Raw genomic sequence first — 59206 nt, 5'->3', positions numbered from 1 at the left:
GCCTAATTATTCTTTATAGAAAAGCTTTCATCACGCAGGATTTATTTCAAAAAATGAACCGAGATTCCATATAGGAACACAGTCAAGAGTTCAGAATATGATCTGGGAGCTCCCGGTATGGAATTGTGTCCACTCGATGACACGAATTCCATGTAATTGTGCAACTGCCGGTCATTGTTCTGACTCTTGAGACTGACGTTACTGTTGATAAATCATGACCACTGGTTCTCAACAGGTCCCTCCACAAACAGCACGTTCTCCTTTGAATGGCGCCAGATCGTGGAAACTTCTTCCGAAATAACATGGCTTTATAAAAACTAAAACAGATTTAGAGATTTTATGCCGCAATATCCTCCTTCGCATGAATTTTCCGATCCAGTTTGATTATATATTTGATTTAGAAGACTTGACAAATGTTTCGTGGCATTTTTGTCATGCCCGTGGTTTCACTTTACCAATTAATTACCATAAAGTCGCCTTGCTGACAAAGAGGATCATTACACGCTCCACATTTGTGTGATCCGGAGGTGATTTCGCATTGACATAGCATACATAGACACAAGCAAAATAGACAGACCCGTTCTCGAACGCTGTCCACATCTTTTCAGCCGGTTCATCAAATAGAAGATGTTGAGGGCTGTAACATTTCAGGATAAGAAAACTCTAAATCATTGGACCGACTTCTATTACTTCTTGACATTATTGGGCCAATAGTATACTCTCAACTTGAGCTACATTACAATGAAAGTGTTGCACCAAGCTGTAAAAGTAGCCCTAACTCCAAGTCCAGTTATATCTGAAAGCAAAATTAAAACAATTTTATGGCACAACTCAAAGTTCTGGTTCCAATTCTCCTTCGTGATTACATTCTGGTTGATTTTCATTCTTACAACTAGAGAACCACTGATATGGACAGCAATTTAGGCAAATAATCTGAACATAGACATCACCATTCATTATAAATCTTTTCCAACCGCCCAAAACACACAGAATAGATAACACAATCCTGTTTGTGATGTATGTATTATGGAACTGGCAAAAACGTCTTATTAATGCAATTGCAATGAGGACAGTCATAAAGTGTTTACAAAAAGCAGTATGCACGAGATCACGATTTAGCAGCGGTTATGCGTAACTGCTTTGCAACAACAGTCACGTCTGTAGACAGGCAGTTCACATGGCGGCAAGCCCGAATCCACATCTTGGTAGGTCCATTCCATTGCATTTCTGCCAAGTGTTGCTCTCTAGATCATAACAGTCGACATCACTCAAATACTCATGTCCGGAATGACCGCCGACAGCATACAGTCTTCCTGCAATCACTGCTGTGCCCACACCTGAAAAGTGCATATTCAAACGAGGGGGGAGCACATGACTTGGATACTGTCTCCTATACAGCACAATTAGCCGTCTATGAAACAAAACAAAAAGCTCCATGACAAAATTGATGTCAGTCTCGTTCAGTTTTGTGCAACACTTTAGGCATTGCCACGAATAGTATGTCAAAAGCAGACTATAAACTCAGCAAATTATGTTCAAATTTCTATCATCATCTCATTGGTTCATCAACAATTTTATCGGTTCAATACACCACAAAAATGTGATACAATGAAAAGATAGGTGTCGAAGCGACTTGAAGTAGTAATCAGTTTCAAATTTGAGACTTGAAGTTTCGGATTGATGGACAAGCTGTACTGTTCCGGCATTTTGCAATGGACATATGAAAGATATAATGGACAGACGGCAGGTAAGTTCACGCAGACCCGATGGCTGAGAACCACTGATATACAATCAATCAATCAGGCTTATTAATATTTTCATCGTTTCAAAACATCACAAGACTGTGATACAATGAAAGGATAGGAAGGTGTCGAAACAGTAGCCTACATCCAGTCAGATGATTTCTGAATTTTCTCCGACAACCGGGTCATTAATTACTCTGAGCTCTTAGTGCTGAACAAAACTGATAGGTTTCTCGGCGAGTTGTGCCAGTTTCAGACGGACAGTTTCTCCGTTTAAGATCAACAAGAAGCATAAAAATGACTGGGGTAGCTGGAACCCTTGGGTGGTTGAAACCAGTCAGAGTCAACTGAGTAAAAGATACGGTTAATTACACTGGTCAACACATATTTTTAGGCACACAAACTAAGAGTGGTTTTGGGCAATGCTCCCTCTAAGCTGCGCACGTGCGCAAATGCGCAGTGCTGACACGGTCCCTGCGCACAGAAAATCTACGTTGCGCACGAACAATCCGAAGTGATGAACTTTTTTTGTCGCTACGCACTGATTTCCAAGGGTCTGCGCAGTGAGTTGGTGAGTGTGCGCAGACTCGTCAAAAATTAGAGGGAACATTGGTTTTGGGGGTTCTGAAGGGCACTGATTCCGAATATGACCTTAGTTTTTTTCAAATTGGCTCTTGCTGTGGAGATAACCCATGGGGCTATTTTGACCAAAATCTCCCATTTTCGCGGTAATGACTAGATATAGAATCGGCTCAGTCGTACTATAAAGTTTAGAAAATCAATCTACTTGTTATTTTTACACACACAAGACTCTTTTAAATCAAAATATAGCCACAGCACTATATTTAGGAGTAACAGATTTATCATAGTTATGATGTCATGTACATAAGTATTTACCTAGTAACTCAAATAACGTGGCATTAATTCAATCAGTTTTACGTCAACCACCTATTGTAAATTTGAAATAATCAGTTGGAATATAATATTATTGATGTACTTTATATCACAATTGTTTTTGTAAGATTTTCGCCTGTAAGCTATTTAGTGCAGTTTCTTGAAAGGTTCCGGCAATGGTCTGAGATAATATGTTCAATTGTTCATCTCATCTGCCCTCATCTTTCTTTTGTTGTTCTGATGTCTTGGTAGAACCTCTCCCCTTGCTAATCAAAAAGATGATCAGGAAATAGATCAAGATGTGATAACAGGAAGTGGACTTGTATGCTCAATTGCTCATGTTTGTGCTCAAGTGTTCGATATGCAGATACGAATTTTCGGACCAACTGTTTGTGGTAGGGTGCTTTATGATCATCTAAAAAGTTTTATTTACTACATCTTAGAAGAAATTACAGGCAGTGATCTCCTTCCTAATCTGAAATCGGAATCTTTCATTGGTATTCGAATATACCAGATACAAGATTTAAGCTTCTCGTTTGATTGGGTTACTAGCAATGTTCCCTCTAATTTATGAAGAGTCTGTGCACACTCACCAACTAACTGGGCGGACCCTTGGACAACAGTGTGTTACGTTTAAAATACAAGGTCATCACATAGGATTTTTTGTGCGTAACATGGATTTGCTGTGCGTAGAGACCTTGTCAGCACTGCGCATTTGCACACGTGCTCACTGCTCAGCTTAGAGGGAACATTGGTTACTACGAATACCCACTTTGTTGACTCAGCGGAAAATTATCCATATACCAGTCAAAAGAAAGGAGACGCATATGAGTATTGTAGTTAAGCCTTCCAAGGACAAATTTTAAAGTTTATCCTCCTCTTTAATCTTGGTAGAATGACCAATTGATACAGGAGAATATGTATTTCAGTTGTGCAAAAGTACAATTTTTAGGCATTACAACCTTCTGTTTTGACAAACAAATATTTCAAATCATGTCATATTAATATTGATAGAATGACTGAGAATGACATGAGGGTTCTTCATAGTCAATTAGTTATGTATGCACAGTATAAAATTACAAAATAAAGTACGATTTTCTTCCTACCAAGTGAAATATTTAAGGGTAAATACAGAAATTCTGGGCTTTTTTAGGGGTATGAATATCTTCCGACAAAGAGCCAATCTGACAAGACTAATCTGATATTCGTAATGAGCAACCTCAAAAACCACAGAAACGACTCCCAGATGCTCTGCCTAAAAAATTTATTTCATTTTGTTGACCAGTGTTATAATACAAGTGGGTAACATTCCTAATTTACGTGATATTTCCACATAATATATCATGTTCTTCTGCTAGTGCACGTAGGGTTACAATATTTTAGGAACCGGAAGAGAGTAGACCTACACTTTTACAAATCACAAAAGTTAAAAAAGGAATAGAAAACTGATGATTCTAGAGTTTTTACGGTGAAAGGGTAATTTTTCAGACTCGACTTCCGATTGATCCACTCTTATTAATACTCCTGTGGTGTTGACTAAAAAGAAGGTTATTTTTCCAGCCCCACTCCCGAAAAACCAGCCCCAACATCCGAATTGCAGATTTTGCGTGATTTATTAATTGCGCCTATCCATTAGTCTTGGCTGTCAAAGCTATAAAGGAGGATGAATTCTTAAAAGGAAGACATTTAGGCGTCCTCGGAGGACGTTTTCGATTTCCTGAAAAAGTAGAACAAATCCTCCTTAAGGAGTACATATGGTAACCCTACGAAATACCTGACTAGCATGTGTGTGTCTCTATTTCAATGACAAATGCCTGGTGGTAATTGGCGTTTGAGTAGAATAACAATCAAGTCGAACCAGGAAATTGTACATTGATATGAAAGACAAAAAACCGTAACTGAAAGGTGAAAGTATGACAATCACATATCAGTGGTTTGAATTAAGACCCACGATTAATGGATGTCAATGGACATGAGAAATCAACCATTGAATATTTGGTTGTGACAGATGTTAGCTGTAATGGAACAAGTAGGATCCGTCAATAATTCACACCGATAAGACGGCTCACTGCCCTTACCAGTTCTCGGACGGGTCATGGGGCTGCAAATCTCCCAATCGTTATCCCTTGAATTGAATCTCTCTACAGATCTCAGGTGTGCCGTGCCACTGTGACCGCCCACGACATAAATGAAATCTTTGAAGACAGCGACCCCGAAGTTGATTCGTTTGGTCAGCATAGGCGTGACGTAGCTCCACATTTGTGTGGCAATGTTATACGATTCGACGCTGGAATCAACAGTAGAAATCACAGCCAACCGTGCGTGTTAAAATTATGGGAGAGCATATCATCATCAAGTGCAGAGAAGTTAAAAACAGGTACAGGTGGTCACGTCACCAAAGGCTGTGATACGGAAGATCTGCTGTGCATGATACATACGGTGATATTAATGATCCAGTGACTGTGAAAAGTTTACCAACCGCATCTACTGAGGAAGGTAGTCGTAGTATGTCGATTTTCGTCTGTGCCATTGAGGTGCTTGGACGTAGAAGATGCAAAGGAATCGTAAGGTTATTGAGTAGGCCGAGCGAAAAGCAGGGATGCAGTGGATAAATATGATAGCCAGAGAAAGCAAAGGCAGTATTGGTAAACTGGGAAATGCTCTTTTCCATGGGATTTGGGTCGCATGAGGCAATCAGAGTGGAAGCGCTTATCTGCATGCAAGTTCGGTGTCATAGATTAATCAAACCGACAACCGCAATACTTCTGCTCCGAAAGATCACCACCAAAACAACATTTGCGTGATCATACGAACTGTAAGAACACCTCTAAGTATCGAATAGCAAATCTCCAAACGTACCTGCTCTGGTGAACAGGCCCATAACCTCCGATTGCATAAACACTATCATGAAGAGATGCGGCAGAAAAGCAAGTTCTGGTTTGAAGCATATCAGGCATTTGTTCCCACTGTTGCTTTTGTTGGGAGAATCGTTCCATGGCTTTCAAGTACGACCCACCGTCGTAACCGCCCAGGACATAAATATCACCTTGAATTTAACATAAGGTTCGATTACGGTCACAACACAGTCACCCTTGATCCAAGTTATTCATATTGTGTGCCACACTACGGTGCTCTCACAATTAGAGTGGTACACACTTCATGCGATTTTACTCTTAACTGCCAAAACATAAGTCTTCCTTCAATTGAAACTAAGGTATTAGTTTTCAACGCAGTCACAATTCCTACTCTGTAACTGTTCACAACCAGTATCCGAAAATTCTCATGTTTGGTGTAGATTGGATTTTCTTTATCCAATGTGGTGTCAGAAGAAATAACAGACAAAATTGACTCCAAACTAAATGAATCGAAACATTCTCTACAATGCATGACAAATCAAGATGAAAAAAGTCTATAGCCCTACCCATGCCCAAGTTACGCAATACAGAATTATGGTAACCCCGGTCATTCTATGTTCCGGAAGTATATAGTTTACCTTTCACTACAATTACGCCAAAACTGCTCCTGCACTTCATCATACTAGGCGCCGGACTCCACGAATCACTTTCAGGATCCCACACTGTTACAGAGTTGCTGTGTTGTCTGAAAATACAGTGATAGTGGAATATGCGCCAGTAACAGTGACGAAACAAAGCATACTTGTACGGTTTGCATTGTATACCGCCAATCAGATATAGTTTCCGATCGCACACTACTGCGCCGCATTCGTATCGGTGGTGTGGCAACGGCGTCACGGTTTGCCAGATATCATTTTCCGGGTTATAAATTTCCATGCTGTGAGACAAAAGCAATCCCAGTGCACAGGCAGACTCACAGGAACATTATAATGCACTATTTACCCCAGGGCATGGTTTAAAACTGTTTCACACTACCTGTACAAGTGTACATGGCTAATATTATGAATGAGGTGATTTATGCAGCATTATAAACTCATGAAATTCACAGCAATAACCGAAAAGTCAGGAGTGATAGATTATTATCAAGTCAAGTTTCTGTAAAATACAAGAATCTATCGAAAATGAAGATAATTTTATTTCACAATGCAAGGCTGCTGATAACAAACCACGAGTACATGCTAGAGGCTTGTACAACTGCACAGCAACTGCATGAACGTGAACGTGTACTGTATTCATCGTACTTTACCTCCCAAGAGTAGCAAACAGTCCACTTTTTCCACCCACGGCACACAAAACTTTTGGTGAACAACGTTGTGTGCAGGATTCCTTGAAATTAGTAGCCTATTGAATTGTACAAAAAAATCTCAGTACCCCATTTATATTGACTTCTCACCAGTGCTATCTGACCTGCGTTGAATTGAAGATATCCTGAACAAAATATTTATTGCACAGTAGTTTGTTCAGCCGCGATTTCGCGTCCAAGAATGACGCGTCCAACAGAGGCATGCGCACAAGTTGAATGAGTTTGTGAATATGTGCTTTTCGAGATGAAAAGTTGCTCAGAATCCAAGCCTCCACCAAACGAAAAACCTGAACCAAAGTATCGCATAACCGTCGTTGTACTGTAACCAATACTACTGCCATAGGTTTCACCGATTCTTCCGAGGCAACATTCAGGTCATCAGACTTCAGTATCTTGATCAAATACTTTATCGGCAATTCGAGTATCTCATCAAGTTTGGATATCTCATCGAAGTTCTGATTGATAAACTTCACCAATTTCTGAAAAGAGTCGACAATCATCAATAGCCAAGTGGTAATTAACTACCATTGGTTGTTTCAAATTTAGGAATGCTCTTTTGAAGGGTAACTTTTGACGGTGGGATCACAAAATAGAAGCCTTAATATCAAAGCACAGGCATCTCCACATACTGATACTCGGGCCTTGAGCAATGTCACCATCGATAAAATCCTCGAAACATCAACATATAGTCCAAAAGTATTCATGATTTTGGCGATAAAAATGAGAAGCATCATTAGAGAACAAGAATAAAGGAAAAATTAATGCTTGTAAAATGTAAAAATCAAAGTAACATATGCTTGAATTCTCTCAAAACTAGATGTGGAAGAAAATGCATTACTGCGCACTTCTGAAATAGAAGAGACGTTCTAAACCAGTGGTTCCCAAACTTTTTCGGTGTGAGGGCCAAATTTAGAATTTCAGAGTACGGTCAGGGCCGCATGAATACTACGGCTATGAAACGCGCCCAAACAGCCATCATGGCTATTTCGGAGTAGTTTTATTGCCCTGGCGAGATTTCAAAACTGTACACCGTTTACCGCTACTTATCTGCTGCATTGGGTGTCCGTGCGAGTGAAACAGCTTTTCTCGCCTAAACGCACGAAGCGCGAGAAATTTCTTTAGTTTCATGACTAAACTGGTCAATATGATCGGGAATTGCATGGTAGTCCTCTTTGCTCACGTTATCAGATTTACCGGTAGAGCTGAGTGAGAGGTGTCTTTGAAACTGCAGACCCCGTAAAATTAAACATCTTCGGGCGGGTGAACCCCTAGGTATGACTTCTTTACATGATGTTATTTCGTGACCTCCTGTCTGCTATATCAAAAAATGTAGAATTGCCCAAAGCTACTAAACTGAAAGATCACACGATTTCAGATTGGTATTTCTTCACTGGCATATAATTTTCTTTCCTGCCGGGTGGTATTTGTCTTGTGAGGTTCAGATTGCCAAGACAAGAACATTCGGCGCCGGTCATTTAGGCGCCTATATGGACAATTAAACCTATATGTATTTTGTATATATAACGAAGTTTTTGGTATTTCGAAGTTTTTGGTCAGCATAAAAGCAGTCCTTTACGGCCAAGGCTTTCTCGCTGCCGATCGTTCTGACATACTTCTTGGAGTCATATGTTATATGGCCTAAAACTTTATATGTCTTGGTGCGTTGTGGTGCGGTCATGGCCAACGCTGATATACCCATTTCTATAAATCTTGTGTATTTTTTCTTGGGGAAGAGTACCCAATAATCAAGATATGTGGCGAATTGAAATCGCGCCTAGCGGGAAAAATTCTTGAAAAAGTGGCATAAATTGTCACAAATACTCTATAATTTATGCTAATTCACGAAACAATTTTGGGGCCCCTTTGAGCTCGGCCCCCTCAATTGGGGGGTTTGGGCTGCGGCAGTTACGGCCCTGACTACAGGACTACCAATTATGCTGCTTTTAGCCGACTAAGCAGTATGCATCTCGGCGTATTCAGCCGTGAGTCACGTGTTGCACATCTAGTTATCATAGATTTACCATACGTCCTCTTTTAAGATGATTTGTCCTCTTTTTTGATTTTTTTTTCAAGTGTCCTTGGAGGACGCCCAAATGTCTTCTTTTTTGAGATTTTGTCTTCTTTTGTGAGGATTTTGGTTACATATAGGGCCAAACTCGACTGATATACATTAAGTCAGCACTGTAGGAACGCTACGCTATGGCGGCTATTTCGGGAGCTGGACCGCAAAGTTGACCTTTTTTTCAGTCAACCACCTGTTAATGTGAAAGAAAAACTGTATTTTCCGGGAGTTGAGCCTCTTTTTCTTTTTCAGTCAAGCGACCATGAAATGGGAAAAATTTACTGTTTTTTCAGGATTTTCCTTCGGTTTTGAAATTTATCAATACCTATTTATATCTATAGCTACTGCTCGTTCAACTGGAAAGTTAAGGCACATTGCATTGAAACAGCAGTGACGTAATGTTAGCAGTCTATACTCACAACTTTACTGCAATTCTATAATTAAAAACTACAGAGGCCAAGCCAAGCAAGAGTATTTTATAAATTTAAATTTTATTTTTGTCATAAATCGACTTCTTAATATATTTTAGGGGGCCGCAAGAAGGCTATTTGGGGGCCGCGCTTGGGAATCACTGTTCTAAACCAATCATGATCAAAGGAGTACGGTAATTAACAGGGCATTGGACAATGACAGGGCATAATTTTCATTGGTAGGGTGAGATACACAAAACTCAAAGATAACAACAACAGCAATTATAAATTCATGAGAACATACAGCCAACAAGGATTGTAAACATAATTTAGGTTGTGGGTAGTGAGGAGGATATGACTGTTAGCTATGCATGAAGTCATCCATTCCCGTTAACAATACTTCCTCATACTACCAATTACGTGATTTCACTAAACAAACTAATTGCATGAAACCAGCACAGCACAGCTCTAGAAATTTGCAAAGGCCCTCTCAGAGATATTAACCAAACTAACACGCAAACCAAAATACCTTCGTTAATTGAAAAAGTCCGTAAGTGTCGGCAAACCTCCAGATACCAATGCAATTGTATATGTGCAGATGAGACTCCAGAAAGCGACAGCACTCGTCAATAACGAGATTCATTTGGAAATGCGTAGCAGCCGGTAGCAAGGACTGGACATTTGAAGACGACACCTGTAAATAGCCGAATAACAGTGTCAAAAAGTGAATATACTATTGTAAATGTATCACATTGGATGGTGAGGTCTCAACTACCAGTGAATGATTGATACGGTTCAATTGTACAATTCTATTTGACCACTTGGTCGAGAGGATTAGGCAACCTAGCATCAGATGCGTTGGAATAGACTTACTTCTAAATTGCCAGTATATGCGAAATCAATCAGAGTCCGCATTGCTTCCACATCGATCGACTTTAAATCAACGACCGGTTGGTTCTTCTCTGCCATTTCCTACATGACACATAAAAACTGCAGTTCGAAACTTTTGAACTCTGGTCCGTTTTACAATACCTGAGTGAACATAGCCTTGAAATAGGGCGACGAAGCGGACAGCACTACTTTATGGGCCAGGAGACTACAGCCTCCCACTCGTAGGCTGATATCGCATAGGTTTTCGTGCTTTCTCAAGTCATTGAGATTGGACAGCATCCCGACGCTGTGCACTCGCGACAAATTCGTTTCAGTTTCTTTCGCCATGACAATCGAAGAAAATAGTTATTTGTATTTAGAATTTCATCATAGCCAATAAATGTGAATGCCCAACTCTAAAAAAGAAGACAGCGAATTAGGAATACCAACAAATTCAGACACAATTGATATGCATTCAATGTTATCACGTAACGGCGTGAAGCTTTCATATACGATCAAGTAGACACAAATTCAAGTAGTAGCGAATGATTGCTGCAGAAATATGGAGTCAATATCAATTTTTCATATTGCACTACCACAGAGATTGTTCATTATGCCCATGTGATGTAACTGCTCCGTCAAAAGGAAACATTCTACCGTACTTCAAATCCCACAACAGTATCCATTCAAGTACAAATGATCGGGAATGGCCAAACATCTCAAATTCATAAGTCAATCACATTTCCGAAGGCCTTGCGACGATTGACAACAGCCTTTCCAACAAGAGCCAGGCACATAATTCCAAGCGCTCAACCGCAAGTGAATCATCTGATAAGGATTTCCAATCCTTCGATATATTTTCCCTCGGATTGAGCAGAGATGCCCCTCGCTTACGAGCGCTTACTCAACACCGAGTGAGCCGCGACGCTCTGAACCATAGCATGTTCACCACACGATGCACAAAGCATCGGATGTACATGGACATGGAAATGACGTTTAGGTCATGCAGCGAACTGACTAACAGTTGATTATTCCAGTTTCCTCAATTTGAACGTTGAACGACAAAAGTCTGTTTGGGATAATTTTGTATGTATACTTATTCCGTGCTTTTTCGCATCTAAAGAATCATAAGCATCAGACCTATCCGGATACTATAAGTCAATGATGGCAAACAGATTTGAACCATAATCGCGCACTTCATTTTTCCCAGCCGTGATCTATTCCCTCCACCGGTGTCCGCATTGTGCATTGCAGCATTTGTAAAATGTAGTCATAGGTTCATCCGCGGAGCGGGTCTGTATTTGCATGAAGTATGCTCTCCTGTGTTCACACTTGGGACACGTCTCCTCGGTAGAATCAACGTTTTCCCACGCGGCAGAGCCACCGAGTACGTCGTCCACTTCTTTCAGCTTCGGATACTTTCGATGGGATATCTTGTGCACAATGTTGTGAATGTACGGGCATGTGGGACATGCGAATCGGTAGCATCTATTTCCCTCTTCGACGGTGAGAAGGTTCCCACATGTGGGGCAAAATAGAAGCATTCCGAGTTGCAACTAACAAATCTAACGCTGCGTTCCAATAGTTGCTACTAATAAATTGTGAGGATCTAAAAATACGGGAAATTATTAAACATCTCAATTGAGCATTAATAAAGATCCTAATAAAATAATACAACATAATAAGGAATAGGTCATCTGTGGACTAGACAGAAACAGGATAAGAGTAGCTGTAAGTAGAATGCAAAACAGTTAAAGAAGCGACTAATGACTACTGTACATGTTACATCTGCCCTCTTAAAATTTGAACCACACCCATTGATACCGAATCTATTAACACTGATCAGTGATCACAACAGTGACCAGACACCACAATTCTACATTTTGAACATTGTTATGTAAATCTTGACTGAACTACTGCATATGGAGATATTTAATTTGCTTCGGTCTCAAAGCCTATAAAGTAACCGTTGATTTTGAGTGGGCACGTTCAAGAAAAACGGAGGAAAAAATAAATTTGAAGTCTTCGCAAACAATAATAGGAAACTAGAGTGGATACTGTTTAACAAAGAACACGCGGAGATTGACTACAAATAATCTCAGGAAAAGCTATTTAAAGACGAGACGTATTTGTGACAATATAGCACTATTTAACGACATTACGATGTCAGTTTAGAAGAGGGCATGTACCCGGAATCCCCGACACAATTAATCACAGTCGAACCATCAGAGAATACAGTGATCCAAGTGATGCTGCCATGTTTGAGGCTAATTCGTAACCATCCTTGAGGTGGAAATTGAGCAGCTCGGCACACAAAGTACCGAATCACGTTGGCATGGCAGACATACAGCTCAACAGGAGCTTCCTCGTCAGACATTGCAGGACGATGGACATACTTTCGAAAGGCTGCTTCAATCCGTGGAGAGTCGGAGAGGTACTTCAACTAAAAATATTGGTATTACATTCACCTTTTCCAAAAATGAAAACTGCATTTGAGAAGACTAGGTCAGTGGTGCTAAACCACCGGTCCGTATCAACTTCCCTGCCAGTTCGCCAAATATGATTAAATTAGATCTGCCTCAACTGCAAAATGCAAGTAGTTGAAAACTTATCCATTACATAGAGAAATAAAACAACAAATTTTTAACTGATTCATAAATTTAGAACGTAATTTGCAGCATTTTGAGTTTTCATGACATAACAGTTCATATTCCAATTAACGAATGTCGAAATACTACGTGTTGTACTAATCTGTTTTAAAGTAGCTTAAAGCTCATCAGTTATAGGCGGTACATAGCTAAAAAGACTTCAAACAATACGGTTATGAAATACGAAATTACAATTTAACGACGTTTGACAGAATAATGGAATCTAGCAGACAGCAAAGTATTGTATAGCCTATTTCTTAAAAGAAACACAGTCAAAATTAAGGACTTCGCCTTGCGGAACTTCAATCAAACCATGCATAACATATTTAATATAAAATGAAGTTTCCATTATTTGCTTTTGAGTTGCTAACTTGTCGTAATCACTTTTGAGTTCCTAACCGTTCCGGGAATTTTTATTCGAAACTTTACTGGTCCGCAATCTAAGAAGGTTGAGAACCACTACTGGTCTAGATAACACGGTCTATGTGCCTATATATTGGCCCTATGCAACACCCGTCACTAGGCCTATATTATGTAATGCGATTTCTTGTCTATAACGAACTACGAAATCAAAAGAGGAAAGAGCTATTTTATTACAAGATATATTTATGCATAAAATGACAAGCTAATACAGAACGTGCTCCTGCAATTCGATGTATAATTCAATCAACGTCCTGCCACAATAATAGACGTCACAACATTACCTACCGGTAATCATTAACACAGCATTCAATAGTAGAATTATAGATAGGTTCATAGTTCATTCAGTTCGAAGCTTACCTCCGATTCATTAGCTCTGTTAGGTGGATCAGGAGGTGTGGGGGCACCTTCTCTCAGCAAGTCGCACGTTTCCACAGACGGATGATTGGGGATATGTTGCATTATTATTCCGCATGTTTCTTTAGCCCGTGTCATCGAAGACTGCACAACCCGAGAGTATACGAGCCCAAGTTGAGACAATCGCTCTCCAGTCATTTTAGCTTGTTCTTTGCCCAGTTCGGTGAGATACCGTTCTGTATCATTATAGCCGTTGGTATTGTATTGCCCATGGCGTATGAAAATATAATGCTTCTTTGCCTTTTTCATGGATCCAGAGTCAACGACATCATAGGAGCTATGACGCTTGTCCCAATTCCAATCCCATGTCGTTGTGGCTTGCTGCTGAAGAGGATTGTAGAAACATTGTGCCTTCAGCCTCGTGAATGATGAAAGCACGCTTTCGTCTTTTTTGAAAGAAGTACCAAGAAATGCACACCCAGCAAAAGAAGCAATACCGCCTATTTTAATTATTCTTATAGCCATCTGTTGACTTTATTCTGACATCAACACTTCAGTCATGAACCTATACCCTATCGATACTTTCAGACAAAATCACCAGCACACAACGCTATACAGCTTTTCTCATACAGTTTGCAATCCAGATTGTTTATACCCTGCTAATTTATTCAAAATCGCCTTCCGCCTTTACTCTACTGTTGTTAATGTTTTTTGACGATGAACCTCTGGTCAAGTTCCAGAGATAAGCGTGGATTAGGATTAGGATTTGAAAAAAACGGATTTGTGAAATTTTGTCGGATTTGGATTATATTAGGATTTGAAATTTTTGGATTTGGATTTGGATTCGATTTTCTCTGAGATCTGTGGCGAATGACGACAAACTTCATTCAGAATAGTTATTAACATAAGAACGTTGGGTTATATTTTTCATCTGAACAAGTCACACACCATGTACAATGCGATAAGACACAATGCGATGTCATGAACGGATAGGAGGATGTCGAACGACACGCATCAGTAGCGATTCGCGAGGTATGTATAGGCCATTGAGCTATATAGGCCAGTGTATAGTGTATAGGTCACTGAGCTATATAAACAATTGAATCAAATTGAGTCAAATTTGTTTTGCATCGTCTCTGAAGACAGCTCAACAATTTCATGGGGTTGACTGAAAAATTTGAATTTTTTTTCCTATTTAAATTAAAAATTTTAATTGGATCCGCGGAGCCCAAGACTTGTTAGAATTGAACCGAATTTGGTGTGCAGCGTTTTTTAGGGTAACCTGACAATTTAATGACTGAATGGCTGGAATCCAGAACAAAAAGTAATTTTTGAACAGCCCTACTGAACATACGCTATAGTTTAGGCCAGCGAAGTTATCACATGCGCCTGTCCTGATGTAGATGTAGAGTAGACTCGATAGTTCAGGCTGGTAACGATATCAGGCCTAGCCTGCCAGCCTAGTGCCCGTGAGAGTCCATGCCAGCTATTATTACACGCAGACCTGCATGCGGACGAGGACAGCGCACATCAGATGTCAATGACCCATTTCGCATACAAATGATTCTCGCTAATTTTCAGTACGCGGCATCGATAATACAAATTAGTGAATTGGCACTTCAAAAGGACGGGATTTCTGGTTTTAAATGGGGAACTCCCTGGCTGCGCACATAGGGTTTGATTACCGACAACGCGCTGGTTAATATCAGCCCGCGGCCTGCGGCCTACGTAGGTCCCGATCAGCCAGTCGAATTTGACCGTGAAATGGTGCGATTTTAATTATCCAGGTGGTATTGCAGCAAGAGCAAAATGGGCGCATGTCGCGACACAAATCTTGATGGTTTGAAATTCGATCCGCGATATGCTTGCGCCCGATAGAGTCAGTGTAGCAATAACGTTTATTGGAACATAGAAGGTTGCCGCTCAACCTCAAACTAATCGAATAAAATCAGAATTTGCGCCACCGAGAATCTCCTACTGCAGTGCTCTTCAACCGGGGTTGTCGTACACCCTAGGGTGTACCAGAATTTTCAAAGGGTGTACCACTCGGATGGGGTGTACTGGGGTGTACCAGATCCACATTATGATGAACCGATGATACGATGACTATAGCTATCACAAAAATACGCCAGTTTATGCTTCAAAAGAGAATGACTGGATGTGTAATATCGTACAATGTGATGCCATAAGCAAATGTTTCTGATCATTCAACCTTTGGTAATGGACTTATTACTTCCTTTTCGAGTAGAGCAGGGTGGAGTTAGCATGTGTTCAGCTTGCGATATCTGTCTGATGATTCTCGAGGAAACCACCGCTAAATCTCGGACATTTTGAATTTGTGCTTCCTGCGACCAGCTTATGAATAGTGCAGAATACATAGCCTACTTACCCAGCCACGGGGTCGAGTTTGCGAACCACTGCGTTAGATGGTGGTCCAGTAACCTCGAGCCCTTATTCGTATTATCATTTACTATACGTTGCAGCCTTGCTCAAATGTCCATCCTTATTTCGGCTACGTCAGGGGTGCTCAACCTGCGGACGTACGGCGTACTTCAGCCGCATAAGCATAATTTTGCGATCTTCTACACATATTTAAATTAGCGTCATTATGTAACCAATTGTTGCTGGTTCTAGTCTCAGCTCTGCCATGTTTCTATGTGTCGCAGGTTTTTCTAGGCTCCTCGTCACCGACCCCCTGTTAACGTAGTGTCTTGAAAAGCCCAGAAGAAGACTTAACCGAGCTTCAAAGTCAGCAGCAAAGTCCTAAAAGTGGACGCACGGTAGCGAGAGAGAATGAAGAATGGGAGTGCGCGTGCAAGCAAAAGTCGTCCTCATTACCCAAAGCAAAAATACTATACTTAGAGAAATGCACTGTCGTGGCGCACAAATTCTAAACAGGCGATTATCACCACTGTCATTAATGTGTAATAAAATATTATTAATAACAATACAAGCAATCCTGGTGGGAGGACAAGAAATAACAACATGCAACTAAGTGATTAACAACACGCAACTAAGTGATTAATAGGAACCGCAAGATGCATCATCATTAATATTGTACCCAATATTTTCGAAAATACCCTCCATCAGCTCTACGGGTTAATCTGATCACGTGAGCTGAGAATTAATAAATTTTTGACAATTATATGTGAAACTACCAACATTTTCGATGAAATCCATTCAAGGGGCAAAATTTTCGCGCTCTGCGCGACTACACACATAATCCTAGTGTCTTTTCTTGACATTTATACTCGCGATTTTGGTACATAAATTATCTACTGTAAGCCTGCTGGGATGTTTTGCTTCTACAGTAAAAATATTTGCGCATTGTATATCTCAAGAAATAAGTGAAGGCACAGAACACCACAAGGGCTCTCCGTGGTGTTAAGTTCCCAGTATCAAATTTCATATGAGCACTTGTCGTCCATGCGCCATGGCGAATCCCCGTTGGAATCCGGACGTATTGTATATGTAATCAAAATGCGGCTTTCGGCGTTATCGGTGTATTATACGGTCAGGGATGTACGAGTTTTGAGAAAATGTTAAAAGGGTGTACCACGACGAAAAAGGTTGAAGAGCACTGTCCTACTGCATCAATACTTGACAACGTAATTCAAAGCCGTGCAGTATTAAAAACAATAAATCAAACACTGACAAGTGACATCGAGGGAATACGAGGGTATAAAGCAGACAAGAAAGTAGCCTACAGATGATAGCAAACGAGAAAGCACGCATCTAATCAGTAATTCCTCAACTAGCGTACAGCAAAATGGGGTTCCGAGTCTGACATCGCGACAATTGTTTGCTCATTATATAACGACGTTGCTGCATTGCTGCATTTCCCGATAAAACAGGGGTCACCAACACGCGGGCCGCATGCGGCCCGCGACCTGATTAGAGATTTTGGAAGAAAGCTAAGAAAACCAATTTGAAATGCTGACTACAGTTTCAACATGTTTGCTGTTATTGTTTCAAAATAAGCTATTCTCTTGTGCTCAATATCACTATTCGTCACTAGTAAAAACGGCTGTGGTGATGGCAACAACATTCCATCGAGGGAGAATCAGCTGATATGAATGGGCATTGGGCATACTGTCTTGATTTGCAATGACCCAAACACTGCCAAGATCGAGACGCTTAGAAAACGGCTTAGGGCAGTGGTTCCTAAAACAGGGGAGCGCGAAAGCATCAGAAAGGGGAGGCGGAAATTTTTCGCGCCCCCGTTTTAGGAACCTCTGCCCTAAGCCGTTTTCTAAGCGTCTCGGTCTTGGCAGTGTTTGGACCATTGCAAGTCAAGACAGTATGCCCATTCATATCAGCTGATTCTCCCTCGATGGAATGTTATTGCTCTGTGTATAGTCCGGAATTCATCTAAGAGAATTCTCTTATCAACAGTCATAACCTTCCATGCCATCAAACTAGACGTTGGGATTGCTAGCATTCTGGTTGCATTTTGTGATATGACGATTTTTGGGGTATCATAAAATGGGGGCGTGTCTAAAAAAGTTTGAGAACCACTGGCTTCGGGTTTCCCCACAAGATCAAGCTTTACGTGAAGATGGTCTTTCGGCTAGTCACCTATCTCGCTATAGTCCTAATATCGATTCCTAGAGTCGCTGAAAATCGTTTCCCGGTATCGTGCACAGCTCACAGTTCAAAATAAAATAAAATTGATGATAATGATCTTTTGTTGTATTTGTAATCCTTTAATAAAATATTATTTCGTTTGTGGTCAATATTCCCATCGCCTATGTTAGGTAGCTCACCGTCGTACTGACGTAGAGTAATAGAACGTTGTTGCCTATTTTCCATCGATATCGAATTCATGCGGCCCGCTTGTAGCCATTTCGACACTTTTGGGAGTTCCCTATTTACAGATGCATGCAAATCATCGACAGTGCTGGAGGTCATAAAGAGTTGACAAAGCTACTAGCATTCTTCTGTTTCGTACAAAATTAAAAATAAATTGTTCACACCAAATGACAAAATATAAGTGGGCGAAGATCAACGTCAGGGGACGAGGATTCAGTCATGGACAAGTTCTTAAGTGGCTATATGGAAAGTTGACACACAAAAGTCGATCAGCAGGAGAAATGATGGTAGAATCACGGAAATAACCGAACCCTAAGATTCACATCACCACTTCTGTATGACCGTTCCGACAGATGATCATTGATCAAGTTAGAAGTGATATGGCAAGGTATAGTTTCTGTTCTGGTATTGGAATTCTAGCTGTCGCTGATTCATCTGCAGTAGATAATATGGTTGTACCAACATATAAACAAAGATATTCAGCATTGAAAAGATATTGTAACGGGGCAAAAGTAACAGAGTGCTACTAGTGCCCCTGACACGCTCGACCATCAATAGTGTCTCAGTACGGTATGTTCCCGGCGATGCAAGTCAGTTTTCCTATCATCACGGTAGACTATGGTAACATTGTTCCAGCTACATATATTACGTTCTAACCACTTGATGCATTATTCTTCTGAACAAATTATTCCAGACCAGAAAATATTTACTCAAGTGTCCAAAATTTCGTTTTTTTTTATTGTTCCGGTGTTTCGCGTCGTAGCTCAACGTAAGATCAGGTATATTAGGAGACATAACTACCGCGTGCGCATTCAAAATATCAAGGCGATTTCTCCACCCTACTAGCGGTGAGGTCGATTGTTACATTTTCCCCTAGTTAGTTACATTTGTCCCCGGTCTCCCTTACTCATCAAGATTTAGAAAGTAACGATTTTCAAAGCATATTAGATCCACTTCAAATGGAAATAGATAATCAAAAGTCTCAAAACTACTCATTAAAATAAGTATATAGCTTTCAGTACAGTGGATTTGGTAGGCAAGGCATAGGCATACTATTCGGCAGACACCAGTCACAGTCGACGCAGATGATTCGTTTGTATGATTCGGTTGGCCACATGCTTTTGCATTGCAAAAAATATGATTTTCACCGGTCATTTCTTGCCGACGCATGTACCACGCTCAATATGCCGCTTAGTTTAACTTCAACTTTACTCCGCCTAAATTATCTATCTCGGTCGCCGAGTTTATTATTTCATGTAACATGTAGCCTATATCAGTGACGTGCGGTCCAATGAGGCAGGTGAGGCAGTGCCTCACCTGTCGTCTGGATGAGTAAGTGAAAATTGTGAAACCCCTCCATGAGTCGATGATTATATTGATGTTACACATCGATGTTCATAAATAACTAAATTGGAACATTTTTTCACCTAACATCATCAATTTGCAGCATTGTTATTCAAAAATACAGCGCGAAAGGAGAGGTGAGGCACAGGTGAGGCACGGGCGGGTCGTGCCTCACCTGCAACAATGCAATTCATCATAAATAGCTCGGAATTCTTAATTACTGGAATCAATGAAATGCTATAGTCACACTGATTCCGAAAATCAAAATATTAACAGTGTCAGAGCACCAGAACTCCCAAAAATCGCCAAGGAAGGTGACCTTCGCCTTTATTACAGACAATGCCATCGTAGAGAAACAATGGCTAGGTGAGGCACAAACGAATCTGCTTCATGCACTATTCGCTAACAATTGGACAATCGAAACCGAGTGGAACGCGCTACCGATTTCGGAATCCAACAGTCTTGTAGGAATTATATAAGATTGAAGCGACGGCCAATGCGTAATGCGAAGCCAATACATTCCCGTACTTGTTATGTAGCTGTTATGTATTTTGCACCCATAGCTACGTTAAATTGTGGTATGTGATAGCTATTTGCATAGGCTGCATTGTCGTTGTTTGTGTCCTTTATGCTGTGTTCGACTGCAATCTCTTTAACCGGTAATTGTGGTATGTGATTGTGATAGCCATTCTTACAAAGCCGGCGTTGTTGTTTATGGTAGTGGTGCCAGTGGTGCCACTCCTAAACACTAGATCTAGTGTATTTTGACTTGACCTAGTGCATTTTTTTCGAAATTCAGCAAATCTAGTGTTTTTTTACCGAATAAAATTTGTAACTGAGGATGCTTTTTTCATGTTCTTCGAATAATTTATACCGGGAGGCCTACTTGAAAAGATAGTAATTATTATTTGTCTAAACATGCCCATTTAACACAATAGCTACCGGTCCATTATAGAATGTGAAATTGCAACGGCTACCAATGTGCAAAGAAAATGCTCTCTATACCCGCTGCTGTTGTCATTCACATTTCAAGTCTCTTTACGTGCGTGTTGTTCTTTTGTATGTGGTGGGGGGGGACGTGCCTCACCAGCCGCGAACCTCACCGCACGTCACTGGCCTATATATAGTATGAAATTAATTACAATCCTATGCGGCGACACGCACCAATAATAATAGTAATAATAAGACCAATAGCTTCCTACAAAATACCATCGCAAAAGAATTCTGAAGAAAAACACGGACGGCGAATGCAGAATGTGCCACAACCAAAATGAAACTGTAGCTAAAATATGGCCCTTGTTGAAAAGATGTTTTTATTTTTTAAATTGTATCTTTTTTAGCCATGACTTCACGAGTAAATATGAATTAAAAGGCTTCTAACCCCCGTCTTAAACGGACGACAAAATGTCTTTAGCCATGTCTACATCGTTCTGCAGCAATTTTACGGTCAGCGGTGATCATCATACGAACATCCATTTCGTACCAATGATCTATAACTACGTGCTATAACTGTAACTATAACGACGGCAATTTCGAGGGTTATAACCGTTCCATATCGTATACATCGACTATATAGGGTGCATATCGTCCGTATATGCTAATACTAGATGTTTTTACGAAAGAATTTACGAAATTATGGCATAATGCACTTTTTTAAAGTTGCATATAAATAAAACAATGGTGGCCAAGACGGGCGTATCATCACAATTGATATGAATGAGTTGAGTGTGTGTCTTGACCTACAGTGAGCCACTGAGACTGGCTCAGGGAGCCCCTATAGTGCTCCTTGGAACACCGGTTAAAAGCTACTGCACTAGATTCTCACTGGGCTCACCTGAGGCCGTTGGGTTGCTGTAATCTGTGCATGGGCAATGTGCATGTGTTGCAAGACTATTAGGCACCGGTACTGCTGTGATCTCAATACTTGGGCATCTCGTGAATGGTATCGTCCACACCAGAGGTCTCAAACACGCGGCCCGCGGGCCGCACGCGGCCCTCGAGAGCATTTTGTGCGGCCCGCGAAGGCATTTTTCAATTTCAAGTATTCGACAATATATTCTAGTGTCATATATCTTTTTTTTTTAGATTTAGGAACTTAAAGTTCACTTAGAACTACTACAAAAACCTGAAATCTAAACAAACTTCACCATCACATCGCTTCCTAAAATCTACCATGCAGTGGAAGATCGCTATTACGTCACATTTCAAGTTCATGATGACAAAATATGAACCGTTTGATGAATCGCGACTGAAAATTGTGATTTTGTTTGGTGCGACGTTTCGTCAAATTACTCGATTTTGGATTAACTGAGTGATAAACTAAAAATGACTCGAGTTGAGTAGGGTAGAACGTTAAAATCAGAGAAGGACTTTCGTCGCGGAATAGTGACTTGGCAATCCTACGGACGCAAAAATCTAGGAAGTTGTCGTGGGGAATAGTAATATATCAAAAGGCCGTAGCTTGCGTTGCGTAGGGTATATAGAATAAAGAAATCTAATCAGGTCTGTATGGAAACCATTGGCATTCTGTGGCCCCGTGACGTATATTTGGTTACATCCTGGATGTTGTTTGTTCTCTCTGTCCATGTTATTATCGGCGGCGAGTAAGGTAGTGGTACGCTCCACAGCTGTAACACCAATGGATTTTCGCGCGATTAGTCATTTCTATACCAGGGGTTCTTAACCAGGGGTCCGTATCCCCTTCGGGGTACAAAGCACCATAGGGGGCACCAGATGCATTATGGAAATTGGCCTATATGCTGTGGAATATTTTCTGGGCTAATTTATTCAACTGGAAAATAATCTTCGCGTTACGTGCGGTTTTGTGTGAATGGGCTTTGTGATTTTTATAGGTCCCATCAGAAATTGTGTTGAAAATCGACACCGGTCAATGGAAATCTAATTGAAAGTACAAGGGGTACGATCGCTAAAACGGTTAAGAAACAATGCTATTACTATGGAACATTAATGATTATATTTAAGTTGTTATTGATCTGTTCCAATATTAATCGAAGAAAACCTTACGCTGGTTTAATTTGACTTTGACAATGACAGTAACCGGGGCCTACGATACTTACGGCCTAATATGACACATTACACTTGCAGGATATAAGAGGCCGATACTCCCAAACAGACATCACGACTGACTCAATGATTGCTTGCGATTTCACTTCTCGATACCAGACGCCTCGCCATACAAGTCTAATAAAGTCTTATAACAGGCAAAATTAGTACTTTCAGATGAAACAACCCAATTAAGAGCCAAGTAACAGCATCGCAATGTATTTATCCACCAACACACAAGAAGACAATGTAACGAGAATCCCCAACTTGGGCATGTAAAAGCATTTAACAGCATGGTAAAACGAATTCAAGCACGTGAAAATGAAATTCAATCATTTGGAACTACTCTGAAACACATACGTGAAGCTTAGCCATAGAAGTTCTGCAAGTGAAATGAATTACTGCAGTAAGTAAACTACGTCTTGCTCAACTGCCGCTATTTAAAGTCCTCCACAGCATCTCTTCTCACAGAGGCATTTACCAGCTTCTGCTTGTTATTATAATATATGTTAACAATGATTTTGCCCGCCAATTTTAAAGCTCGATCTCGATGATCACAGCATGCAAGACTTGAGGTCCCCCCCCCCAAACGATGCAAAACATATTGACCAGCTTCTCTCACGGCGACTTGGGGGTGAGAGCAGATGATTTTATCAGACCATCTAGGATTGAAAAACTGGATGCAACAAACTTGGCGAGTGGTTCTGAGGGAGCAAGCAGCCCCCCACGACCGAGCAAGTCGAAATAACGTGAACTTGCGCCACAGGACTCATCAAAAAAGGACTCATAACATATTTGACAAGACAATTTTTCGAGGACCTTCTTACCAATGTACCCAGCCACAACATACGACACCTCCTCGTTGTCAGGAGATAGAATTGATTCGGTAATTTCAATCGCCACATCTGCAATCACTTGTTTGAAATGATCAAAATGAGTTAAACCTGAAACACCAATATCATGCTCCCAGTAGTTTACCTCAATTTTTGGGATGAAACGAAGCAGAATTATCTTTTCAAAATTGGTAACTTCTGTTAAACCCATCAGAAATCTCCCCCACTCATTTGCCTATAGCACGAGAACCTTCTTTCAAACGGATCTTTCATAAGTAGTGACTGAGCTGCAGGGTTTCAATCGGAGCTTTCAAGGTTTGCTTTGACAGTTGATAGACAATAGTTCTGGGGGTTATATCCATTCCATTTTACAAGCCAATTAGCACAGTCTTGTAAAGAATCCATTTTTGCATCTTGTGAGACCACTGCTTTGGCCTAGGGGTTTGCCGAAAATATGGGACAGAAATTGATGATTGTCCACAGTCCAGTGTCCACCAAGCATTAGTAAGACTCAAAAATGAAGACATATCTTCCCTGTGAGGCAAGCAACTTTTGCAAGCTGCAATAGTTGACTCATGGAATGGAGCAAGAGCTAAGTTGACATTCTGTTTGATATTGCTTGGATGCAATGAGGCAAAAATGTCAATTTTGGCGCTTTACACAAATTCGAATCCAGCTTATCATCATATTCCCTGATCTTGTGAAGATCGCCCCATGCAACGAATGCACCAGGCGATGATGAATGAGAATCGAGAAAAAATGAATTTCTTGGCTCGGAGTAAATTTTTTCATATGCTCTTTACAAGATGTACACTGTACAGTATCGAAAAATATATATGTTTTCTTGGCGTAGGATGAATGATGAAAACAGAACTCATCATTTCCAGGGTATTTTTGTCTCATTAATCCAAATGCTTTTACATTGGAAGAATGATTATCCGACACAAGTCCTCGAACGGCAAATCCATGCCGATTGAGAGTAGCAATGCAATCCAGCAATTCCTCTGCTAACCAAGTTCCTGTAATTTCGGTCTCTGGCAGTGCCTTCACTAGGACTGGTTTTTCCTCCAAACGTAGTCGTTTTCGCAAGCATGAGTCGGTGATGTACTTTGATTCAAAGTGCAATTCACAGATTACAGAATTGAGAGTTGGTTTCCAATCGCGCCAATTCACAAAAGATATCCATTTGTTTTGTAACTCCGCATCGTCAAATGGAAAGTGAAACGACAAAACTTTTTGTTCAGTAGTTAAATATCCAGATTTACAGCCATAAACACAACATTTGTTGACCATTAACGTTCAATTATACATTAAGCCAAGCCTGCATCGTCAAACATACATATAATATGTCAAAATTCACTGTCATAAATGCCGCATAAAATACCACCATGAATTCTAGCCGATATTAGTTTGTTTAATACTGCAACTAGTGCAACATGAAGTATTATTTCCAGCTATACAGAATTACCTACCTAGATGCTACCGGATGGTCAAAACGGCTCCTGAACATACCTTCACTGCAATCGTACAGAGTTGTTACTACGGTAATAGCTGATCGTGACATCATTAAATAATAATTCTAACTTAGCGACTATAGCTCGAAAACCTTGCCTCAAAATGTGAATAGCGCAATCGCAACTCCACAGTAGCCTACCTTGTATTATAAGTATAAGACGGTCAATACAGCAGCATATAAACAGATGCAACCGTCTAGCTAGATCTCACAGAGTGAAATGAGTGCATTTCGCTTCAAGATGGGAGGCATTTAGTAGTTTCGACCAGCAAAGTAAAACAATCGCTGAGTCAATCGTGATGTCTGTTTGGGAGTGTCGGCCTCGTATATCCTGCAAGTGTAATGTGCCATATTAGGCCGTAAGTATCGTAGGTCCCGCAGTAACAATAGCCTATACTTATCCCGAGTATATCAGAAACCCCGATTAGGCTACACCGCTCACATGCTCTGATATCAGATCAATCTTTAGTGAATTCTAAAATATTCTACATAAAATTGTGGCATTTCAAAGGTCCAATAGCGGCAATATTACAACCCGACAGCTTTTACGATATCATCATGCGTCATCTCGCATGATGTCTTAACTCATTATTTCTAACAAATTATGCCCGGCACAAAAACTATTTTTTCAAATATTTGAAAATGTGATTTGTTCGTGCCAAGCGTGAATAGCATTTTCTCGATGGTTGTGGAATGCCTGTCTGCAAGTGCCGTTAAATAAGGCCTATACTTGGATATTATAGATTGAATACCCATATTTATTGATGCTGCGGCCCGCGGATCATCACATATTAGGAAATTGGCCCGCGAGCACATTTGAGTTTGAGACCTCTGGTCCACACCAAATCGTCGGCTTATGTATTGTGAATCAATCACAATTCCGTGTGTCATGAGCCCACAACTTTTGAAATTTTCATTTTGCCTCTAATTCTCTTCGGACTCATTTACAAACGCCACCACTGCAATGTATATTGTGGCCAGATTCCCTGGCGTGTTCAATTTATTAGTATCCGGTTCGTAACTCACAAAGGGTAGTTTACTTGTAACACGTGTGATTCTATTGGAATTGTCTCCACATTCGCTTGTGGGTGATACCAGCCAATAAAGCTCATATAAATTAAATTAATCATATCGATAAATGACAAAAGGTCGGTGAACGCTACGAACAAAGCGTGCGCGCGTCTCTCTACTAAGCAGAATAATAGCAAACGCAATATGACCTTACTGGCATAAGTCGATGGGACTGGCCAGTAACGAAATGTCCCTTATATTCAGAGAGTTCGATATTTGTTTACTTACCGATCCTAAACGGATGCATCATTGTGATGTGATTTTCATCATTCATTATTACCAATACTGGCGAAGGCGATCGTATGCACATTGCACCTGCACAGTTATACCCGTACAATCGTACGTCGTTTTTGTTTGTAGAATTGATGCCAAGGAGTGAGCTATCGTTGAAGTTAAGGAAAGCGAGAGTAGTGAATTCCAGATAGAAAAGAAAAATATTATCAGTACCATTTAATAAATAATTTATCAACCCCGCCACTATTATGAAAGCGTGAACAATAATACGGCTGCACGTACAGTGTACATGTACAGGATCACGGTAGGAAATAGCATTGAAGAATGCATCTACAATCAAATATCCATAATTACATGATTGCGTCATTTCGAATTCAAATATGTGTGTCCAAGTGTGTCTGCTAGTGCTGTAGGTCTATGTGTCTATCTGATGATTGACATGTTCGGGCAGTACTCTATGTCATGTCTTATTGGGTAGTATAAACAAATATCTTCTCGTGTACAGATCTTGGTAATTCGCGTGGCTTGCAGCCATGAGTCTGAGTTGCCGCGTCCGGCTTTTGGACGGATCAGAGTCGGAGTTCGAAATTAGTAAAAGCACGAAAGGTTCAAAGTTATTCGACGATGTGTGCGATCATATCGATGTGGTTGAAAAGGATTACTTCGGACTGATCTGTAAAGAATCGCAATTCCAAAAATGCTGGCTAAATTTAGAGAAGAAAGTACTAAAGCAAGTAAATAAGTATGTATCTGTGCATTCATCATTGAAATTATGGAGTCGACTTACCTAATCCCGATTTGAAATAAATATAGACCTAAGTCAGGAATAATTGCCTTGACGTTTTACTCATATTGGAACACGGAAGAAATTTCTAGATTAAATTCCATTGCAACACTTCACCGACTTTTTACAGAATGTGTACTGCATTGAGCAGGGCGAGGCTTCTTACATACATTGCCTCAAATAGGCAGACTTGCACATAATCTAGACCAGATTCAGGAAGGATGGAAACGTCTTATTGAAATGCGTTATCTCATTAGTTTTTGTGTATGCTTGACTGCGTATCGCGTTTCGTCATAGACGGTCATTAGACTGTATTTTGCATGTGTGCCGCTGATTTCTGAACTTCCGAATTATTGAAGGCCTATTTTAAAGTCGGCGATGGATTCACTCGATGCCGCAAGTGTCCTTGTGTTGAAGGATCGAAAACCTCAACTACTTAATTTTAAGTCAATCCATGATCATCCCCACCCGGCGATCTTACGCCTACACGAGCCGAATTCACATTATAAAATGTTCAGTTTTCAAGGTCATACTATCACATGATACGATGACAAGAAAAGGTGCTGATTACGATTATTCACAATCAATCACATCATTTATACATTGCTTCCACTTAGAATATTGGCCTTGAAAAATAACGGTAGAATTATAGCGTCAAATTTGTTCACGAATACTTCACCACAATACTGTAACTGGGTTGCATTCAAAACAAAGGCACTTTTAAATTTTTTTCAAGTTCTATAATTATTCCACAATTATCTAAATACTTTACAAAAAACATGTTGTATGAGCCTACGGACGATTTACACCCGATATAGCCGACGTACACGATATGGAATGGTTGGAACCCTCGAAATAGTCTGCTCAACAGCTATATTACGTAGATATAGATCATTGGTTCAAAAGGAATGTTCTGATGATGATGACCGCCGACCGTAAAAATGCTGCATAACGATGTAGTCCTGGTTAAGAATATTCTCGGTCCGTATATATGACTGGGGCTGGAAACCTATTTCGTCAAAGCAGATATAGTTGCCCTATATTTTCAATTGTCAGTGTCAATCGACTATAACGTCCCAATTGAATATTTGTGACATCACGGGTTAAAAAAAACATGTTTTAAACAAGGGCCTTGTTTTAATCATATTTGTTTTAAATAGATTATTGTTTTAAATGCAGCCGTAAATTTAACTATGAATGCATATATTTTGCAGAGAATAATAGTAAATATTAATAAATTCCAATTTATATTAATCACGTCATTAATGATATGAAAATCGTCAATTTACTCCGAACGTCATTCGGAATATGTGACATCGATAAAGTAGGATTACCATAGCCTACGTCCCCTTTTAAGAGGATTTGTCCTCTTTTTTGACTTTTTTGAAAGTGTCCTCGGAGGACGCCGAAATGTCCTCTTTTTTGAGAATTTGTCCTCTTTTTTGAAAATTCGGGTTAAATATAGGTGAAAATTCGACTGAGATATAGGAAGTCAGTACTGAAGTAATGTTCTGACGGGTAGCCTATTTCGGGAGTTGAGTCGGAAAGTTGACCTTTCTTTAGTCAACCTACGAAAAAACTCATAGAAAACCGGAAATTCGGACTTTGAGTCGAAAAAATGACCTTTTTTAGTCAAGCGACTACAAAGTCGGGAAAAATTTACCGCTTTTTCCGGATTTCACTCCAGTATTGTAACTCTGAAATTTTGAAAAAGTGTCCTCTTTTCACATTTCCAAAATATGGTAAAACTACGATAAAGAAACTATAAAATACTGACTTCGCTGTAATCGAAATGGAATATGATTTTCAAAACAATGTCTATTGCATGTATTTAGGACATTAAATAGTATGGATATATATAGTTATCCTAACCTAAATAGTAGGTGGTTATTTGAAGATTCCAATACGTAACTTAATTTCGTGTACACCTGTTAAGGTAAGAACTACATAAACTGTGTCATCACGTATAGTTGGTTACGTTTACAGGATATAGTATACAGGCTAAGTCACATCAACTGATTTTGCGTCATACACAAGCTTCATGATGGCACCGTGGTTCTGTGATCAATATATTTTATAAAACTGTAGCATAACCATCCTGATTTATTCTTCTCAGGAAAGAGAAACTGGATTTCAGACTCGCAGTGAAATTTTACCCAAGCGATCCCGCACTAGTGAAAGAAGAAATCACTAGGTATGTGCTGAAATGTGCTCGACGATCGTCCAATTGTCCTCAATGGGCACTGGGCAGCGTTTGTTACTCTTTCCAAACCAACAGTATCATAACTTCCCTATTCAATCAATCAATGCATAACAAAGTATAAGCTATCTGTAAATTCCTTGGTCCTAGTCTAGTTTTATGCTATTGTATCGCTTGGAGGGCTTATTGTCTTTATGTGATCGGTATTATCCAATAGCTAGATACACCAGTAACATGAACCTATGGATAGCGTCTGTCAACTATTCGTAGTATGCTAGTCGGAATGAAGTATCTACATAATATACATGCAGCCGGGGCTATCAATTCAAAGGTTAACTCGGAATGGAAAAATATTTGATGACGAATATAACCGCGAGTATTCACGGCATTCAGCATCCCACACACGTCGTAGGCATAGCCAATTAGCCATGACAGATATTCTAGAGGTGAATTTTTTCAATAATGACGTTATGTCGCAGATTCACGGAGATGGAATGTGACCATATGTACCCAAGTCGTGGTTTTCACCCTCCTAGCTACGGTACTGTAAACTGCACGGGTTTCATCCACACTTGTGCGCAATTGCAATCGACGTCAAATTGATTTCCCATCGGGTTTACTGTTGCCATGAAGGACAAATTTCACCCATTATAGACTGTAGAATAAGTGATTCGTAATCAATGGTGATCGTATACCATGGTCTACGATACCCTTATTTTAGAACATCATGAAACAACTCTAAGGAGCTCTTCATATCAAACTCTTCGGCCGAGTGGCGTAGGCCTACTGCGTGTAAACCACTAATTGTGCCGTCGGTTGATCTGTTTGCCACGGTCTTGGACTGACACACTGACGCTTAGCAGTGAGGGGATAGAAGTTTTATCCTTCTTGGAATTGGTCGATAATTGGAATAGATTCATTCAAAATAGGTTAAGATAAAATTTCGACAAAGAACCCCCATTGTGAGACGGCTCCATAGCAATGTTCCTTCTTATTTTTGACGAATCTGCGCACACTCACCAACTCTCTGCGCTGACCCTTGGACAACAGTGCGTAACAACTAAAAAATGGTCATCACTTTGGCTTTTTTGTGCGCAACATAGATTTTCTGTGCGCAGAGACAGTCTCAGCACTGCGCATTTGCGCACGTGCGCAGCTTAGAGGGAACATTGCTCCACAGTAGGCTACATCGTTGTGATTATAAACCCGCCGGCTCGCCAAATCATTGTTTTGTTTCCTCACAATCACATACTTCACAGTAGCAGCAGTGAACAATGAGCATTTAATATTGAAATAGCAACGAATCATATCAACGATATATATTCTATAAATCCTTGATCTACAACTCCTATCCCTGCGCCCATATGCTCAATTCCCTCCCGAGCGTGGCCTACACATTAAACAAATTGCATTTCGCGATATGATAAGTCTCTGATATTGATATGTGATTAACTTATCCTGATCAGTGATCACAAAACCTCTTGTTCGTTGTAAGTGCACCCCCTGTCATGAAAAAATTTATATATGAGAGCACACAGCATCATTTGTGGATATAAGTTCTCTATGTTGTATCACGATAGTGTCTACCTTCAATACTTTGTCAATTGACTTCATGCGTGGTGTCACCATGGTAGGAAATGTTTCCCGAAAGCCAGCCAGTTAGTAGCAGCTTGTTGATTCACGTGTATTTTGTCTCGACAGATATCAAATATGTCTACAGATTCGTCAAGATCTAGGTGTGCATTTGGAATGCTCAGTCGACAAACTTGCCAGTCTGATCGCATATTGGCAGAAGTCAGAGTGCGACCGATCAGATATTTCCGTGGAAACTGTAAAACTTTGCGTGATGGATATTGCGAAGATCCACAACGAAGTATCAAATCCCGAATTCGTAGATCGCGTTTTGTCATTATGCCAAATCAATGATGGTCTGTCGAGTGCTGATGCGGAAAGAGAATTTCTCTTAACTGCCGCTTCTCTGAGACTTTACGGCGTGCACTTTTACGCCGGCAAGGAAAAGTCGGGAAGCGATATTTTGATTGGAATATCCTCGAAGGGCGTAGTTGAAAATCGCAAAGGTCAAATCCCTGTTCTACACACCTGGTCTCGGATAAAAAACATTGTTCACAAAAATAATAAATTCAAGATAAAACTTCTAAAGGCACCACCAAATGGGGATCCGAGGTTAAAGAAGTCATTTATATTTGGTTCACAGGACCAGGTTCAACTCATGTGGAAGAATGCCGTAGGCCATCATATATTTTACCGCGTTGGGGATAAAGATTCCGATAAGCGGAAAAAGTAAGTTCATCAAAAAGTTTCTTACACTGTACCATACCAGCGATCGCGTTTTTGTTTGTTTTTGTTTCGACCATTCAGGTAGCTGGGAAGTGGACTTGGGTACGAAAATTTAAGACTCAGACTAGGAATTCGGGTCGGGGGCTCTCCCGGATCGGTCCAAAAAATAATTAAGGCGTTCGGAACGAATCCCCAATCAAAACGCGGGAATTCGAGTACATCTCATGTTTTCTGGATATAGTCCTTTCAGCTTGCACTTCTTCCGCAATTTCACCTGCGATCCCATCTACGTTAAGACTACCCATACGTCCTCCTTTAGGAAGATTTGTCCTCCTTTTTCAGGTTTTTGAAAATGTCCTCCGAGGACGCCTAAATGTCCTCCTTTTTGAGAGTTTGTCCTCTTTTTTGATGATCTTGGTTAAATATGATGCCAAATTCGACTGAGATACAGTAAATCATCACTGAAGTAACGATCCGGTGGCTATTTCGATAGCTGAGCCGGAAAGATGACCTTTTTTAGTCAACCGATCGCGAAGTGGGAAAAACCATTTTTCAAGATTTACCTCCGAGATTCTGAGTAAGAAAATTTTGAAAAGGTGTCCTCCTTTCCCGATTCCAATATATGGTAACCATAATCTACGTAATATCGATGAATCGTGTAATTTTTAAGAGTAACGCGGTGTGGTCAAAAATGACAATATCCAGGACAAGGTATAGCCGTCCACAATAGCAGTTGGGTGTACTGTAGAGGTTGGATTTTTAGATCGTTTGCATTGTCTTGGTTATACTAGTCGTGGGATTCATTCGAATTTTACTTCTAATACTTTCAACAATTTCATAACGCTTCTCCGGGCTTTCGAGGGCCGCACAAAATGTTGTTGCGGGACGTAGTTTGCCCAACCCAGCCTTAGCTGGTAATATAATATCATTATAACAATGTATAAATTTATTCAACGAGTAGGCCTACCGTTTCCGTGGAACATGATTATTTGAAATGACTTAATGACTTGACCGGTGACTTGACCCTATACACTCGTTGATATACAATACACGTTGTTGGTATGTAGTAGTTATTTACACTGCACCCTGTGACACTTATAGTGGCGATACCTCATGTTTTCACTCCTTTTTTGGTCTGGCTGCCTTGGCGACTCGCGGCTGAAATTTTCTGTAGCAGCTGTTGTATCCTGGATCATCAGCTACATAAGGAGTTCTTTTCATGTATAAGCCTATCGATCAAAGCTCGTGTTTAGCAAGAGATGACAATCAAATTTTTCGTACAGGAGGAAGGGCTCCATTCTACGCAGGCTCAGTTCTAAGAAGAAAAGTCCAAAAACGGAGACCGACGTGAAAGAAGAAAGTGAAAGCATACAGCGTCCTCCTCCAAATGTGGTAGGTATTTAGCTGGAATATTCTCGCCGTACCGTTGAAACCTAAATATGTGGGTGATTGAACACTTGTAATATCCGCATAGATCGAACTCGTCCCTTTGAATCTGTTTCTACATTTATTCCGTATATTCACAGACCAGAGTTGGAAGTCTTCGCAAACCGAAAAGCGTCCAAGATCGTGTCGTTCAAGAGATGCCTTCAGGAGGATCGGAATCAAATCCTAGCAACACCGAAGTCACAAATTCTGAAGATACCCGACCAAAAGTGACGAATCCCGCAATCGAATCACTAACCTCTCCTGTCCAAGCAGACGCGGCATTCACAGCAGCATTGGAAACACCGGATGATCGCGGATACGAGCAGGTAGGAGACACACTCCAAGAACGTCCCGAAGAAAAAGAACGGGAGTACACGGATGACGATTTAACCGACGCAATCTTGGATTCAACTCGTCGTGACTCCCCAGCCCCCCTATTCGCAGAAACCATCGAAGAGGAAGAGGAAATGGATGCATTATACGCGGTTTCCTATCCGCGAAAGCCCATCCAATATAGCCCGTTGCAAGATGATACGGAAGCAGCAAGTGATAAAGCCGAGTCGACGGAGAAACCAATTGAAACGGATTTAGACGTAGACACGATGTTGGATCCGGTCGGCCAAGATCCTCCCGAGTTTAACGAAAACATCCACGAATATACTGAGGAGTGGGAGGATCTACAATCAACGCAAGCCCAAGCGCCTAAGAAAGACGTGAGATTCGTTACTGATGAAGCAAGCGACGATGAGAAATTTCTGCACGAACGTGAAAGACCATCGGTATCGACATCAGGCACTGAAGAAGACGATACAACTGATGGCAAAACCAATGACGCGAGGTGTGATGTAGAAGAAGCTGTGCCTTCTGACGATCCTTTCGAACTTACACTGGATCCTATTCCAGCACCCGAAAACCGTGAGGAAGACGCTGAGGAATTTAAGACCATCAGAGAATATGTGCCAAAAGCGAGGAAAGAATCAACGGAAGAGAGCGAAGATTATGCCAGTTCTGTGGAAATGCAGTCTAATTGTAATGGCAAGTCTGATACGAACGAATCAGCAGATGAAGATGATGCCCATGTTACTGCTTATCGGAAGACTGCCCCTGCTGAAGAGACACCATCCAGCAAGAATATGGAAGAAAACAATACTTCAACGGGAGGAGGAAACGGGTCGAGCGACCCTAAGAGCTCTCAGGGCAGCCCGATCTTAAGCGGAAAAAGAGATACGCCCTACCGCACTTCGGGCAGGAATTTAGGTATCGACTTTCGAGTTGGAGATGTGTACAAACTAAAGAAAGCTATCGATGGGGCAGCGAGCACAACCGCCGCTACCATAGGAGACGAGGAAGACCTAGCTATGCAGGAGCTGGATGAGGACATACTTTACGGTGAGCAGTATGCAGACAATGATGACGACGCAAAAGTCAGCGACCACAGTGAAGACGAGAACGCACAAATCCAATCGGAGGATGTTACGCTACAGCAGAGTCCGGCTTTTCCGCCAGCCGAAGATACATCGAAATACGATGTAGTACATAAGCCGCATCAAGACAGAATCCACGACGGAGGCGCGAGCACCACCGCTGCCACAATAGGCGAGGATGACGATCTATCCATCGAGGAGTTGGATGAGGAAATTATGGATGACGAAAATTCTGGAAAAGTACATGACATCATTCTCGACATGGATGACAAGGTGATACCGAGGGAGAAGAAGCCAGAGTTTGATTTGTCAAGTTGCACCTCAATTGCTTCACTTGCTAGCGACGACACAGACGAACTTTTGGTGACAAATGCTCTCGAAAAGGCGTGGTCTGAGGGTGCTCAGTTAGACGAGGACGATGATTTATTTCGGGTGCTTTTCCGATCCCCGCCGAAGAAACGCAACCTTCGAAATAGATCTGAAATTGATTTGAGTGAAGTTAACAGAGGAAAGCATCAGGCGATGGCGTTTCGAAACATTATCGACGAAGAACCGAGCAGTCCAAGACGCAAGGAAAATTTGGCGAAAAGGCCATTCATACCCAGCTGGCCGTTCGATCCACTGTCGCTAATAAGCTCCAAAGACTTGGACGAGCTAGAAATCAAAGCAGTCGAGGCGGCATTAATCGCACAAAAAACTCTTCTTGACGAAGAAAGCAGACTTGTGGATATGGAAATGATGGGTGATGATCGCGCGGTACTCCCAGATGATAGTGGGATTCAATCACGTCAAAGAAGAAACGAGCTCAGAGATCCATTTAGCGAGATGCGGCGACAGGTCAAGACGCGATCACGGTCTCCGTCTGCCTCACCACGAATGGTGGGCGAAGAATTCATACCGGGAGTACCTGATTTTGTTCACAGCGTTCTTCCGTACCAACTTGCCACGCCTGTAGTCACAGCTGAACTAGGAGATGACACGGTGCCATCTCAATACAACGAAGATGATGCTTCGGTGCCGAATAATGAAAGAAAATGTGTTCCTGAATTTCGGTTCACCGCCGATGAAACCTCCACTCCACCAGATTCGACAAAGGTTTTACTTGAAGTCCAGAGGGAATCGGTAACACCCGTACCAGAAAGTGCTACGCCAAAACTTTTCAACGTGGAACCGGATGTATCTGATCAGGCCAAACCGACCGCGTCATCTGGCCGCAGCAGTCCCAACGAGAGTACGTCACAGTCTGAAGGCACGAGTTCGTCCAACTCCAAGTCGTCAGCCTCAAGTTTCCCGCGTTTCGTGCACAGCGTGTTTCCGCTTCGTCGCGCATCCGATGAACGACGGGGGAGAAGTAAAACAAGAAGAAAGCGTGAGAAGAAGGTAACAAAGCAAAGAAATAAAAAGATTGCAAGATCTAAAAGCAGGGACAAAAAGGCTACAAAACCGGTCCCTTCCATCGAAGTCACCGACACGCCAGTCGTCCAGGGATTTGAAGCATTTCCCATCTCATCAACGCCGCACTACCCTCAACTGCAGGAAGCTTTCAACAAAGCAAAAGGAAGGAAGGTAAATCTGATTTAATCACTTTAATTGACTGCCGCGTATATATTTTCGGATTTTGGATTGTTTCCCGTCATTGTGCTGCTGATAGGAATTAGCAGTGATAGGCCTGCCTATTGTTTTATACGAATCCGTATTCATTAAAAAAATCGTTCGGTCTGTCAATAAGATAACACGGTTTTTAATGAGCTGATTCAGCGAACTTGCATTTAGAATAGATTAAATCGCAAAATGTATGATCTTGTGTAATGCCCTCCGTTCTAAATTATGATTTGACAAACTTTTACATTGACCATTGTTCGTTGCAAATTATGGTAGGCCTAGTAAAGAGACGGATTAAACTCATAGCCAAATGTCGCTAAAATGGATATTTCCTGTATCTAGGGAAGCACAGATCTATCCAACGTCCACCACAAATATGACCAGGAAAGCTTGGATAAGATAACGCTATCGGATAGCGATGATGCTCATTCCAAGCAGAAGGCGCCAGAATGACGTAGAAAGACGTAGAAAGATATCACAAGGCTAATATGGATTTAGCGACCTGATTAATATTTTATAATATCTGATATTTTCATATATGCTATAATGTTGCGTAAGAATAAATTGTACATTATTAGATAATATTGTTCGGATATATTCCGTTTACTGATAAAACACACCAGACATGGGGTAATCGCGATTAGTAATCGTAATCGATTACGACGATTACAGCATTTTCAAGTAATCGTAATCGCAATCGATTACATTCGAAAAAAATCCAAAGTAATCGTAATCGTAATCGACTACTTCGCATATCTAATCGATTTTTTCGTGAAAGAACGATTACTTTTTATTTGTACAATGAACATGACATAACCGAACATTCGAGAACAAGGAAGAGATAGTATACCAGGTTATTTATAGCGCAAGCGGTTGATTTTCGAACGCCACTGATCATTATTACGTCAGAAATATTAGCTTTGCTCGTCCTTGCGTAAGAAGTATCCACACGTAGTGAATATATATTCTATGTACATTGTTGTGTGATTGTTAGAACAGTGTAAGCCATGCCGTATATCAGGTTATCAATACACTCCAGACGCCACTACCTCGCAGCAAGATAATAATCACCACTCTGCCTAGTTTCAAATAGTAACTTTTGTATTGATGTTTGGTTATGCTTATAGTTAAACGCAGTTTGACCGTTGCTGCTTGGCGAGCAGTAGGCCTATCTATGTAGTATACGTATGTATTGTACGTACACCGGACAAAGATTTGAAGTTTTGTACTCCTCAAATAAAACGTTACGCTGCGTTTATCTATCATAACCGAGCCGTTCTTTGCCGTTTCTCGTAACGGCATAACCGGCAGCTTGCAGTATCTGTATTAAGTGGAAGGTAGAATTTTAAGTTCACTTTATCTTATCCTCATATGACTACTTCAAACGGGCGCCAATCGTTATTTCACAATTCTTCACTCGACATTTATACCTGCCGCCATAGCCCTCCGCTTATGCACCACGTAAGCGTGCATGGGTTGTAGGTACAATCAGAACCAAAGCAGCAATTCGTCCCCCACTCCAACCGTTGGTATTGGTAAGGTTTGTAACCAAGTTACAATGTTCTGAGTCGCAAGTCAATCTAACTTTTATAGTTATGACTCGAGTCAAGTCTATTCATTTTCAACCCCCCCCCCCCCCGAGTCAAGTGCGAGTCCAAGTCAGCTAGTATGGGGTCGAGTCCGAGTCATATTTTTTGACTCGAGTACGAGTCCAAGTCGTTATGTTCACAGATCAGTTTTCTGATCAATCCGGTTCAACCCACTTTTTTCAACTCTGCTCGAGGGATATAGAATGGCTCGTGTTCATAATATCGTATTTTTCATCAGGTTTCACAGTTTACGGCCCCATTTCCAAGTATCAGGACTGATAGACGAAATACAAATAATGTGGTAACATTACTATTCTTCGAAGTTACATGGAATGTCTGTATTGGCCGTTCTAGTCTCGAGTCATATGACTTGGTTCGGGTTATGCAAAATGACTCGAGTACAAGTCGAGGTAATACAAAAAATAACTCGAGTCAAGTGTAGTCACCAAAAAATCGCGACTCGAGTCGAGTCATGACTCGAGTCATTACAACCCTGGGTATTGGGGCCCCATAGGGTGGTCAGTTTTCAAGTTGATGAGTGAATTTCGTCAATAATATTGGTAATTGCATTATCTTGCTATTCATTCAGATTTACCGGTAGAGCTGGGGGCAAGTAATTCATAATTATAGCATCTGGTATGTTGTTTTAATTTCATTATTGTATGTTGTTAATTCGTGACCTCCCGTCTTTTATATAATCAAAAGATACTGTAGTCGCCCAAACGTAGCAGACTAAAAGAAAAACTTTCGTGAGACGCACACACAAATTCCCATATCTTCATTCCTCTGTGAGTGCCCCGGCCGGGTGGCATTTGCATTGTTGCGGCTCAGATTGGAAGGACCGGACTATTCGTCACGCCCACAGAGCGCGGCTACTGACAATGGACACATACCCAACTTTTGGCCAAGGTCATTCTTTGGTAGCACACTTTGTGGAGTTGAATGTTGGCCGAAATTGCTTACGTCTTTTGGTCTGTCGTGGCGGGGTAATGACCGCCACCGAAATGCCTATTCCTAGAAATTATGCATGCTTTTTTCTTGAGGGGGAGAGGTATGCATTTCAAAATCAAGCTATTTAGAGACATTAAATCCCGAAGCTCGAAGAAAATTTACAAGTTAAGAAACTCTCTTGAAAATACGTTGATTTACAAAATACTTTAGAGTCCCCTTAGAGCTCGCTCCCGGTCCTATTGGGGAGTCTGGGGTGTGGCAGTTACGGACCTGGCAAGAATACAAATCGTTGGGTGCGACGAATAGTCCTGCATAGAGGTGGGCAATGGGTGCATTATGACGTAACAAGCAAATGACGTATGACTTACAACGAAAGTTGTTATCTCATTAGACCTTTTCATCGCAAGCCAAATTTATATTGTCTTCCAATATCTCTTCTGAAATTAGTTCTAAGAAGTAAAACAAATGTAATCGGGAGTAATCGTGATTACTTTTGAAAAGTAATCGTAATCGTAATCGACTACTTCCTGATTTGGCTGTAATCGTAATCGTAATCGTAATCGCGGGATTCACAAGTAATCGTAATCGCAATCGATTACATTCGTGAAGTAATCACCCCATGTCTGAAACACACATATGATTCCTATTTTGTCGAAAATTGTCTTCTGGTTTTGTATTCAAAAAAATCACTGTTCAATAGAGACCGATAACAGGCTTCAACCCATAGAATACATATATTATATATATATGGTTCATTTTACAATTAAATACTCTATCCCTGGATAAATAGTGTAAACAGGAATTAAGACTTAAAACCTCGTCTAGTTGATACTTGACACTACATCAGTGGTTCTCAAACTGTGGTACGCGCAGAGGTGGTCAGTAACGAAGTACTTCTACTTTTTGGAAGTACTCAAGTAGTTTTCCTCTACTTCTGCTACTTACTCAAGTACATCTGATTTTCTCTACTTCTACTTCGTAATATTTTGTGATCTACTTACTTACTTTTCGCTATTTTTAGTTTGTCAAGTAGAAGTAGTCTAATCCTCCAGTACGAAAGATAGCCTGAGGAATTTCGGGGCTGTTTTCACGGAGTACCAACATTTAATATTCATAAAAGTAAAGTAAAGCCCAGAAATTTTGCTGCGCTTCGTGCACAGTAGTTATGGAGTGACAAATATATTTTCACGAAAGTATCAGTGAATATAATTTAAGTACCGGATTGCTTGGTTCCGCTCACACCGCATTGTCATCATCATCATCATTGGTTTATTAGCAATTTTATCAGTTCAATACACCACAAAAATGCGATACAATGAAAAGACAGGAAGATGTCGAAGCGACAAGGAGTAGTCTATGGAATCTGACACCCACCTTGGCCTAGGCGATGTAAAGAGGAGGCATGCACACTGAATGAAAGTAAAGAAGATAGTATAGAAGAAGAATGCGACAAGAAATAGGGCGACATGTCATGGGAAGTGAGATCGATAGGTCAGTCGTGGTCCGGTAATCTTGAGGATGGACTGTATTTATTTAGTAGTAATTGCTTGTATTTCGACTTGAATGTGGACATGCTCGTCGACTGTCGGATGGCCGGCGGGATACTGTTCCACACATCAGGTCCGGCATATTTGATGGAGCGACGATCTTTTCGGTCGATCATATGATATTTGGACGACGTGGACGCGCGTGTGTTGTACTTGTGCGCTTTTGATTCAGAGGTAAAGAAGTCATTGAAATATTCGGGGCAACGACCGCAGTGAAACTGATACATAAACTTGGCGATTTCTAGTTTCCGCATATCTTCTATGTTTAGGACGCCGAATCTCTTCAGCAGCGACTTATTGGATGGGCAGCCAGGCCCCTTTGGGGCCCTAGCTATGATTCGGAGCACTTTATGCTGTAGTTTCTGCAGTGGCTTGAGTGCAGTTTTACTGGCAGCCCCCCAACAGAGGATGCCATACCAAATATTTCATCACAGTAAATATGGCCCACCACAACGTTTGAAACTACCGTTTCGCAATCTAGCAATCACCTGTCATATCGTAATCTAGCAGCCGATTTCGTGTGTTGCCGATCTGGAAAATCCAGCTTTTTTGAACGTTACACCTGTTTTAGCAGATCACCTTTGAAGCTTTATGGACAAAAGACATGAAACACATTTTCCGCTTTTAAGAAGTGGTATTCGTATTTCACTTTAAATTGCGATGCGAGTATCATGCTTAGAGTTCTGATTACTTTCAGTTCTTTTGTCTGCAGAACTTACATGTTAAAGCATAAAAGCAAGTGTAGTAATGCCTCTATTTTCCGAAAATAAAGCTACACTAAATATAACTTTTACGATCCACAATATTTGTTATTAACGTATACTAATCGCGCAAAGTGATAAAACCGTAGCCGATACAACTTGTACGTATTGCTCTTCGCCTAAAAATGGGGCCTTATAATATGGGGTAGGTATTCTGTAAAATGGGGTATTCTAGGAAACAAAGGGTTAGTATCGCATCTTCATATCTATACTATAATTGGCATCCCATGAGGCGAAAGAATGCTTATTTTGGCGAAAATTGATACTTCCTGGGATGTATCAATACGAATCAATCTCTCTGCACCTTGCGTATAGCTCAATTCGTAGCTTTTGACAGTCCATGCGAACGAATTAAGACAGTTTTCGAAACTACTAACTTACTTGAGTAGATTTAAAGTCAGTCAAATCTACTTCTACTTCAAGTAGTTTGAGGTGGCTAATTGAAGAAGTACTTCTACTCGTACTTGAGTAGATTTTTTCGTCACTACTTTTACTTCTACTTGAGTAGCTTTCTTGACTACTTTGACCACCTCTGGGTACGCGAGACCTTTTCAGGTGGTACGCGAGCGGATCGGCGGTTTCAAATTGTATTCAGTCTACAATTAGCTGTTTCTTGCAGTAAACCCCTGTAAAAACACACGATGCACATTGCACGATTACTATAGTTATGTAGCAATTTGACGATGGTATGATTGAGCCATACCCAGAGGTGGTCAGTAACGAAGTACTTCTACTTTTTCGAAGTACTCAAGTAGCTTTCCTCTACTTCTGGTACTTACTCAAGTAGATCTGATTTTCGCTACTTCTACTTCTAATATTTTGTGATCTACTTACTTACTTTTCGCTATTTTCAGTTTGTCAAGTAGAAGTAGTTCAATCTTCCAATCAGGAAGATAGCCTGAGGAATTTCGGGGCTGTTTTCACGGAATATCATCATTAAATTTTCATAAAAGTTCAGTAAATCCCAGAATTTTCGTCGCGCTTCGCGCGCAGTGCTGGATACGGAGTGACCAGTATGATTTCACGAAATTATCGGTGAATATAATTTAGGTGGAGGGTTGGCGTGGTTCCGTTCATACCACATTGTCGCCCTCCGTCCATGTCAAATAATTCGTCTCAGTATATATGGCTCGTCATAACGTTTGAAACTGCTGTTTCGCAATCTAGCATTTACGTGTCATATCGTAATCTAGCATGTCCATGGCGTGTCCAAATCTGGAAAAGTGGACTCTGACTTTTTTTTAGTTTTAGAGCTGTTTTAGCATACCACCTTTGAACCTTTCTGGACGAAAAACATGAAATACATGTTCTGCTTTTAGAAGTAGTATTTATACTTCACTTTCAATTCCCAGTATCATATACTTTGAGTTATAATTATTATCAGTTCTTTTGTCTGGATAACACGTTGAAGTATAAAAGCAAGTGTAGTAATGCCTTTAATTTCTGGAAATAAATCTGCACAATATGGCATTTTTACGGTCCACCATATTTTTTATTAACGTTTACTAATCGCGCAAAGTGTTTGCACCGTATCCTATACAACATCTCCGTGTTGCTCTTCGACTAAACTACGGGCCTTATAATATGGGGAATGGCGCCATACCATGCTATTTTCTGAACGTGCTGTTCGAGAAAACAGAGGATTAGCATCATTTTCATCCCATGATGCGGACGAATAGCCTACTTATGCTATCGAAAATTGGATACCTGCTAGTATGCATCAATATGAATCAAGCTCGTCACCTATCGCATAGCTCAATTTGCACCTTTTTACAATCCATGTGAACGAATTAGGATCGTTTTCATAACTACTTACTTACTTGAGTACTTTTAAAGTCAGTCAATTCTACTTCTACTTCAAGTAGGTTTACGGTGCTCATGGAAGAAGTACTTCTACTCGTACTTGAGTAGATATTTTCGTAGCTACTTCTACTTGAGTAGATTTCTTGACTACTTTTACCACCTCTGGCCATACCGCGGATTCACATTTAAGAGAACCAAGAATCCGATTATATTGGCTAGCCTGCCTACGAAGGCTAACATACTAACGCATCAGTGTAGCAAGGAAGATACTATTTTTCCGACTATCTGGTTAGCATATATTAATGCATCAGTACAGCAAGCTCGATAAGTTGGTGCCAAGTGTTCGAGTCCTGGCAATCTTTTAGTTTAGTAGGTTTGGGCGATTTCAATATCTTTTGACATAGCGTACAGGAGGTCACGAAATAACATCATGTAACGAAGTAATTATACCAACAGGCTACGCAAATATGTTTAATTATTATTTTCGGGCCGTACATCTTCCAAGGCAACACCTCACTTAGCGCTACTGGTAAATCTGATTACGTGGGCAGAGAGAGAATACAAAATTATAGACCAGATATTATTGACCGATTCAATCATAAATTATAGAAAATCGGCGATAGAGACTCACCCACTAACGAGCTCAATAAATCTTGTTTACAAGTAGAGGTCCTGGCGGGCGATGCTCCCCATAGTTTAGGTTTATCACCCTAAGGGGGTCAAGATCAACGTTTTGCGAGGGTGACGAAGTGCTGTTTCTGCCCTGGGTCTTATGGCGTATTAACAACGCCAATTAATAATCATACTGGTATATTTGACTAAAATAAGTCATTTGGGATCTATATATAGGTGGTACGCGGTGTAGTAAAAAAACAAATTACACAATGTCACTTCTGAACTTCATTCAATAATTATACTTGAATAAATTTTATCATTTTATTATTGCAAATCAAATAAACTCGGGAGCAAGCAATCAAATATTGTTCGTGCAGCATGGCGATTACGAATAAACTATCTCCACCTATTGATTACGATATTTCAACATCCTCATAAAAAGCGTGTCGTAATGTATTGGAGATAATACAGACAGTGAAAAAATTAAGCAATATAATTGTAAACTAAATCAATAATCATATTCTTTATTCACAGTAAAACTGGTAAATACACACATAATCCGGGGTGCAACCTGCCCCCAAAGGAAAATTGCGAGATTGGAGTAAATTTTTGAAATTTCAGTATTACAGTCAAATTGTTATTCCCATGCAATACATGGAGAAGTCAGATTACAGAATTGCAGCAGATGAAGAATTGGCAAGGGTTACAGAGCAGAGGTAGAGATGATTGAAAATGAAGAATCGAAATTACAGAAATTATGCTGCGATTCACAATTGTAATTTTATTATTATTACTACTACTTCAATAACAATAATGTGAGAGTGTTGATAGACATTTTGGAGAAAGTGGCACATGACATTGGTAATTGTAGTGAATAGATATGATGTTACGAATAACAAGTCGAAATGTGGAAGGGGCAATGACTCCTTTCAGCCACCTTGGCTACGCCTGTGACTATAATGGTAATCGAGAAAAAAAGAAATATTTATAAACAATATAATATGCAATTCGGTGTAAAGTTGACCAATAAATCTTATAAAGCCTCCATTCACATACTTATAACATTAGCACAGCTCTAATTCATGGAGAAATGCTGTGACGAAATTCGTTATTGAATTTCAGGTTGAAATATCTCATCACAACACTGCAATAGGGCTCGTGTTTTATCGCTCTTGATAACAGAACAAGTGACCATGACCGATGACCAAGTTCCCATTGCGTCAGTTCGATTGAGTTCAGACATATCATCAATTCTGCCATAATGATATGCCAACATCTATAGCAGACATGGGGTGATTACTTCATGAATGTAATCGATTGCGATTACGATTACTTGTGAATCCCACGATTACGATTACGATTACGATTACAGCAAAATCAGGAAGTAGTCGATTACGATTACGATTACATTTCAAATGTAATCACGATTACTCACGATTACATTTGTTTTCCTTCTTGAAGCACTAATTTCAGAAGACATATTGGAAGACAATATGTGGCTTGCGATGAAAAGGTCTAATGAGATAACAACTTTCTTTACATATCATACGTCATTTGCTTGTTTTGTCATAATGTACCCATTGCCCAACTCGATGCAGGACTATTCGTCGCACCCAACGATTTGCATTCTTGCCAGGTCCGTAACTGCAACACCCCAAACTCCCCAATAGGACCGGAAGCGAGCTCCAAGGGGACTCAAAAGTATTTCGTAAATCAACATAAATTATTATAGAGTATTTTCAAGAGAGTTTATTAAATTGAAAATTTTCTTCGAGCTTCGTGATTTAATGTCTCTAAATAGCTTGATTTTGAAATGCATACTTCTCCCCATCAAAGCATGCATAATTTATAGGAATAGGCATTTCGGTGTCAGTGGCCGCGTTCTGTGGGCGTGACGAATAGTCCGGTCCTTCAAATCTGAGCCCCAACAATGCAAATGCCACCCACAGAGGAGGGAATACATAAGAATTTGTGTGTGCGTCTCACGAAAGTTTTTTTTTAATCTGCTACGTTTGGGCGACTACAGTATCTTTTTATTATATAAAAGACGGGAGCTCACGAATTAACAACATACAATAAAGTAATTATAACAACATACCAGATGCTATAGTTATGAATTAGGTGCCCCAGCTCTACGGGTAAATCTGAATGAATAGCAATATAATGCAATTACCAATATCATTGACGAAATTAAGTCATCAACTTGAAAACTTACACCCTATGAGGCCCCAATACCCAGGGTTGTAATGACTCGAGTCGCAATTTTTCGGTGACTAGACTTGACTCAAGTCATATTTTTAAATGCGTAAATTTTTTGTATTGACTCGACATGTACTCGATTCATTTTGCATGACTCGAGACTAGAACGGCCAAGACAGACATTCCATGTAACTTCGAAGAATAGTAAAGTTACCACATTATTTGTATTTCGTCTATCAGTTCTGATACTTGGAAATAGGGCCGTAACCTGTGATAACTGATGAAGATTACTATATTATGAATACGAGTCATTCTATATCACTCAAGAAGAGTTGGAAAAAGGGGGTTAAAGCGGATTGACCTGAAAACTGATCTGTGAACATAACGACTTGGACTCGGACTCGAGTCAAACACTATGACTCGGACTCAACCCTATGCTAGCGGACCTGGACTCGGACTTGACTCGGGGATGAATTGAAAATGACTTGACTTGACTTGACTCGAGTCAAAACTATAAAAGTGAGATTGACATTGTGACTAGGTTACAACCCTAGCAATACCAACGTTTGGAGTTGAGGACGAATTGCTGTTTTGGTCCTGATTGTACCTACAACCCACGCTAACATGGTGTATAACTGGATGGCCATGGCGACAGGTATAAATGTCGAGTGAAGAATTGTGAAATAACGATTGGCGCCCGTTTCAAGTAGAGTCATATGAGAATAAAATAAAGTGAACTTAAAATTCTACCTTCCACTTAATACAGATACTGCAAGCTGCCGTTACGAGAAATGGCAAAGAACGTCTCGGTTATGATATATATCAGCAGCTGTTGATTTTAACCATCGTAATGTTTTATTTGACGAGTATAAAATTTCAAATCTTTGTCCGGTGTGCGTACAAAATACATACGTATACTACATAGATAGGCCTACTGCTCGCCAAGCAGAAACGGTCAAATTGCGTTTAACTAAGCATAACCAAACAGCAATACATGAGTTACTATTTGAAACTAGGCAGAGTGGTGATTCGATTATGATCTTGCGGCGAGGTATAGTGGCGTCTGGTGTTTATTGATAACTTGATATACGGCATGGCTCACACTGTTCTAACAATCACAAAACAATGTACATCGAATATATATTTACTACGTGTGGATACTTCTTACGCAAGGACGAGCAAAGCTAATAGCCTACTTCTGACGTAATAATGAGCAGTGGCGTTTGTAAATCAGCCACTTGCGCTATCAACAACCTGTAATAATATCTCTTCCTTGTTCACGAATGTTCGGTTATGTCATATTCATTGTACAAATAAAAAGTAATCGATCTCTCACAAAGAAATCGATTAGATATATGAAGTAGTCGATTACGATTACGATTACTTTGGATTTTTTTCGAATGTAATCGATTGCGATTACGATTCCTTGAAAATGCTGTAATCGTCGTAATCGATTACGATTACTAATCGCGATTACCCCATGTCTGATCTATAGCAGTGGTCGGGAACCTATGGCTCGCGAGCCTTATATGGCTCTTTCGGGTAAAGATGTGGCTCTTTGCCAAAATATTAAATTTTGTGCTTAATTTATCAATATTGCAGCAACTTAGTAAATCTTCATGACAGCCGGAATAATTATTCTCGTGGCACCATGAACTTGTCTTCGAGGGGTCAAGACAGTGGGGTGACCAGGGTTAGGGGTTCGTACCCTACTCAAATTGAAGTTGCTGTCGTGCCGGCGACCAACACCACTGGCGAATTCGATGTAACCGCCATCGCGCGCCTCGAAATAATGAATTGCACGGTGCCTTGATTGATACCTTGACACGGCGACGCTTGTAGGTCAATGCAGTTTTCAAATATACATTGTCTTCCTGATCTACGCCCATGAATAAACTTCCTTGAAAGAGACATTAACAATTACAAATTCAAATTAATAACAACGTCATAGCTTTCCAAGTTCTTGATTGGTAGCGTAAGTAGCTTTCTAGAACCGATGTAAAATGTAGGTGTGCAGCGTTATGAGACGCAGAATACTTTAGAAGTCAATCAATATTTAGATTTTCAGAATCAGCGCGACAATTTCGTTTGGATAATATCAATGATGATAAATTATAAGGTATTCACAATGAGTTGCGCTATCACGGGTGAGGCTTGGCCCGTCTTAGCCTCATCTGTGCCCTAACTCTCTATTCGTGCTTTATTTTCGAACAATAAATATGAAAATTCCTATATTTTTGGAATAGAAATGTTTAAAATCTGGTCATTCATAAACATCGACAAAAAAATACCAATAATCATTGAAGGTTTCACAATTTTTCCTCGCTCATCCCTGACGTCATGTGAGGCATTGCAGTGGGTATGTACTGCTGTAGTGACCCTGTTTGACTCCACCTCCGAACCTACGCACGTGGGCACAAAATATGGCGCACTCTACAAATCTTATATATTAGTGCTACCAATACGTCACGTACTTTTCAATTGTGACGTAACAGGTGATTGAAATGTATGCTTCTTTGGGATATACAATTGGAAATATTGGGTCAATATGGCTCTTCGGTCGAAAAAGGTTTCCGACCCCAGCCTATGTCTATGATCTTGCTGAATATCTTTGTCACATTGACAGGATCGTAGACAGAAAACCTCGTTCAAGAAATTGGACTTTGGTTACGTAGATCAATCTTGGATAGGGTGTATTAAAAGCATAAACGTCCCTGTTAAGCATGTGCTGATGAATATAACTAAAAACATTCGATCCATCACCATTGCTACGTATTTCCATTCCTTGGTAACCTATAAGAAAAAATCGTTCGGATTATATATACATATAGTCATGGCAGCCTACTGACAAGACAATGTTTGTATTACCATAGTGCCCTATATGGGGTAGACACAGGCAAATCTCACGGCTCACTGCGATTGGTCTACGTCACACTTTCCATTTGGCCAGAAGGCAATTTAACCATAATTTTTGACCGACTTGCCGAGCGCGAAATTTGATGAAATTGGTATCAATCGAAAGCTACCGCGGTACTGATTGCGAAAATATAAATTTTATTCTGCCCGTGGGCTCGATTTCGAGGGTTCCAGCACGCCATATCGCATATGTCGACTGTATTGGGTGCAAGTCGTGCGTGCGAACGTTCATACTACACGATTTTCTGGCGAATATACAATTATGCCAGAATAATGCAACTTTTGAAAATAATCTTTGTCAACTGACATGGCATTTAAACATGATGTGTTAGAGTTAGACGATGCAACCCCAGTGGTACCAGTCGGATGTTGCCGAATATCCCTCCTACAAGCCAATAAAATAATAATAAAATATTGTGTCAATTCAGTAATAATTTCTTAGGGTGCGTAGAATTATCATTGCGACCAAATCGACTCTTGAGATCTCATTTCAATCCCTTGCTAACGTTGATAGACCGATGGAGTATTGTGATAGTATAACAATAAATTTAGGCTTGAATTGTAGAACTAACTGACATGTTGTCTAGAAACTACGGACGAATTCAGGTGACATTGCCAGCAGGTGGATGCGGCCACATGATAGCGGAAATAAAATCTTAGAATATCTGTGATTCCCAGCTTGTCTCTAATACATAATGGTGGAAATGCGACTTTACCTCATCATGTAAATTTTTCTCTTGTAGCTGCCGTGCGACAGAGGACACTCCCGGAAGAGCAGCGGATAATTTCCGAGACAATGTTGAAAAGTTTTCTTCTGGACTGGGGGAGCCCATCGCATTCAGTTGTGAGAACAGATCCTCTTTCTTGTCATATCGAGAATTGTGGGTGAGGTTCTGATAAAATTATGTGCGAAACACGCTAACGGTAGGCCTAACGATGAAACTATATAAAGGCATCCATCGGCACGATCTCGTAAGTAGCATAATTTGTGAAATTGCAACAAATTGACTTAGCATGATAAGGATATACAATATACATGTTGGATTGTTGGGCTTCATAGGCATACCATTTATATAGCACGTTTACACGGAATGCGATATGAGCATATGTTTTTTCTTCTTATACTCATACAGATTTTGTACAAGAGGCGCTTGGGAAGTATACAGGTACAGCTTTGTACAGCTTTAAAGCACACAGATGCTCAGAGCCGGACCGTCACTGTCGCACCCCAAACCCCCCAACTGGGGGGGGGGAGCTCGAAGGGGGCTCAAAATTACTTTCTGAATTAACCTAAATTATAAAGTATTTTTTGAAAATTTATGCAACTTCTTCCATTTTCTTTCGCGCTAGGCGCGATTTAGTGTTGCCAAATGTCTTGATTATTGGGTACCCCTCCCCCCAAAAAATACGCATGACTTATAGAAATGGGATTTCGGCGTCAGCCATTACAATTCCAGGACGCACCAAGACATATGAAGTTTTAGGCCATGTAAGATGCCACTCCGATGAGTGGGCCAGAACGATCGTCTGCGAGAAAACAGCCGAATAGAACTGCCCTCATGCTGACCGAAAACTTCGATATATAGGCTATACATAATACGTATATGTTTGATTGTCTATTGGCGCCTAAACGGCTGACGCCAAATTTTCATGTCCTAGCAATCAGAACCCCAAATGACAAATGCCATTTCGCAGAAAAAATATTTGCCAGTGAAGAAATACCAATTTGAAATCGCGCGCGTCATTTAGTTTAGTACGTTTGGGCGATTTCAATATCTTTTGACATAGCAGACAGGGGACGAAAGAACATCATGTAATAAAGTGATTATAGCAACGGGTCCGCCCGAATATGTTCAATTATTATTTACGGGCCCTACATTTTCCAAGACACCTTATTCAGCTCAACCAGTAAATCTGATTACGGGAACAGAGGTTAAAAAAATTGATAGCAAATTAGCCATATATATGCAATTCCCGATCACATTGATCGATTCAATCATGAATTATAGAAAATTTCCGCGTTTGGCGCATATAGGCGACATAAGCTGAACAACTAAACGGTACACCAACTATCGCTGACAAGTAGCGATAGCCCCTATAAGTTTGGTTTATAACCCTATGGAGGGCCCAAGACCAACGTTTTGTGGGGGTCTGACGAAGTGCTGTTTCGGTCCTGGGTCAGGAGTATGTATTGATGATATTTTGTAAAAGCAGTAGAAGTATTTTGATACTCAATAGCTTCTGTCACCTTTCATCATCACACGATACATCTCCGCGAAGTAATGCTCTACACATATTCGTTTGCTATTATCCAAATTCTATTTTGATACATTGTATATATATATATATAAATTTCAATGCTTGAAATAATGATTAATGGCATCTTGATAGTTTAGTTCGCTGTTTGAATATCACAGAAAAGTAACAAGTTACTAAAGTTATCGTATGTAGAATTTGAAATACAGCTCGAGTCAGTAATTCGACCCATTTCGCTACTCGGAAAATATAATTCTACTTTGTTTTTAACTCCTTTTGAATTTTGTGTACATCGCAATACTATAGGATACATGAATCTCAAGTCATAGCGTACCTCATATGGATCAGTATATTCATCCAAGCTTGAGACACATTCCGCGGTCATTTCAACATCCGCGAGATGCGTCTTGATAGAAACCGGGGGTTTGGGCATGCACAGAATCTTCGTTATTAACGCACATATGACAAAGATATATATCGTTTTGCTGAAATCATATCATATAAACAACCTTATACCTTAGGCAAGATTTCCAAGAAAATTTTCCTGGTACAGCTCGACATGACATGAGTATCAAGTGATCGATGATGAACATTCAAAACGTAGACGGTGGCGGCGATCGAGAGCGTAACGAAGAACATCGTAAACAGAAGGTATTTCCCGATAAGGGGCACAACGAGCGACGTAGACGGAATTATCTCCGTTATAACCAGTAAGAAGACCTGGAATTTGAACGCTCCTTATATGTTACCTGCGTCATCACCATCAGAAGTATATTCTCACCGTCAGCGACAAAAGAACTGATATACTTAGAGTGATTTTTTCTCCGCTATCACACGGAAGGAGGAATACCATGATCGTGAGAAATGATATCAAGGAACACGGCACGATGAGATTGATAGTGTAAAATAAAGGGAGTCGTCGAATTTCGAAAGAGTACGTGATGTCGGGATAAATTTCTGGACAGCAATTGTACTTTCTTTCATTTCTGAAAAACAAAGTATAATTACATACCAACACATGAACAATGATAGCTCAGTTATTGAGAGCTCGGCTGCGAACTGTTTCTATAAAATTCATTTTCTGGTCGCTTTATTGCGATCTATCCCGAGCATGGCGCGAAAAAAACGTCATCGGCTGAAAGCGCTACTTTCGTAATATTAATAATAATAACAATTGTTATTGTTTTACAGTGAATAAAGAATATAATAATATAATAGCAATATCCTGTGCTTTGAGAAGTTTGGTATGTCGACTTCGTCTATAACTCACGCGAAAATAACATGTCCTTTCATTCTCATTAATTGCACATTTTAGTTAGGGATTCCATATATACGTCCTCTTTTAAGAGGATTTGTCTTCTTTTTTGAAAATTATGGCTGAATATATATGATAAAATTAAAATGAGATACATTAAATCAGTACTCAAGTAACACTCCAACGGGTCTTTAGGGAGTTGAGGCAAAAAGTTGACCATTTTTTGTCAACCAACTACAAATTCGCAATAAATTTACCAATGTTTTCGGATTTTACTCCGATACTGTGAGTTTGGAAATTTTTAAAAAGTGTCCTCTTTTCAGATTCCCAAAATATGGTAACCTTAATTTACTATATTTCTGTATTTCTCATTCAGTGTGCCTCTTGTTATCATTTGTCTTCTTTTTAATTCCTATATTTGATTGACAGACTTCTTGAAGGCTTTTCGATGGAATTCCTAATAATAGAATTGTAATGTAAACAAATTTCGACTCACCTTTGACCACGGACTTTGAGCACAGTCCATTCTCCGCTTTCCCAATACTCATTTTTAGCAAAGCCCTCCCCTTGAATCCGCATGTCAACCCTTGCCTTATCATATGTCCATGACCCAAACTTCATCGTGCAATTCTAGATTGTAATCGCATTACACGACAAAGCTATGAGCGACCTATCAACTTCAACGTCAGATTAGAATAGCAATCAAGTGCATATTTCGTTTGTTATGTAAGATGCAATGTCCAGATAGTAGGGAACATACACGGTGCATGCTTCTTCTTGGTTGCTAGTCATATTGTACTTCAGAAATAGCTGTTTGGGCGACATATGTGTACTTTCGTTGGTGGCAGATTTGATTGCATTGCCTCATCAATGCTTATTATTATTCGTTTCATAAATATCATTGACGGGAGATTTAGCAAAAGTATTCAGGAAATTATCCAGGAGGCTCGCAAGATAGAAAGTAAATTGGTGGGAAATCACCAAACATTCCATCGAAGTTTGCTATAAAATTGTTAATGTGACCTAATTGCGTATACGTATGAGTATGCGTATGCCATTTTATTCGCTCTTCATCATTTTATCGATGTCCATCCGTTGGTACTTTCGTTGGAAGTCAGAAATCGGACCAGACTGCCCTTTTCATGCCGTGGTAGATCAAACATAGGCCTACATCAATACCTGGTCATCAAATGGAAAGTAGGTGACATCGATGCTGCAAGAACTTTTGAAAATGGCGGGTGGTGTCCATACAACATCGCCAGTGTAACGAAGTAACGCTTTTGTGCTTTGGCCGACTTGAAATTTACCGACAGCCCTGATAAAAGTAGAAGCAGTTGTGGAGAACGGATGCATTCGCGCAATTAGGTACACGTGCTCTTACGTGTTGTACAACACTATGTCAGGTGTCCATATTTTCTTTGATGGGATCCGAATATGTTCAACACCTGAATAAAGTTTCGGATCCCACTGAAGTTTGTGGTCATACCATTTTTGCTTCAGCCATAAATTTGTCATCATAATCTGGTTAACTTCGTCCTACAAAATAGTCCATTTTATACACTCATATTATTTTATATTGTAATCTGCTGTGGAATTTCACTGGCCAATTTTTGCGTCTTGCGTTCCATTCAAAAATTCATGATGAATTCTAACAATACAAAATAGTGAGGGAAAAATCATAGCGCAGCATTGCGACATGATTTAGAAAATATTATGGTCAAAATCATTGTTGCGGTGTCCCACATTTTAGCAGCGCCCACAGAGCAAGATTAGTGTAAATATTTTTCAATTGAATTGGTACGTTCTCCCGCCGTTTGCCACTAACTCATTTCACAAATTGAACGTAGCGTTACAATTCAGTGAGCAGAAAACACGGGGTCACATATAGGCCTACGAATTCGAGTTATGTATATATAGGTGTGCGCAGTAGGGGTCTTCAAAAAAGACCTTTTTTCTCAAACTGTACTGGCTACTTAATAAAATTGTTAGGTTACCTAATTTAAGCCTACACACCAAATTTGATTCAATTCCAGCCAGTAGCCGCGTTGCTACGGGAAAAGAAAGTTTCTATTTATTATATAAAAGTAAATGAACCAAAATTTCAAAATTTTCGGTTCTCCCCATGAAAGTGTTAGGTTGTCTATGGAAACGATGTTCACCAAATTTGGCTCAATTCCAACAAATGGAAGCGGAGTTATTGCCGTCGAAAAATTTGGATTTGAACGAAATAGTATTTACGGTGTGCACACCTATAATAAATAATTAAAGATTTTGGTCACCGTAAATACCATTTTATTGGTAATCGAAATTTTTCGACGGCAATAACTCCGCTGACCATTGATGACCACTTTTTATTTCTTAATCAACACCACACACGTATGTAAAATGCGGGTAATTCGGGGGTCAGGGCAAAGTGATGACCTTTTTTTTTTGTAATCAACACAGGTACTGAAAAACTTTTTGAATTAACCATATTCTTTTCTGGTATTCCAGCTTTAAAAGTGTTTAATAATTGTCCTCTTTTTTGGATCTCCAAATAAGGTAACCCTAGTTATATAGCATCTCACATACGGTAAATTGCTACGACTGGCCAAAACGACTATAAGTAGTCAAGCGTGACCTAACAATGGGTAAACATCAGAGATGAGCGGATTTGAAATTTCTATGTCCTAATCCAATCCAAATCCGAACCTTCAAATCCAAATCCAAATCCTAATCCATAACTTTTTCATATTCAAGTCCATGTCCAATCCTAATCCGATTCCAAGTGGAAATTCAGAAAAAATACTAATTTATGCAATGAAGGGATTCGAAAATTTTCTTTCACAACCAACGATTCACTTGATTCAAGATAACCTAGTAACCATAAGTACATTAATAACTGATCTGAATAAAGTTTGTCGCCATTCGCCAAACGACATTTCAATCTCCCAGAAATAGGTAAATCCAATCCAAATCCTAATCCGTTCTGAAAAAAATCTCTAATCCAAATCCAATCCAAATCCGACAAAATTTCACAAATCCTGTTTTTTCAAAACCTAATCCTAATCCATGCTCATCTCTGGTAAACATGTGTTTCCGTTCCATGGTCACATTCGATACCGCATGTGAGGTGAGCCAAAAGTGACGGCAACCATTTTGAATGGTTATGACTAGGGCGTTGCAGAAAAACTTAAAATTTTGTCAAAATTGTAGCGTTAGGTCAAAAATTGTCAAAATTGTTTACAAAGTCAAAATTTTTGCAACCTGCATTTCGTTGGTATCGTAGGCCCACATGTTTGCGGTGTCGGTGAATTTATCATTTCACATTTTACAGCTTTGTAGCCTAGTTTTTAGGCCTACCGTTGTAGACGGTACATTGTCTGCTCATTGTGAATCATAATCGGTCAAATGAAACAAATACGTTGACATGATGTTATGCAAAGTCACTCAACTATTTGTGCAGTAATGCGTAATGTAACTACTGGCATTCTTTATAGGTCCATATTTCGTTAGAATAAAATTTTTTCATGTAACAATTTGTCATTGTTTAAGTCAAAAAGTTTTTTCAGGCCAAGCCACTTCGCAAGGACGGACAGTTCCGACCAGAAATGAAGAGAAGTAGTACAATTCAAACTTTATGTGATAAAATTGCCCTAGTTATGACAAGTATTTTTGTGATATGCATGTATATACGGGTAACTAAATATTCAAAAATCGAACCTATTTGTAGCGTCATAGGTCATTATCCGCTAAATAGTCACGAAGTTACACAATCCACTTTTGAAAGTGGCCACCTCCGATTAACTGCAAAAAGCATGCGACCTCTTGATCAAATGTACTTTTCTGAAACTATTTCCTGGAGAGTACTTTTCAGAGCTTTCAATTCGTCGTTATCTACTTCCACTTGAAGTAGATTTGAGTAGAGGAAAGGACGTATATTTTTGTCTTTGGTGTTTTTGCGGCATATACACCTGCCCATGATATACTTATACATACACACGATATGTGCATATACATACCATGAGTGCATGATGTGCATATGTCGCTGGACAAACAATGTGCAGATATAGCGTCTTGTACGGCTTTCTCAGTATTGCACCACCCCTCCATGCTATCCCAATAATGCATGATCGCCAAGCGGGGAAGTCATGGATACCAGTGTTACTGGTCAGGTCTTTGGCCTGACCCGGCCGGGTACCGAACCATCGACCTACCGATCAACAAGCCAGGCGCTTCGCCATAACGCATTCTTGTCGCTCGCAGCGATTTCTACTCTTTCGGAGTATTCAAGTAGGTTTGAATTACTCACTAGAATGATGTTGTCTTTAGACTACTTCGAATTTTGACACGAAGCAACAATAGCGTTTAGGCAACCCTTGTATCCAGGGCCATAACAGCCGCACCTCTCCCCCATTACAGCGGGCCGCAGCTCAAAGGGGGTCCACGCCACGACACACCAAGACATATCTAGTTTCGGCCAACATGCTATACTCCACGAAGTGTGCTGTGAAAAAGATGGAGGGGGATGGGGGAATCTTGGACGAAAAGGACCGTCTCATGATTACAGAAACCTTCGATATTTATATATGTGGAATTGTCCGTTGTCCATAGGCGGCTATGTATGGCTGGCCTAAATGGCCTAATTTTAATTGTCCATAGCCGCATAAATGGATAAATTGTAATTCATCATTAAAATGTATAATTAGTAATTGCGCGAATTAAGATCAAGCCACCGCCTACGTCAGCTCTATTGGTATCCGACCACGTGGGCTCAGAGAAGAAGAAAATTTTATGCTACCATTACCAATCCAATATTATTGACCGAATTAAATGATGAATTAAAAAAATTGCTCCCGGCGTGACTAGACAATAACAACAACAACACGCTGACTAGATTACATGACAAATTGCGCCCACAAAACGTACGTCGCTAGAGCCCTTCCAAAAGTTTGGCTTATCAGCTTATGGGGCCCAAGACCAACGTTTAAGGGAGATGATGAGGCGCAGCTGTTTTGGTTCTGCCTGTATCAAGGTAACATAATATAATCTTGAAAATTGTACTCGAGGTAATTATAGGCATTCTACATTCATCGCTAGGATGCATTTCATATTATACGCTCGAGATTACCGAACCACGATATGATATATCGACCTCGCCTTCCGTCACTTATTGCCACCTAATTTTTATCGCTTGATGCTTTTATGTTATTTTCTATTACTGCTCGTTGTGTGATCATGCCTCTTCTGTACATCGTATAGGCAAGTGATTCTCAAACTGGTCGCGTGAAAGCATCACAAGGGTGGTGCCAGGGATGCCTGGGTGGCGCGAAGCCGCCTGAGAGAAATTAAGTTACTGGAATTCGGAACGAGTTTAATATGCTCTGAAACTTCGAAGTTTAAACACCGGCAATAATCCGACTTCTACTACGATTTTAAATGTCCTCCACAGCGTATTCCGGTAGAAAACGCATATACGATTCATCTTACTACTTTGACCAATTGTGACATGAAGAGCTTGAATTCGATGACAACGCTATCGTTGAAGTTTTTAACTGGTCGAATCCAAGGTTTATAGTCTCGAAAGATGTCGTGAAACAGAATATCCTCCTCTCTCGTAGCGAATGCAGCATTCGATACAAACACGGTTACTGCAAAATATAATTCGTGTTTAGACGGGCAGCTAACACACCACGAATGCCGCCACGTAGGCCGTACCTGAAATAATCGCAAAGATCTTAGCTGCTCTGAATACCTTCATGATGGATTGATATCATACAATATTAATGATTTAGTATATAATAATTAAAAACTGAAACAGTGTCAGAAAGTGCTCTAGTTTTTATAATAACTGAAGATTTTAGAAGCCTGTCATTATTGCCCACAGGCCGATCGGTATATCATCGGGGAGGACAAACCATGAGTATTCGCACACACTGAAACAGGATAAGTGACATACGACATCGACATCGTACATGCTTGGTTTCTACGTTCGTCCGTCCGATGGACATCGCACTGCGACTGTGCAGTGTGCAGTAGGCTACATTAAAAGCCCAGAGAAAAACTGAGACGCGCTACAACTCAGTAGCATGGAATTGACACGGCCACGTGGATACGCAAAGGATTGCAGAATGGGGGTGCGCTTGAATGAAGTCATTCCACAACAACAATAAATATAATCGTTGGGTTATATTTTTCATCTGAAAAAGTCACACACAATGCGATAAGACACAATGCGATGTAATGAACAGATAGGAGGATATCGAACGACACGCAGTTGCGATCTTTATAGACTGACATCCTCCTCGGCCCAGAGTGCCCGAAGTAACAGTTCTTTTCGATATTGATCTTTTCGAAGCCGCAGCCCTTTCTAGTTCTTTCCATTCCTTGTAAGTGCTTTCTTTCGTAAGAACGGCGACGGCGGGGAAGAGGCGAGCCCGGATGAACCTCCGACGGGAATGGAACCGGAGCCGCCCGATTCGTAGGCGCTTATCGTCACCGCTACGCTATCTCCCCGTCAAAAGACGAATGAGCATTACAAAGTTACTGCAAGGCCTTGGGCGCACACATACACACACCCTTTCCGTAGCGAACCAAGTCCGGTATTACGCAATTCACGAATGAACGGCAAACGCCCGATTTATATGTATATTTCTATCAGCGTGCTGCGCACCAAAAGCGCTAGTATTACCAGCCCCCGTGATCACATTAGCGGTAGAGCGGACGAAAATGGCACCTTATACATCTTAATTCCTGTTCATTCATGCTACCGTACGTGACTAAAATCTTCTTGCTCAAAATCTAGCGATAGTTATACTTCCTTGACCGAAGAAAGCTGTATTATGTTTAAAGGAATAACAATTTTACAATGCCTACTCAACAACGTCATCTCATCAACGCCGTCACACCACTTTGCTCACAAAAAAGATTTCAGCTTCCACGATGACACTCCAGTGTGAAATCACAAACGTTTTGGCTCACAAGTCCATACCGGTAATGGGATGAAAATTTTGTGGCATGCCCGAGAACGGTCCATAAACTGCGCTGCGGAGGCCTTTTAAAATACTTCATCTGAATAGTGAACATCAGTCGAAGGTGCAGAGGTCGA

The 59206-nt window shown here is 40.4% G+C and overlaps 5 protein-coding genes across 7 annotated transcripts; 1 reads left to right on the top strand and 4 right to left on the bottom strand.

Moving 5' to 3' along the window:
• Positions 1 to 1004: 1004 nt before the first annotated feature.
• LOC145433680 (kelch-like protein 28) lies at positions 1005 to 10545 on the bottom strand. 2 transcript variants are annotated; one of them, XM_080310846.1, is made up of 11 exons: positions 10359 to 10545; positions 10200 to 10298; positions 9856 to 10020; positions 7205 to 7333; positions 6959 to 7141; positions 6798 to 6892; positions 6294 to 6428; positions 6130 to 6236; positions 5496 to 5682; positions 4715 to 4923; positions 1005 to 1337 (listed from the first exon to the last, which is right to left on the bottom strand). In XM_080310846.1, exons 1-11 carry the CDS (start codon positions 10542 to 10544, stop codon positions 1174 to 1176), a joined length of 1659 nt encoding a protein of 552 aa, XP_080166972.1. In that variant the 5' UTR covers position 10545; the 3' UTR covers positions 1005 to 1173. The 2 variants fall into 2 exon arrangements, with proteins under 2 accessions (XP_080166972.1, XP_080166974.1); XM_080310848.1 differs by lacking the exon at positions 4715 to 4923.
• Positions 10546 to 10611: 66 nt separating this feature from the next.
• LOC145433683 (DNA-directed RNA polymerase III subunit RPC10) lies at positions 10612 to 11740 on the bottom strand. The gene has a single exon (XM_080310851.1). It carries the CDS (start codon positions 11738 to 11740, stop codon positions 11414 to 11416), a length of 327 nt encoding a protein of 108 aa, XP_080166977.1. The 3' UTR covers positions 10612 to 11413.
• Positions 11741 to 11804: 64 nt separating this feature from the next.
• LOC145433681 (serine/threonine-protein phosphatase PGAM5, mitochondrial-like) lies at positions 11805 to 14317 on the bottom strand. Its single transcript, XM_080310849.1, has 2 exons — positions 13625 to 14317; positions 11805 to 12639 (listed from the first exon to the last, which is right to left on the bottom strand). Exons 1-2 carry the CDS (start codon positions 14144 to 14146, stop codon positions 12355 to 12357), a joined length of 807 nt encoding a protein of 268 aa, XP_080166975.1. The 5' UTR covers positions 14147 to 14317; the 3' UTR covers positions 11805 to 12354.
• A 12493-nt stretch (positions 14318 to 26810) lies between these two features.
• On the top strand, positions 26811 to 36809 carry LOC145433666 (uncharacterized). Its single transcript, XM_080310828.1, has 6 exons — positions 26811 to 27233; positions 29392 to 29469; positions 31177 to 31776; positions 33057 to 33165; positions 33300 to 36191; positions 36570 to 36809. Exons 1-6 carry the CDS (start codon positions 27025 to 27027, stop codon positions 36678 to 36680), a joined length of 3999 nt encoding a protein of 1332 aa, XP_080166954.1. The 5' UTR covers positions 26811 to 27024; the 3' UTR covers positions 36681 to 36809.
• Positions 36810 to 42747: 5938 nt separating this feature from the next.
• Positions 42748 to 58972, bottom strand: LOC145433671 (neuronal acetylcholine receptor subunit alpha-3-like). 2 transcript variants are annotated; one of them, XM_080310835.1, is made up of 10 exons: positions 57817 to 58972; positions 57589 to 57749; positions 53501 to 53655; positions 53299 to 53434; positions 52616 to 52749; positions 51646 to 51850; positions 51381 to 51584; positions 51199 to 51306; positions 49325 to 49501; positions 42748 to 48485 (listed from the first exon to the last, which is right to left on the bottom strand). In XM_080310835.1, exons 1-10 carry the CDS (start codon positions 57857 to 57859, stop codon positions 48369 to 48371), a joined length of 1440 nt encoding a protein of 479 aa, XP_080166961.1. In that variant the 5' UTR covers positions 57860 to 58972; the 3' UTR covers positions 42748 to 48368. The 2 variants fall into 2 exon arrangements, with proteins under 2 accessions (XP_080166961.1, XP_080166962.1); XM_080310836.1 differs by having other exon boundaries at positions 49325 to 49471.
• Between the last annotated feature and the right edge of the window lie 234 nt (positions 58973 to 59206).

This window comes from Botryllus schlosseri, chromosome 2, assembly GCF_051294905.1.
Source record: "Botryllus schlosseri isolate E-star chromosome 2, Bs_hap1, whole genome shotgun sequence".
Lineage (NCBI taxonomy): Eukaryota > Metazoa > Chordata > Ascidiacea > Stolidobranchia > Styelidae > Botryllus > Botryllus schlosseri.
Note: the sequence above shows the minus strand (reverse complement) of the source record. Positions and strands in the feature narration are given on the sequence as shown.

What these genes read in the sequence shown, in the direction of transcription:
- LOC145433680 (XM_080310846.1), bottom strand. Translation starts at nt 10,544, where the DNA reads ATGGCGAAAGAAACTGAAACGAATTTGTCGCGAGTGCACAGCGTCGGG. An exon ending in CATATACTGGCAATTTAGAA is followed by an intron (nt 10,021 to 10,199) that starts GTAAGTCTATTC and finishes GGCTATTTACAG; the next exon opens with GTGTCGTCTTCAAATGTCCA. An exon ending in ATATCTTCAATTCAACGCAG is followed by an intron (nt 6,893 to 6,958) that starts GTCAGATAGCAC and finishes ACAATTCAATAG; the next exon opens with GCTACTAATTTCAAGGAATC.
- LOC145433666 (XM_080310828.1), top strand. Translation starts at nt 27,025, where the DNA reads ATGAGTCTGAGTTGCCGCGTCCGGCTTTTGGACGGATCAGAGTCGGAG. An exon ending in GTGAAAGAAGAAATCACTAG is followed by an intron (nt 29,470 to 31,176) that starts GTATGTGCTGAA and finishes TTGTCTCGACAG; the next exon opens with ATATCAAATATGTCTACAGA. An exon ending in GATTCCGATAAGCGGAAAAA is followed by an intron (nt 31,777 to 33,056) that starts GTAAGTTCATCA and finishes TTTTTCGTACAG; the next exon opens with GAGGAAGGGCTCCATTCTAC.
- LOC145433683 (XM_080310851.1), bottom strand. Translation starts at nt 11,740, where the DNA reads ATGCTTCTATTTTGCCCCACATGTGGGAACCTTCTCACCGTCGAAGAG.
- LOC145433671 (XM_080310835.1), bottom strand. Translation starts at nt 57,859, where the DNA reads ATGAAGGTATTCAGAGCAGCTAAGATCTTTGCGATTATTTCAG. An exon ending in CTCAAAGTCCGTGGTCAAAG is followed by an intron (nt 51,851 to 52,615) that starts GTGAGTCGAAAT and finishes TTTGTTTTTCAG; the next exon opens with AAATGAAAGAAAGTACAATT. An exon ending in AGAAAAATTTACATGATGAG is followed by an intron (nt 48,486 to 49,324) that starts GTAAAGTCGCAT and finishes TTTTTCTTATAG; the next exon opens with GTTACCAAGGAATGGAAATA.
- LOC145433681 (XM_080310849.1), bottom strand. Translation starts at nt 14,146, where the DNA reads ATGGCTATAAGAATAATTAAAATAGGCGGTATTGCTTCTTTTGCTGGG. An exon ending in ACAGAGCTAATGAATCGGAG is followed by an intron (nt 12,640 to 13,624) that starts GTAAGCTTCGAA and finishes CAATATTTTTAG; the next exon opens with TTGAAGTACCTCTCCGACTC.